We start from the raw sequence: 66,564 nt of genomic DNA, 5'->3' as shown, positions 1-66,564 counted from the left end.
AACATATTTCTAGACAAATGTTCAACACCCACCTCCAGTTTTGTTTGTGTGGACAGTATCTGTGTTCTGTCATGGCTGCCGTCAGAGGACTGTTATGGGGGAATCAGAGGAGTCGCATGAAAACATGGAGTAGTGGGTGTTTATACGGTGGTGGGGAATGCCGCTACTACCATAGTTAGAGTGAGAGAGGTGGGGGAGAGAGAGAGTAGCGGGGGAGAGAGAGAGAGTGGGGGAGGGAGAGAGAGAGAGAGAGCGGGAGAGTGAGAGAGAGTGGTGGCGGAGAGAGAGAGAGAGAGAGAGAGAGAGAGTAGCGGGGGAGAGAGAGAGTGGGGGAGAGAGAGAGAGAGTAGCGGGGGAGAGAGAGTGGTGGGGGAGAGAGAGAGTAGCAGGGGGAGAGAGAGAGTGGTGGGGGAGAGAGAGTGGCGGGGGGAGAGTAGCGGGGGAGAGAGAGAGAGAGAGTAGCGGGGGAGAGAGAGAGGTGGGGGAGAGAGAGAGTAGTGGGGGGAGAGAGAGAGTGGTGGGGGAGAGAGAGAGAGAGTAGCAGGGGGAGAGAGAGAGTGGTGGGGGAGAGAGTGGCGGGGGGAGTAGCGGGGAGAGAGAGAGAGGTGGGGGAGAGAGAGAGAGAGGTGGGGAAGAGAGAGAGAGAGTGGTGGGGGAGAGAGTGGCGGGGGAGAGAGTGGTAGCGGGGGGGAGAGAGAGAGGTGGGGGAGAGAGAGAGAGTGGTGGGGGGGAGAGAGAGAGAGGTGGGGGAGAGAGAGAGAGAGTGGGGAAGAGAGAGAGAGTAGCGGGGGAGAGAGAGAGAGTGGTGGGGGAGAGAGAGAGGTGGGGGAGAGAGAGAGAGAGTAGCGGGGGAGAGAGAGAGAGGTGGGGAAGAGAGAGAGAGTAGTGGGGGAGAGAGAGAGAGTAGCGGGGGAGATAGAGAGAGTGGTGGGGGAGAGAGAGAGAGTGGGGGAGAGAGAGAGAGAGTAGCGGGGGAGAGAGAGAGAGGTGGGGAAGAGAGAGAGAGAGTAGCGGGGGGAGAGAGAGAGAGTGTGGGGGAGAGAGAGAGAGGTGGGGAAGAGAGAGAGAGTAGCGGGAGAGAGAGAGAGTGGTGGGGGAGAGAGAGAGAGGTGGGGGAGAGAGAGAGAGAGAGAGGTGGGGGAGAGAGAGAGGTGGGGAAGAGAGAGAGAGTAGGGGGGAGAGAGAGAGAGTGGTGGGGGAGAGAGAGAGAGGTGGGGGAGAGAGAGAGAGAGAGTAGCGGGGGAGAGAGAGAGAGGGTGGGGGAGAGAGGTGGGGGAGAGAGAGAGAGAGTAGCGGGGGAGAGAGAGAGAGCAGCGGGGGAGAGAGAGAGAGGGGGAGAGAGAGAGAGGTGGGGAGAGAGAGAGAGAGAGAGAGAGAGGTGGGGGAGAGAGAGAGCAGCGGGGGAGAGAGAGAGGTGGGGGAGATTGGGATTGGGGGAAAGCGAGGAGGATAGGAGAAGAGGTGGGGGATAGGCACAGGGAGAAAGGTTTAGTAGGTTCACTTACAGATCTGTCATTTAATCAAACCATGATTATGAAAGGAAATACAGAGGGAGGGAGGGAGTTCATATCGGATAGTGAGAGGAAAATGCAGAGGGTTAACAAGGGATAGGTTGGATGTGTTGATGACAGAAGCATAGAGAGACAGATAGAGGGAGAGAAAGAGGCATATCCGTGTTCTGTAGCAAACCCCATCACAGGGTCTGCATCCAAAACAGCACCCTATTCCCTACATAGTGCACTACTTTTGACCAGAAAATAATTTTGGACACAGTATGGAAGTGTTAATGTCACGGAGAGAGAGAGAGAGAAAGAAAACATAAAAATATATAAAACAGTCTGGCCACTAGCTGAGAAAAAAAAGAAAAGTTGAAAGGGATTTATTTACTTTAAGAGACTGACTGTGTAGAGGAGAGTGGTTTAAACCCCTGATGCACCGCATTTAGAATTAAGCCTCAAAATTATTCAACTATTAAACATGGGCGGCTTAATGCAGCAGATACATAGACCATCTGATGCTGAACAGAGTTGAAATCACTCCGAGACTAGAAGAGAGAGCGAGGGATGGATGGAGAGATAAAGACTGGGGGAAGGGGAGTGCTTAAGCTAAAAAAAATTAAGGTGAATCAATCTTGCAGAGAAAGGGGGGAGTAGGTAAGAAAGAGGGGAGGGGAGGAAGGAGGGGAAGGGAGGGGGAGGGATGCGGTAGACGGAGAGAGGGATTATTCACCGTTTCAAATGAATAAATCCGTATTGTGTGAATCTGGCACAGACAGAGAGAGAGAGGGAGCGAGGGAGGAAAAGAGAGAGCATCACCTCGACAAGACCTCAAGATCAAAGAGATCCACAACAAGAATACAGGGAAAGAATTCTCAACTGCCAGAAAAGAGGAACAACAATAACTGAATACAAAAGTGTTTTCATGATCTAGAATCTCTCTGCATTGGACTTGGAATAAGCTTCTCTGCAGCTACAACCACCAGATACCAACCAACTGAAGAAGACTTCACTTTAAAATCAACTTTGGAACAGTGACAGGAGCTGAAGCCCTGAACATGCAATAACAGAACGTGAAAGAGAAGTGAACGAACGTGGCATTGGAATAAAGAGAAACTCAGCCTGGACACAGGTGCAGAAGAGAAGAGAAGAAGAGAAGAGAAGAGAAGAGAAGAGAGAGAAGAGAAGAGAAGAGAAGAGAGAGAGAGAGAGAGAGAGAAGAGAGAGAGAGAGAGAGAGAGAGAGAGAGAGAGAGAGAGAGAGAGAGAGAGAGAAGAGAGAGAGAGAGAGAGAGAGAGAGAGAGAGAGAGAGAGAGAGAGAGAGAGAGAGAGAGAGAGAGAGAGAGAGAGAGAGAGAGAGAGAGAGAGAGAGAGAGAGAGAGAGAGAGAGAGAGAGAGAGAGAGAGAGAGAGAGAGAGAGAGAGAGAGAGAGAGAGAGAGAGAGAGAGAGAGAAGAGGGAAGAGAGAAGAGAGAAGAGAGAAGAGAAGAGAGAGAGAGAGAGAGAGAGAAGAGGGAAGAGAGAAGAGAGAAGAGAGAAGAGAAAGAGAGAGAGAGAGAGAAGAGGGAAGAGAGAAGAGAGAAGAGAGAAGAGAAAGAGAGAGAGAGAGAGAGAAGAGGGAAGAGAGAGAGGAAGAGAGAAGAGAGAGAGAGAGAAGAGAAGAGAAGAGAGAAGAGAGAAGAGAGAAGAGAAAGAGAGAGAGAGAGAGAGAAAGAGAGAAGAGAGAAGAGAGAAGAGAGAAGAGAGAAGAGAAAGAGAGAGCGAGAACCAGAAGTGAGTGAAGAGAAAAAAAGAGAAGAGAAGGAAAGCATCAGAGGGTATATTATTTCTGGGTCATCACCCCCCCGATGGGAGGACAACACCTGCCTGGTGACTTCTGTTGTTAAGCACAGCCAGGTGGGGACAATAACTACATAACGGAATTATGTAAAATATCACATGTCACATTTCAGTTTTGATAGTCGTAATTATATGAGGCGCTGGCAGCACGTATGTGGTTCATGTAGTAGTAGGACACTGGCGTCAACCACTAGAGCCTACCGTTTCATGAAGATATTGATGATGTAGGACGGTTTTTTGGTGCTCAATGTAAGCCTCCTCCAGGATGCATTTTTTTTTTGCATGCGTGTGAACCTGAACCATCACAACGCCTCTCAACGCCTCAGAGCTGCAAGGGTGTTATGACACTTTTGGGGTTGTGTGGGTTTTTGGGATCCTTCAGGGGCGCAGTGATGGTTGAGCTCAGCTGCCCCAGTGCATTGTGGGGGAGAGAGGGTGTGAAGGTACTCGCGCTCTATTCGCTCCTAGCAGTCGGTGAGTGAGGTTATTTTTCTTCCAAAAATATATTGCATTGATATATGTTTCTTTATGAGTGTATACATACCAAAAATGTAGTTGTGTTTAAAATAACTGATATTTGTGATTTACAATTGATGTGAAATTGATGTGAAATATACCAGAGAGAGGAGATACAAACATATCAATATTTCCCTCTCCTTTTCTGTCAATCTCTTTCTCTCATCCACCAGTACACACATCCCATGCCCAGCCTCCCCTCCCTCTCTCCCTCCCGGCCAAAATCGTTGTCCCCCCTCCCTGGCACTCTCTGCCCCTGTTGCAGGCTGATCTGGGCTCACTGTTCTCCAACTCCAGCCCCTTCGCCTTCTCCCAGTCCCTGCTCATGCTGCCTCCGGCTGGGGAAGTCTCCAAAGCGGGGGTCCGGGCTTCATTCGGGCCTTACTCTGTCAGCCAGGTAAATCAATTGGGATTGTGCTCATTGACAGTCAGCAGAATGCTGTAGATCTCTGCTTATACATTTTGAGAATTAGTTCCAAAGATTTTGTAGTATTCCTGTGTCCTAAGAAGGAGCAGGATAATATGTAACGCAGAGATCTTCCTCTAACCCTCTCTCTAACCGTGTAACCTGCTCCCGCTCTCCTTCTCTCACTCCTCAGCTGGTCTCTGGGCCCATCCTCCCCCTCTCCCCTCCTCTGTCTGCAGCTCTCCTCTCTAAACACGTGGAGCGAGAGAGGGATGAAGGAGGAAAGGAGAGGTACAGGGTGCGGGTGTTGTTCCACGTACGAGGGGACACCAGCAGGGGGAGCTGTATCACCCTCCACGCCTTCAAAGAGACCGGGGAGCAGAAAGCTTCGTGTGTCACACAGGTGTGTGCGTGCGTCCGGGCACACAGTATATTCAGCCACCATCACCTGTGACCATTCAAAAGACTGAGACCGGACGAAACGTTTTCTTTGGAACTCTAGCGGGACTCTGAATGATGGATGTGTCGTGTCGTGTGTTTGTTACACTGGCCAACACACTGAAATGTTGTGTTCTATATAAAGTATGACACCAAACGCTCACCAATCCCTCTCTTCATCCATTTGTCCTCTCTCCTTCCCAGCCTCCATTGGGTCTGTGTGTGGTGACCCTGGCCCTACCTAAGGACTGGTTTGAGGCGGACCAGACCACCCAGCCCTACCTCGGCCCCAACCAGCGTGCCAGACACACACACCGTCACCGCAGCCGTAATCGGGGACGACGGCACGAGGGTGTTGTCGTCGGTGGAGCTGGTGGCATCCCCTTCCCAGGCGCCCTCAGATACAGCCCCACCCACACTGGAGACCGCATCCAGTTGTACTACTCATTGTTCGGCACAGCGTCCAACATCAAACTAGCACCCCCTAGGTGTGTGGAAGACAAATTACCACAGTCTCAGAGACAGTTGATTTATATAGGAGCTGTGACTCTGAGGGAGTACAATAAGGGGAAAGAGGCCAACAGGACCAAAGAGGAAATAGACTGTTGCAATGGACAGGAAGAGGAGGAGCTACGGTTGGATTCCAACGTGCTGATTCGCTATCGCAGGGGACCGGTCCGCACGGGACAGCCAATAGGGATTTCTGTGAACCTGAGGGCCAATTTCAGTGCAGAGTTTGTTGTTATCCGGTAAGTATTTTGTTACGTGATGCTCTGTGACGTAAGTGATAATCCAGCAATACAGTATGTAGTACATGTACATTGGGGCCGGCAGATCGCCTAGTGGTTAGAGAGGAGAGCCGGAGGGTTGCCACTTCGAATCCTGGGTCCGACGGGACAAATCTGTCAGGAAGTGAGCTGGCAACCGGAGGGTTGGTATGAAATCCTAGATGCCAGTCTGCCACTGTGCCCACGTAACACACCACAACAACAGCTCCCCGGGCGCCTAGTGTGTCACCCCCCTCCATTTTAGTAATTTCCCAGACGCCCTTATTCAGAGTGACAAACAGTAAGTCACTCTATATCTGTATGTATCTCTTCCAGACTGAAGGTGAAGACAGGCCTTTTGTCTCTGGTTGCCCAGCGCTCTCTGAACTCTGACCTCTGGGTTGTGAACCTGGAGAAAACGCAGGGCTCCAAACATGACGTCATCTCCATCATCTGCCACAAACTGGCGGGACACATGGACAGTGACAGGTATTACTTTATCATATATATTACTGTACAATATTACCCAGGTACAATATTACCTCAGAGAAGGAACATATTCAATTTCACCGGTTTGTGACTTGACACAATATCAAAATGGCATGCATGTGATACCACATACGTGAGAGAATATTACTCTATTGAATATTCCAACACGTGATTTATTTCCATCAAATGGCTTTTTTCTTATCCTCCCCACTCTTCTCCCTACTCTCGCTCTCTCTCTTCCCCACTCTTCTCCCTACTCTCGCTCTCTCTCTTCCCCACTCTTCTCCCTACTATCGCTCTCTCTCCTCCCCACTCTTCTCCCTACTATCGCTCTCTCTCCTCCCCACTCTTCTCCCTACTCTCGCTCTCTCTCCTCCCCACTCTTCTCCCTACTCTCGCTCTCTCTCTCCCCACTCTTCTCCCTACTCTCGCTCTCTCTCCTCCCCACTCTTCTCCCTACTATCGCTCTCTCTCCTCCCCACTCTTCTCCCTACTCTCGCTCTCTCTCCTCCCCACTCTTCTCCCTACTCTCGCTCTCTCTCCTCCCCACTCTTCTCCCTACTCTCGCTCTCTCTCCTCCCCACTCTTCTCCCTACTCTCGCTCTCTCTCCTCCCCACTCTTCTCCCTACTCTCGCTCTCTCTCCTCCCCACTCTTCTCCCTACTCTCGCTCTCTCTCCTCCCCACTCTTCTCCCTACTCTCGCTCTCTCTCCTCCCCACTCTTCTCCCTACTCTCGCTCTCTCTCCTCCCCACTCTTCTCCCTTCTCTCGCTCTCTCTCCTCCCCACTCTTCTCCCTACTCTCGCTCTCTCTCCTCCCCACTCTTCTCCCTACTCTCGCTCTCTCTCCTCCCCACTCTTCTCCCTACTCTCGCTCTCTCTCCTCCCCACCCTTCTCCCTACTCTCGCTCTCTCTCCTCCCCACTCTTCTCCCTACTCTCGCTCTCTCCTCCCCACTCTTCTCCCTTCTCTCGCTCTCTCTCCTCCCCACTCTTCTCCCTACTCTCGCTCTCTCTCCTCCCCACTCTTCTCCCTACTCTCGCTCTCTCTCCTCCCCACTCTTCTCCCTACTCTCGCTCTCTCTCCTCCCCACTCTTCTCCCTACTCTCGCTCTCTCTCCTCCCCACTCTTCTCCCTACTCTCGCTCTCTCTCCTCCCCACTCTTCTCCCTACTCTCGCTCTCTCTCCTCCCCACTCTTCTCCCTACTCTCGCTCTCTCTCCTCCCCACTCTTCTCCCTACTCTCGCTCTCTCTCTTCCCCACTCTTCTCCCTACTCTCGCTCTCTCTCCTCCCCACTCTTCTCCCTACTCTCGCTCTCTCTCCTCCCCACTCTTCTCCCTACTATCGCTCTCTCTCCTCCCCACTCCTCCCCCTACTATCGCTCTCTCTCCTCCCCACTCTTCTCCCTACTCTCGCTCTCTCTCCTCCCCACTCCTCCCCCTACTATCGCTCTCTCTCCTCCCCACTCCTCCCCCTACTCTCGCTCTCTCTCCTCCCCACTCTTCTCCCTACTATCGCTCTCTCTCCTCCCCACTCCTCCCCCTACTCTCGCTCTCTCTCCTCCCCCCCACTCTTCTCCCTACTATCGCTCTCTCTCCTCCCCACTCCTCCCCCTACTCTCGCTCTCTCTCCTCCCCACTCTTCTCCCTACTCTCGCTCCCTCTCCTCCCCACTCCTCCCCCTACTCTCGCTCTCTCTCCTCCCCCTCCTCCCCCTACTCTCGCTCTCTCTCCTCCCCACTCCTCCCCCCTTTCCCTCCGCTTTCTCCCGCCTCCTCTCCCTCAGTCCCGCTGCTCTGCAGCAGGCTGCCTGTCTGTCAGTGGACGGCTTGCGAAGGAGTTTCGGGGTTGCCATGACTGTGTCGGCCAGCTGGTGGGTGGAGTACTCAGGCCGTAATAACCCCCCGACACCACGCGGCGGAGTAGTGAGCAGCTTCTCCTTCACTGACAGAGAGATAGCGGGCATCTCTCCCATAACTGAGGTTGGTAAGAACATTATTAAATCAGGGCCAGTTTCCCCGGGGACACAGAATCGTCCATTGAACATGCCTCTTAGTCAGGAAAAATAACCGTGCATCTTAGTCCAGAACTCTTAGGAGGGGAAATTGGCCCACGGTGTATTTGCTTCTTCTTGTTCCATCATCTGTATGTACTATGCAGTAGAATAATGGATCATGCGATAGACACAATACATCTCCATACATCTACGGTCCCTTAGTGTTTCGGTGAAACTGTTTCTGCCTTTAAAAAGCTCTGTGTGTTTCTTTCCGAAATAAGGCCAATAAACTGAACTTGTTGTCATCAACACACAGAGTGGCATGATCATCAACACGGCCATCTTGACCAGCGAGCCCGTGTCACTTCCTGTCATTGTGCTGGCAGTGGGGCATGATGGGAAGGTGTCTGATATCACCGCGGCGGTGAAGTGTCAGTCGTCCAACGATGATATCATCAAGGTAACCAGACACGACTGTACATACTGTGTACGCACACACACACACACACACACAAAAGATGGCGCAGCAGTGGAAAGCAGCTGTTTTACGGGTTCCTGAACAATTCTGCTATTTTGTGAGTTTTTTTATGCTGATATTATCCGCCATTATTTCCTATGACAAAAAACAGCTTCTGGACAACAGAACAGCAATCACTAACCTCGATTTGAATGACAATTTCTACTTCCGCCAGTTGGCACCTCTGGTCGTCGGTACCTCTGGCCATAATCCCTGGGACTCAAAAGAGGAAGAGAGAGGCAAACAAGGGAGGCAAACGAGCCGGCATCCTGATGAGACTGCGTTGGCGAGCAGATAAACCCGCCTCTACCCTCTGTTCTATTGGCAAATGTAAAATCACTGGAGAACCAACTGGATTAGCTCCGTTTGAGACTATCCTATCAACAGGACCTGAACGACTGTAATAAGATGGGTGTGTTTTCTTGTTAACACGAGCTAGTGCGCAATCTCTAATGTTAAGGAAATCGCAAGTTTTTGCTCACCTGAGTTAGGATACCTCATGATAAGCTGCAGACCATACTTTTTACCAGTGGTGTAAAGTACTTAAGTAAAAATACTTGAAGGTACTACTTAAGTAGTTCTTTTTGACAACTTTTACTTTTACTTCATTACATTCCGGATAGCCAAAAGTACTCGTCACATTTTAAATGTTTAGCAGGACAGGAAAATATTCTAATTCACACACTTATCAAGAGAACATCCCTGGTCACCCCTACTGCCTCTGATCTGGCGGACTCACTAAACACATACTTCGTTTGTAAATGATGTCTGAGTGTTGGAGCGTCCCCCTGGCTATCCACTAATGTAAAAAATATATGCTTTTACTTTTGATACAGGAGTAAAAGTCTAAAAGTATTTGGTTTAAAAAAAAACTTAAGTATCAAAAGTAAATGTAACTGCTCAAATATACTTAAGTAGGATTTTACTGGATAACTTCCTCTTTTCATTTTCTATTAAGGTATCTTGACTTTTACTCAAGTATGACAAGTAGGTACTTTTTCCACCACTGCTATTTACCAAGAGAGTTCACATCTATATTTTTCCCTAGCTGTTTATCTACCACCACAAACCGATGCTGTCACTAAGTTCGTACTCAACGAGCTGTATAGGGCCATTAGCAAACAAGAAAATGCACATCCAGAGGTGGCGCATACGAGATGCTGGTGATTTTAATACACGGAAACTAAAATCTGTTTTAACTCATTTTTACAGGCATGTCACTGTGCAACTAGAGGCGACAAAACTCTTGTACACCTTTACTCCTCACGCAGAAACGCATACAAGGCTCTCCCTTGCCCCCCCCCCCCACCCCACACACTATGATCCTGATTCCTGTTTACAAGCCAAAACTCAAAGAGGAGGTACCAGTGACGCACTCATTACGGAAGTGGGACATTGACGCGGATGCTAAGCTACAGGACTATTTTGCTAGCAGAGACTGGAATATGTTTTGGGATTCATTTGATAACATTGAGGAGTTTATATCAGTCAGCGTCTTCATTAACAAGTGCATCGACGAGTCGACGACATCATCCCCACAGTATCCACATGTACATATCCCAACCAGAAGCCATAGATTACAGGCAATATCTGCTCTGAGATTTTTTTTTAAAACTAGAGCTGCCGCTTTCAAGGAGCGGGACATTAATCCGGGCATGTTTATCAAAAATCCTGCTATGATCTCCAACGAGCCATCAAACAGGCAAAGCGCCAATATAGGACTAAGATTGAATCCTACTACCCCGGCTCTGACGGTTGTTGTATGTGGCAGGGTTTGCAAACTATCACAGATTATAATTGGAAACCCTGCTGCGAGCTGCCCAGTGACACAAGCCTACCGTACAAGCTAAATGCCTTCTATGCTCGCTTCGAGACAAGCAACACTGAACCGCGCAACACTGAAAGGCTGTTCATGACTCACATCACCACCATCATCTCTAATACCCTGGACCCACTCCAACTCACATATCGCCCCAACAGATCCACAGATGACACAATCTCTTTTACACTCCACACTGCCCTTTCCCACCTGGATAAGAGGAACACCTATGTGAGAATGCTGCTCATCAACTGCAGCTCAGCGTTCAACAACAAAGTGCCCTCCAAGCTCATCACTAGGCTCAGGACCCTGGGACTGAAATGACTTCAACACCATCATTAAGTTTTCAGATGATGATGAGACAACTTATAGGGAGGTCAGCACAGTGCCAGGATAACAACCTTTCCCTCAACGTCAGCTAGACAAAGGAGCTGATCGTGGAATACAGGAAACGGAGGGCCAAACACCCATCCACATCGACGGGGCTGTAGTGGAACGGGTCAAGAGCTTCAAATTCCTCGGTGTCCACATCATTAAGGAATTAACATGTTCCACGCACATCAACAGTCATGAAGAAAGCACGACAACGCCTCTTCACCCTCAGGAGGCCGAAAAGATTTGGCATGGGGCCTCAGGTCCTCTAAAAGTTATATAGCCGCACCATTGAGATTATCTTGACCGGCTGCATCAGCGTTTTATAAGGCAACTGCTTGGTATCCGACCGCAAAGCTCTACAGAGAGTAATGCATACAGCCCAGTACATCACTGGGGCCGAGCTTCCTGCCACCCAGAACCTCTATACCAGGCGGTGTCAAAGGAAGGCCCCAGAAATTGTCAAAGACTCCAGCCACCCAAGTCATAGACTGTTCTCTCTGCTACTGCACGGCAGGCGGTACCGATGAACCAAGTAGGGACCCAACAGGACCCTTTACAGCTTCTATCTCAACCAAAAAGACGGCTAAATAGTTAACCAAATAGCAACCCGGACTATCTGCATTGACCCCACTTTTACACGAACTCTTTTGACTCATCACATATGTGGTTGCTAATGTTTATTATCTATCCTTTTGCCTAGTCACTTCACCCCTACCTACATGTACATATCTGCCTCAATTACGACTGGGTACTGGTACCCTGTGTATTGAGCCAAGTTATCGTTACTCATTAGCTGTGTTCCCCATACACATACTAACATACTGTATACTACATACATAATGAGTATATACTACATAGTGTAACGACCCTGAGTTTATATGCGCGTAAATCGACTCTGCCGCATCGAGCATGCTTTTGCGGCAGTCGATAGCTCGCTGGACTTCGGGCTGGAACAAGACCTGCTCCCTGCTTGTTTCATTACAATACTATTAGTTCGTGTTCGTATACTGTAAACGAACAGTATGCTTTCAGTTGAGCGTACTAGCTCTTCTCATGTCTTACCGGAAGTTGATGCTGTTGCTATGCAACCTCTTGCTAGCTTGTTAGCATAACAAATGACTAGTTAGACATTTTACGACTTTGGGTGTGATCTTAAATTCAATCCGGAATGTCAGAATGCACTCTTAAATTCAATCCGGAATGTCAGAATGCACTCTTAAATTCGGAGCGTGTCCCTCTCGGTGCGTTCAGAGCGCACACTGGACGTTCAGGATGAGGAGTCGGGTTGATTTGAGCGTTCTGACCTTACAGCGGCTGTCAAGCACCCAACCTAACGTTGGCTGGCTTGATAGCTGTTTCCAGACACAAATGAGACCACTCTGGCCATTTTACTCGCCCTAGCAGAGCTGGTTATCCAGAGCGCTGGTGGCTGTAACTGTGCTGCTGGCAACAATTTAATTACGCTTTTTTGCCGCCATTTACTGACACCGGCCATATTCAACTGGTGTTGAGCGTTGGTAAATTCAATATTCTGCGCTCTGGTACACTCGATATCTGTTATCGGAGTAATGTTAGATAGCCAGAACACATTTACGAAAGCACCCAAATGTCCATTAAGAAAACAACGACTATACCATTTAGCTAAACTAAGAATTACTGGAATAATCAAGTCAAAAAACATTGGGTAGTGAGGTAGATAGCCTATAGTTAATATACGGGCAATTTTGAAGTATACGTAGCCAACTAACGTTAGCGTATTATTACAGCAGTCTGTCCCTATGTGGTTCGTAAGGACAGCGTAGGTTAAAAACAAATGTCAGCCAATTTAACGTGTAAGGTAACTTATTTAAAATAAATTACTTTATTACATTTTCTTAACATTTGTCATAATTAATCAAAACAAGGAATTTGAATCCGCTCTCGTTATACTTTGACTGCATATTTTCTGCCATGTTCTTAAAATCTGGAAACCACATCCACTTCCTGAAGAATTGCATTATGAGGCCTAAAGTACGGAAATCTATCATTCATATTTTGGCAAATTTAGTACAACATTCAGGAACTTTTGGCATAATAACTATATCCAGACTATGAACAGTAAGCATACGATATACTCAATACACGTCACAAATAGAACGGTTGGTATGATTATTTCAAACAGTTGTGTATTGTATGCTTGTGTATTTCCTCTTGTTATTACTTTTATATTTTTCTCTGCGTTGTTGGGAAGGGCCCGTACGTAAGCGTTTCACTGTTAGTGTACACCTGTTGTTTTACTAAGCATGTGACAAATACAATATAATTTGTTTGGATTGATTTGACCCACAAGCACACACAATCCTCCACTCCCTTTATCACCCTCTGATTTGATTCAACAGGTGTCAAGCGATTGCTCAACCCTCTTCGTCGACGGAAGTGAATCAGGAGTGGGCAGCACCTGCGTCGGGGTGGAGTTTCTCCTGGGCACGCTCAGTGGTTCCCTATGTCTGTCGGTGTGGGCTCCTGTCGTCCCGCTGCGCGTCTCACTGTCCGATGACGAGCTGAGCGCCATCGATGGCTGGAACCACTACACGGAGAACGGGTGAGTCGCTGTGCGTGCGTGCGTGCGTGCGTCGAGAGAAATATGAAGACACACTGAGCAGGAATGACATGAAGCAGGATTAGACATGGCCATGTCATTAACATCAAGATTCCTAAAGCGGTTGATAGAATGATGGGGAATGGAACAGTTAGAACTTCCATTTTTATGTGTTTTTATTGAACCTTTATTTATCTAGGCAAGTCAATTAAAGAACAAAATATTTTTTTTACAATGATGGCCTGGCAATCTGTTCCCAGTTCACCTCCTGGTCTCCTTTCAGCATAATCTCCTTTCCTATTCCATCTTTATCTGTCTCAAGACAGAGCAGGAGGTTGAAACACCGAACCAGGAATGCCCAGTGGTGGAAAAAGTACTCAATTTTCATACTTGAGTAAAAGTAGAGATACCTTAATAGAAAATGACAAGTGTAAAAGTCTAAAAGTATTTGCTTTTAAATATACTTAAGTATCAAACTAAATGTAATTGCTAAAATATATCAAAAGTGAAAGCACAAATAATAAAGAATTCCTTATATTAAGTAAACCAGACAGCACAATTGTATTTTTTTATGTACACATAGCCAGGGTCACACCAACACTCAGACATCATTTAAAAACAATGCATTTGTGTTTAGTGAGTCCGCCAGGTCAGAGGCAGTAGGGATGACCAGGTATGTTCTCTTGATAAGTGTGCGAATTGGACCATTTTCTGTCCTGCTAAGCATTTAAAATGTAACAAGTACTTTTGCGTGTCAGGGAAAATGTATGGAGTAAAAAGTACAGCGTTTTCTTTAGGAATGTAATGAAATAAAAGTAGTCCAAAATATAAATAGTAAAGAAAAGTACAGATACCCCAAAAAACGACATAAGTAGTACTTTATAAAGTATTTTTACTTAAGTACTTTACATCACTGGGAATGTCTGGTAGAACATGTATAGGGCTGTGTCCCACTTGGCATGCTAGTCCCTATATACTGCACTACTTTTGACCAGAGCCATATGGACCCTTGTCAAAAGTAGTGCACTATATAGGGATTAAGGTGCCATTTGACACAAACGCAAGGTCTACTGCCAAAAAGCGTCATTCAAACATACAGGCAAACAGCTGGTAGAAGAGACTACTAATTCCCTAACCCAGTGCCTTAAAATAGGCTCTCTGCATTATCCAGCTCTTATTCCTAGATGGCACATATTCAAAAACTCAAACACAAACATTATGACTTGGCGTCAATTCCATTTAAATTCCAGTCAATTCAGAAAGTGCACCAAAATTCCAATTTCACTTATCTTTGATGATTTTCATGAGGACAAATGGGAATTTGAATTGGAGTTTGTTTTACTTTTGAATTGACTGGAATTGAAATGGAATTTACCCCAACCTTGAACATATTTAAGCTTATGTCTCCATTTCTGGTTTTGCCCAGCTTCTATGCCACATTCAGATGTGTATAAAATCTCTCTCTCCTCATCCATCCATCCTTCTCTCTCTACCCCTCACCCCTCTCTCATACCCCCATCTCATACCTCTTTTCCTCCCTCCCTTTCTTTCACTGCTCCCCAGCTGTTCTCCAGTGTATCAGAGGTCCACGGTTCAGGTTCTGACCCAGTTCAGTGCTCAGGGGGGCCAGGGGCAGCTGACCTACCTGCTGGGCTCCGCTGATTGGTTTGTGGATGCCACAGAGTTGGTCCGTAATTGGCTGAGGGTAGAGAATCCACGTGTGGCGGTCCTCGACAAGCAGAGCAATCTGATTGGCCTACACCCGGGGAAAACTTCAGTTCGTGTGAGTACCATAAACTCAGCAAAAAAAGAAATGTCCTCTCACTGTCGACTTTTTGTTTTGTTTTACCCCCTAACTTCGTGGTATCCAACTGTTAGTAGTTACTATCTTGTCTCATCGCTACAACTCCCGTACAGGCTCGGGAGAGACGAAGGTCGAAAGCCATGCGGCCCTAGCCCTCACCCTCCGATCCAACAGGTCCCAGAAGTGCTCAATGGGATTGAGATCCGGGCTCTTCGCTGGCCATGGCAGAACACTGACATTCCTGTCTAGCATTAAATCACTCACAGAACGAGCAGTATGGCTGTGGCATTGTCATGCTGGAGAATCATGTCAGGATGAGCCTGCAGGAAGGGTACCACATGAGGGAGGAGGATGTCTTCCCTGTAACGCACAGCGTTGAGATCACCTGCAATGACAACAAGCTCAGTCCGATGATGCTGTGACACACCACCCCAGACCATGACGGACCCTCCATCTCCAAATAGATCCCGCTCCAAAGTACAGGCTTCTGTGGAACGCTCATTCCTTCGAAGATAAACGCAAATCCGACCATCACCCCTGGTGAGACAAAACCGTGACTCGTCAGTAAAGAGCACTTTTTGCCAGTCCTGTCTGGTCCAGCGACGGTGGGTTTGTGCCCATAGGCGACGTTGTTGCTGGTGATGTCTGGTGAGGACCTGCCTTTACAACAAGCCTACAAGCCCTCAGTCCAACCTCTCTCAGCCAATTGCGGACAGCCTGAGCACTGATGGAGGGATTGTGCGTTCCTGGTGTAACTCGGGCAGTTGTTGTTGCCATCCTCTACCTGTCCGGCAGGTTTGATGTTTGGATGTACTGATCCTGTGCAGGTGTTGTTACACGTGGTCTGCCACTGCGAGGACGATCAGCTGTCTGTCCTGTCTCCTTGTAGCGCTGTCTTAGGCGTCTCACAGTACGGACATTGCAATTTATTGCCCTGGCCACATCTGCAGTCCTCATGCCTCATTGCAGCATGCCTAAGGCACGTTCACGCATATAAGCAGGGACTCTGGGCATCTTTCTTTTGGTGTTTTTCAGAGTCACTAGAAAGGCCTCTTTAGTGTCCTAAGTTTTCATAACTGTGACCTTAATTGCCTACCGTCTGTAAGCTGTTAGTGTCTTAACGACCGCTCCATAGGTGCATATTCATTATTTGTTTATGGTTCATTGAACAAGCATGGGAAACAATGTTTAAACCCTTTACAATGAAGATCTTTGAAGTTATTTGGATTTTTACAAATTATCTTTGAAAGACATGGTCCTGAAAAAGGGACGTTTCTTTCTTTGCTGATTTTATAATACGAACAAGTAATATGATGTTGTATTTTGAATAGCATGGTGAATTTTAGTTGAGGGATGGTCATTACCAAAGATGAGATCTGACCAAATGGGAGTAGATCACATGAGACTAGGAGTAAGATTTCCAATATATTTATGACCTATGGAAAGTAAACTTGAACAAGATACAAACAGCAAGTACTTTTATTGACACCCCTCTCTTGTCTCTCAGGTCATATCAAGCCAATGGGACGGTGTGCTGGGTAGCTGTGATGTCACTGTGACCTCTGAACCCGTGAACCCTGGTGACCTCTCAGTGCAGGTTGTGGGAGGACTCGGTATGTCAATCAAAGCAAGCCCTGCCCACCCTGCTGTTGTCACAGCAACAGTGACCGCATACAACATTCTCTACAACCATGGGCAGGTGAGTTCTGTGTTTTTCTTGACCCACTAACTTCACTAAAACGTTTTAGTTTTACATAACAGTAACTTCAGTGGGACGTTTTTATATTCAGTGGTAGGACATTTGTGCTTCAGTATAGCATGACACTGAACATTTCTCTTTCTCTCTCTCACCCTCTCGCTCTGCTTCTCTCTCCCTCCCGATCCTTCTCTCTCCCTTGCCCTTCTCTCTCCCCTCTTGCTGCTTCTCTCTCGCTCGTCCTTCTCTCTCTCTCCCTCCCCCTTCTCTCTCTCCATTGTCCTTCTATCTCCCCCTCTCTCTCTCCCTCCCCCTTCTCTCTCTCCATTGTCCTTCTATCTCCCCCTCTCTCTCTCCCTCCCCCTTCTCTCCTTCTATCTCCATTGTCCTTCTATCTCCCCCTCTCTCTCTCCCTCCCCCTCTCTCTCTCTCCATTGTCCTTCTATCTCCCCCTCTCTCTCTCCCTCCCCTTCTCTCTCTCCATTGTCCTTCTATCTCCCCCTCTCTCTCTCCCCTCCCTCCCATTGTCCTTCTCTCCCCATTGTCCTTCTATCTCCCCCTCTCTCTCTCCCTCCCCCTTCTCTCTCCCCATTGTCCTTCTATCTCCCCCTCTCTCTCTCCCTACCCCTTCTCTCTCTCCATTGTCCTTCTATCTCCCCTCTCTCTCTCCCTCCCTCCCCTCCATTCTTCTATCTCTCCATTGTCCTTCTATCTCCCCCTCTCTCTCTCCCTCCCCCTTCTCTCTCTCCATTGTCCTTCTATCTCCCCCCTCTCTCTCTCCACCAGGAAGCGTCCATCAGTGTCTGGCTCCAGTTCAGTGATGATAGCGCCACTTTGCTCTCCGCCTTCAGCCTTGGTACCTTCGCCCTGCGCCTCTCCTCATTGGCAGAGACCGTGGTCGCCGTGACGCCCGGCCCGTCTTTGCGCGTCGTAGCCCAGGGCGAAGGGGGCGGGCCTTTACTGAAAGCAGAACTCCTGGTCACCACCTGCAAGCCAATGGCGAACTCCGTCGACGGGGACCTGGCCAATCCGAAGGAAGGACGCGGGACCAGGAGGCTGGCTAAAGGATCTGGTTGGATCAGGGTGAACCTGGACTCTGACCTTCGTCCAATGGGGAGCGAGGAGGTGAACTTGGAGCTGCTCAACATTTCGGACATGTTGATGGAGTCATCTGACAGGGATGTTCAGTACAGCAACTTCCCGGACAATGACATCATCATAGGGAACGTCACTGCCGTCAGCGGCGATGACTACTATGACAAGGCCGGCGATGGGATGATCGCCAGGAACGACCTGGAGAGAGCGGTGTTGACCCCGAATCACGAAGAGAGCGCAGTGTACTTCTCTCCCGGGGTGGAGCGAGAGAGGGAGGAGAAACTGGAGGATAAAGAGATGGTGGGTTTCGGGGCAGTTCTCTCCCTCCTCTGCCTCGCCACACTCCTCTTCCTGGTGAATTGTCTGCCCTGCGCTTTGAGGGAGAGGAGGAAGAGGAAGGACATGAACGTGGAGGGGGTGGAGGGAGTGGTGGAGGAAGAGTGGGAGGAAGGAGAAGAGGAGGCGAAGGAGGAGGAGGAGGAGGAGGCAAAGGAGGTTGCAGAAAAGAACGAGAAAATACCATCATACCCCAGGGTAATATCACTTCATGAGACTACTACAGACGAGAACGAGAAAATACCATCATACCCCAGGGTAATATCACTTCATGAGACTACTACAGACGAGAACGAGAAAATACCATCATACCCCAGGGTAATATCACTTCATGAGACTACTACAGACGAGAACGAGGGGCAGTCAGATCAAAACATGGACCATTAAGGCTGCATCCGAATAGGCACCCTAATCCCTTTTAAGAGCCCTGGTCAAAAGTAGTGGACTATGTAGGGAATACGGTGCCCTTTTATTCAGGAGAGAAAGGTTGTTGATAAAAATCAACATTCTTAGGACAATTGACTATATATTCCTGTCACTGTGTCACCAACAATGTTTCTTCATGTCTTACAAGGTCGTCTTCGTATAGGCTAGTCTTTTTCTCAGTTGTTTCTTTCTGAATGTTTGTCTATCACACATATACACTAACTATCCATCAAATATGTGTGCAGAAACGATGCACGTACACGACTGTACATATCTGTCATATTTCTTCTATTTTGGTATTATTTCACATTCATCCATTTACAATTTGCCGTCATATCATCAAATCAAATGTATTTATATAGCCAGTCGTACATCAGCTGATATCTCAAAGTGCTGTACAGAAACCCAGCCTAAAACCCCAAACAGCAAGCAATGCAGGTGTAGAAGCACGGTGGCTAGGAAAAACTCCCTAGAAAGGGCAAAACCTAGGAAGAAACCTAGAGAGGAACCAGGCCATGTGGGGTGGCCAGTCCTCTTCTGGCTGTGCCGGGTGGAGATTATAACAGAACATGGCCAAGATGTTCAAATGTTCATAAATGACCAGCATGGTCGAATAACAATAAGGCAGAACAGATGAAACTGGAGCAGCAGCACGGTCAGGTGGACTGGGGACAGCAAGGAGTCATCATGTCAGGTAGTCCTGGGGCATATCTTTTCGATTTAGGACTCAATGCAATCCGCATCCACTGAAGTTTAAAGGCAATGTTCCCACGTTCGCAGAGACTGAATTCACTCACGGTAAACGCTGAACTTCGGTGATGTGGATTGAATCAAGCCCTTAGGCCTATTGATGGAATAGTATAGGGGTTGAAAAATTCTGGTAATTTTCCCATAATTCCCTGCCGGGATGACTCCAAGTTGGTCGATTCCCACATGGTTATTCCCTCTTGATTCCAGAGATTCTCCAACTGGGATTTTTGTAAGAACTGTGAATTTAGGGCAAGTTACAACCCTAGTCCTGCACATTCTAGTTTTTTGGTTGATCTCCTAATCAACCAAGCGGAAAACCCACTTGTAAATAGACATTATAGAATAACTCATGTGAAACATGTTACTCTCCTGCTTGGCAAAGGTTGTCAATGAATTTAAAATGATTTCCGAACAATTTAAATATTTCTTTTTGTATTTGATTTAGTGATAATTAGGAAAAAGTTTGATTACTTGATCAACTTTTTATTTTATTTTTTATCTGGTCTAATTTATCAGTCAATCTGTCCAGAGTTTGTGTTTGTATACTGATGTGATTGTGCCTAGAGATATTTTGTCTGATCTGACCAGACCTCCAGCTCTGTGTCTGTAGGAGAGCTGTCATGTATCCAGCTACCTCCAATTGATGCTGAATGACACAGAGCACTCGGTTTCCTGGCAGTCTTCTCCAGCTAGTTCGACCCCATGCCTGTTGTCTGCCTCAAGCTTCAGTCTCCAGGTGTTTCTTGGACTATGGTCCTGACCAGTAGAGGTCACAAACAGTGCGATTTCCCACTCCCATGTTGCCACCTAGTGTGAATTAAGGAGTGGCTCAAATGTAAGGCTTTCACCTCATATGCGTGGAGTTGTAGGTTGGATCCCAGGTAGAGCCTGGGGTTGTGTTGACACTCATGATTGATGGACTGTGACAACTAATGAGGGTTTCATATTTGAGGTTCCCCTTCCTATGAACAGCAGTGGTGATGGGGGGGGGGACTTCTGGAAAGAGTAGAAACTTAGACACTTTTTTATTTGTATTTTTTAAATACTACTTTTTCCTTGGGTTTCCCTTCATAACCGCCACTGGGGACTGTTCTGGAACCACAGGGGGAATCCCAGGATTTAACCGCCCCCGCTTATTGCCTGCTTTCAGCCGACGCACCAATTCCCAATCTCTGTTTTGTTTTAACACCCCCCTCCCCACTTTCCTCAGGCGGCCAGCGCCCCCACTCTGAACCCACTCCATGCCGGCATACTATCCGTGTTGGGAAAAGTACTCAATTGTTATACTTGAGTAAAAGTAAAGATACCTTAATAGAAAATGACTCAAGTAAAAGTCACCCAGTAAATTACTACTTGAGTAAAAGACTAAAAGTTTTTGGTTTTAAATATTCTTAAGTGCCAAAACTATCAATGAGATCAAATTCCTTATATATAAATGTTGTGGAAATTCAACACAGGGACACTCGAAGTCAATATTAAATAAACCACTCTTTAATTGTCAGCAAGCTGGAGAGGTCACAGTCAAACTTATATGCACTTTAAAATCTAATTAAGTAACTGATCCAAGCACAGGCAGGGACCAAGCATTATTTATGACAAAAATATGAACATTTTCAAGGCTGTCCCTCCAGACTATACATTTCCTTCACGTAAGCAAACCCGATGGCATACATTTGTATTTATGGCTAGACAGGGGCACACTCCAACACTCATACGCCATTTACAAATAAAGCATTTGTGTTTAGTGAGTCCGCCAGATCAGAGGCAGTAGGGATGACCAGGGATGTTCTCTAGACAAGTGTGTGAATTGGACCATTTTCCTGTCCTGCTAAGCGTTCAAAATGTAACGAGTACTTTTGGGTGTCAGGGAAAATGTAGAGTAAAAAAGTACATCATTTTCTTTAGGAATGTAAATAGTAAAAATACAGATACTCAAACAAAAAACACTAAAGTATTTTGACTTAAGTACTTTACACCGCTGCATACTACCTCATTAGTTGCTTGGTGGGAGGCACCAGAAGGACCCTTTAAGACTCTCCAGAGCTCTAATATCAAGTGTTTGACCCTCATCAGACTTGCCAGTCTTAACTTTGCATGAGTGAGGCTTTGAAACCCCATTGTCAGTTTGGAACATGTATCATATTTTTGTTGAGCGTGTTCATTTATCGAGGTGTATTGCACTAGTGTTTAAGATGGGAATGCAGTAGTTGAAACCTCACATTCCTGTAGCCACTGAAGAAATAGGACGGTCAATTTGCCTTGGGCTTGATGTGACTGACTGCTCGGGGATTGAGTTCGCCACACCAGTCTGGCAAAAGCTCATGTCATAACAGTACGTGATCAATATCATAGATCAGAGTTATATTTTTATTATAAAACTCACTGGAAATGTTGGGAGCTTGCAGATTGTGATTCTGGACAGGACATCTCTTTGAAACAATTCAGTACAAGTCTATAGCCTGTATCCACATGTTAGGTAGGCTGTATGCCTACAGTAGCCTTTAGGCCAGGATCCCCCAACTGGTGGCCTAAACTATTGCCCATGCATGGTTCTATTTGGCTCCCCAAGTTTTCTGTGCAAAAAGAGATTTTCATTTTGGAAATCTGTTCCCAAGTTATTCCCACCCACAATAGAGATGTGATCGTATACAAAATGTAAGTAATGTTTGAAATGATTGTTTTAGTTTTGAGCTTCTTGCGGTCAATTTGCAGTCTAGAAATGGTATGGAATTTGTTTTCTTCGCGGCTGAATGTAGTTGATGATCCTGCTTTAGACCCCCGACTCCCCTTAATAAAAAGTCAACCACGAAGCACTGCATTTATTGATATAGTGATATAGTACGACATGCTGAGTCACATCCAATAACTATTGTGAAGCAGCTTTCATTTGCAAAGAAGAAAGAAGGACGATACGTGTTACATTAACTCGATGGTTGGACAAAATAATACCATTCAAATTAAAATGGTGGCGTCATCTTGTACCTTGTCAATTACATTTACATTTAAGTCATTTAGCAGACGCTCTTATCCAGAGCGACTTACAAATTGGTGCATTCACCTTATGACATCCAGTGGAGCAGTCACTTTACAATAGTGCATCTAAAACTTAAGGGGGGGTGAGAGGGATTACTTATCCTATCCTAGGTATTCCTTAAAGAGGTGGGGTTTCAGGTGTCTCCGGAAGGTGATGATTGACTCCGCTGTCCTGGCGTCGTGAGGGAGTTTGTTCCACCATTGGGGGGCCAGGACAGCGAACAGTTTTGACTGGGCTGAGCGGGAGCTGTACTTCCTCAGTGGTAGGGAGGCGAGCAGGCCAGAGGTGGATGAACGCAGTGCCCTTGTTTGGGTGTAGGGCCTGATCAGAGCCTGGAGGTACTGAGGTGCCGTTCCCCTCACAGCTCCGTAGGCAAGCACCATGGTCTTGTAGCGGATGCGAGCTTCAACTGGAAGCCAGTGGAGAGAGCGGAGGAGCGGGGTAATTGCTCCCTTTTAGATTAGTGATGTCTGGACTATGGAGTCCTTCACTCATTAGATGAACTACGTGTACGTGGTTGTGACCGGAGGTTGCTTCAGAAATAATTGCCCACAAAATATTCAAGTATGAGCACGGAGTTGAGCAGGCGACCAAAATCTAACACATATCATAAAACGATCGCATTAATTACAGCGCGATTCTGCAACAGAAAGCAAAGACAGTCGACTACAATTTTCAATTAATTGTATGCAAATGAAATACATTTCTTGATTCTGGATTAATACAATAATTGTCCATCTTAACCAAGAGCACATTTGTTTTACAGATTGTTTACAGATCTAAAACAAGTCAAGTACAGATGCAAAAGTGATCACATTATGGAAAAATATATTTATTTTGCACATGCAGATCCTTCTACACATTACATTACAAAATGGAAGTTAACATGCTAGACAGTTGATAATATAACAGTTGATAATATAACATAACAGCCATGACCAGACTGAGCAGGACAACATTTCTCTGTAAAACAAAAAAAATGTGTTGATGTATTTATGCCCTCTTGTGGATTCTTTGTGTATGACACGTGCTGAGATGATTTCAGGTAGGCCTCCGTGCCGTCTTGAAGTATCGGTCATTTGAATCTCAGTTGACATGTCAGGTGTATCACCAGTGGTCCACAAAAAAAAATAACTCAAGGCTGTGAGCCTCCGGGATACGGTTTAAAGGACACTAGGCTACATCTTCTCATAGGTCAGTTCGTGTCCACAGGTGTTACAGACCTTCCTGTAGAGATCCTCCTCTTCATCCACTATCTCCTCAGGGCCGTACTCGTGCTGGTGAGCGCTGGTGTCCTTTGTCCACACGCTGCTCCTCACTGCACGGCGGAGCTCTGGTCACGACAGAGAAAAGAACAATACAATGACTGATCAATAACAGGCATGTAGGAATTATTCAATAAAGACTAAAGAAAAACCTGCAGACTGTTTGCCAGTATCACTTGTGTTTTTGTGTTCACAGCCTTCTGATACATAAGCGCAATAAACCCCGGCAAAAAAACAAATGGCAAGCACAATGGCCTTAATGTTTTAAGTCAACAATGAAGAAATAAAACAATAACCTGCTTTCTATAATCCACTGGAGGTGCTAGTGTTTTATCTACGTTATTGTATCTCCCAGAGTTTTGTATTGACAAAAGGTGACTATTGGGCAAAGTTCATATTCAGTTTGGAGGGATTCATACAATGTTTAGCATGTAAATATATTTCCCCTTTCTATTTCCAGTGTTCTGATTGTGATACTCACGGTGCAGGTTGATGGTCACTAGACTCGATACTGAACGTTATGGATTATTGTCATTTTTGTTGACGGTGGTTGATGCCAGACTGGATGTACAAGGACCGAGGTCACACTGATTATTCACTGTTGTATTGTATTGATGATGTTCTGTGAACTCTGAATCTGTAGCAGGTGACCGTCACTGCCTTTTCGTTTAGACTCACAAGCCTCTCGGGTTGGTGTTTCCAGAACATTTGGTGCTGTCTGATTAGGATATAAAGGACCTGTCTCCAAGAGGCTGGTGTTTCCAGAACATTTGGTGCTGTCTGATTAGGATATAAAGGACCTGTCTCCAAGAGGCCAATTAGACATTTTCTCTGCTGGATGACGTCTCCCTGTTGCAACTAGATTTTTAAACATGAACTTTACCAACAATTGCTAATCTGAGAATTCCTATTACAGTGACTTATTTATTGATATGGCATTATGTCTTGAGTGAGGATCAGAAAACAGTGTCACTGACCTTTAACCTTTTTGTTGAAGCGCTTCTGCTTCTGCACCTCCCTGTTCTCCTCTCTGGCCTCCTTGGCCTCCTCCAGGGCCTCCTCAGAGCCCCACACCTCTAAGGAGCGCTTCTCCACCTGGAAACACAGCACAAAATCATTTTTACTGATCTAACCTAAATACGGCTGGGTCACGCAACGTAAAACGTTTTGAAAAGTTCGAGAAACAGACGCCTCAAGTCCTCAACTGGCAGATTCATTAAATAGTACCCGCAGAACATCAGTCTCAACATCAACAGTGAAGAGGCGACTCTGGGATACTGGCCTTCTAGGCTGTTTCTCAAACTAGACACTAATGTACTTGTCCCCTTGCTCAGTTGTGCACCAGGGCCTCCCACTCCTCTTTCTTTTCTGGTTAGAGCCAGTTTGTGCTGTTATGTGAGGGGAGTAGTACACAGCATGGTATGATATCTTAAGTTTCTTGGCAATTTCTTGCATGGAATAGCCTTCATTTTTCAGAACAAGAATAGACTGACGAGTTTCAGAATAAAGTTCTTTGATTCTGGCCATTTTGAGCCTGTAATCGAACCCACAAATAAATGCTGATGCTCCAGATACTCAACTAGTCTAAAGAAGGCCAGTTTTATTGCTTCTTTAAATCAGAACAACAGTTTTCAGCAGTGCTAACATAATTGCAAAATGGTTTTCTAATGATCAATTAGCCTTTTAAAATGATACACTTGGATTAGCTAACACAACGTGCCATTGGAACACAGGAGTGATGTTTGCTGATAATGGGCCTCTGTAGATATCCCATAAAAAATATTTAAAAATCTGCCGTCTCCAGCTACAATAGTCATTTACAACATTAACAATGTCTACACTGTATTTCTGATCAATTTTATGTTATTTTAATAGACAACAAAAAAATGTACAAAATATTTTCTTTCAAAAACAAAGACATTTCTAAGTGACCCCAAACTTTTAAACGGTAGTGTATTTACCATTAAATTTGCATTCATCATTAAGAAATGCATGCAACATTTGGAAACTGAACACAGTTCTTATAGACAAGTCCAGGTAGAGGTAAACAAACAATTGTAGGGGAAAACTGGTACAGTGGCAGTCAGTTGAGGACAAGGTGAGGGAAAGCTAGCCTGGCATTCAAACTGATTGAAACAATACTGGTCAGAGCAGAGTGTTCAGTCTGGTTTTACCAGGCTGAGGGAAAGCAGCCGGTTAGAACCAGTGACGGTTGGTATCGGTAAGCTCGTCCTACCTGCAGCTTGAGGTAGAGTTTCATGTCTCCCCAATGAGGGTTGTGTGGGTTCTTCCTCAGGACAAACCTCAGCACTGGCTCCCTCTGGTCCAGGTCACAGTCCTTCAGTAGGTAGAGCTGCTTAGCCTCCGTACGGGATATCAGCTTGTGTTTCACCTCGTTGTCTCTGATGGGAAGGGGGGGGGGCATTAACAGAGGGAAGACAAGATAGAAAACCTCTTCAGATGCATTTTGGCATCCTCTTACCATTGAAGCACAATGCAATACAACGGAAGTTAAAGCACTGTATGTAATACTGCAGTGCAGGCAGTCTAGGTGCTTAGAACGTTGGGCCAGTAACCGAAAGGTTGTGGGATCAAATCCCCGAGCTGACGAGGAAGAAATCTGTCGTTCTGCCCCTGAACAAGGCAGTTAACCCACTGTTCCCCGGTAGGCCGTCATTGTCAATAAGAATTTGTTCTTAACGGACTTGCCTAGTTAAATAATAAAACATGTTTTATAGTGAATGTGTTTATAGTAAACCTGTTATACTGATCAACTTGTCCTGCACATACAATTCCAGAGGTTGCGACACACCTACTCATTCAAGTGTGTCTTCATTTTTTACAATTTTCTACATTGTACAACAATAGCGAAGACATCAAAACTATGAAATAACACACATGGAATCATGTAGTAACCAAAAAAAAGTGTTAAACAAATAACAAAAATATTTATATTTGAGATTCTTCAAAGTAGCCACCCTTTGCCTTGATGACAGCTTTTCACACTCTTGGAATTCGCTCAACCAGCTTCATGAGGTGGATGGATGGATTTCAATTAACAGGTGTGCCTCGTTAAAAGTACATTTGTGGAATTTCTTTCCTTCTTAATGCATTGGAGCCAATCAGTTGTGTTGTGACAAGGTAGGGGTGGTATACAAAAGATAACCCTATTTGGTAAAAGACCAAGTCCATATTATGGCAAGAACAGCCCAAATAAGCAGAGAGTCCATCATTACTTTAAGGCATGAAAGTCAGTCAATACGAAACATTTCAAGAATATTGAATGTTTCTTCAAGTGCAGTCGCAAAACCCATCAAGCACTATGATGAAACTGGCTCTCATGAGGACCGCCACAGGAAAGGAAGACCCAGAGTTGCCTCTGCTGCAGTGGATAAGTTCATTAGAGTTTGCTTCACAAAGTTCAAGTAACACACATCTCAACATCAACTGTTCAGAGAAGACTGCGTGAATCAGGCCTTCATGGTCGAATTGATGCAAAGAAACCACTACTAAAGGACACCAATAAGAAGAGAGACTTGTTTGGGCCAAAAAACACGAGCAATGGACATTAGACCGGTGGAAATCTGTCCTTTGGTCTGATGAGTCCAAATTAGAGATTTTTAGTTCCAACCGCCGTGTCTTTTTGAGACGCAGAGTAGGTGAACGGATGATCCCCGCATGTGTGGTTCCCACCGTGAAGCATGGAGGAGGAGGTGTGATGGTGCTTTGCTGGTGACACTGTCTGTGATGTATTTAGAATTCAAGGCACACTTAACCAGCATGGCTACCACAGCATTGTGCAGCATTGCCGCCATCCTATCTGGTTTGCGCTTAATGGGACTATCATTTGGTTTTCAACAGGACAATGACCCAACACACCTCCAGGCTGTGTAAGGGCTTTTTGACCAAGAAGAATAGGGATGTAGTGCTGCGTCAAATGACCTGACCTCCAGTCACCCGACCTCAAACCAATTGAGATGGTTTGGGATGAGTTGGACGCAAAGGTGAAGTAAAAGCAGCCAAACAAGTGCTCAGCATATGTGGGAACTTCTTCAAGACTGTTGGAAAACATTCCTCGTGAGAGAATGCTAAGTGTGCAAAGCTGCCATCAAGGCAAAGGGGGGCTACTTTGAAGAACCTCAAATATATTTTCATTTGTTTAACTTTTTTGGTTATTACATGATTCCATGTGTTATTGCATAGTTTATGTCTTCACTATTATTCTACAATGTAGAAAATAGTGCAAATAAATAAAACCGAACAACAGTTTTCAGCAGTGCTAACATAATTGCAAAAGGGTTTTCTAATGATCAATTAGCCTTTTAAAATGATACACTTGGATTAGCTAACACAACGTGCCATTGGAACACAGGAGTGATGTTTGCTGATAATGGGCCTCTGTAGATATCCCATAAAAAATATTTAAAAATCTGCCGTCTCCAGCTACAATAGTCATTTACAACATTAACAATGTCTACACTGTATTTCTGATCAATTTTATGTTATTTTAATAGACAAAAAAAATGTACAAAATATTTTCTTTCAAAAACAAAGACATTTCTAAGTGACCCCAAACTTTTAAACGGTAGTGTATTTACCATTAAATTTGCATTCATCATTAAGAAATGCATGCAACATTTGAAAACTGAACACAGTTCTTAAAGACAAGTCCAGGTAGAGGTTATTACATGATTCCATGTGTTATTGCATAGTTTATGTCTTCACTATTATTCTATATTGTAGAAAATAGTGAAAATAAAGAAAAACCCTTGAATGAGTAGGTGTGTCCAAACTTTTGACTGGTACTGTATGTGAACACTATTATGAGAAGCACACTGTACAATGATATATATATATATATATATTGTTATTTGTGTTTGTTGCCATTGACACAAGAAGACTTTTACCTGCAGTTGTCACAGACTGCCAGATCGAAGCCGTTGCTAAGGTAGGAATCCATAAACGGCTTGTCACAGTCATCACACAGCAGATAGTCTGCCTCCATCACCGGGGCTAGGAAGACAGTCGGAGAGAGCAGAAGAACTCAACACTAGCCTGAATGCCAGTTAGTTTTCAAGAGCGCAGACACTGCTTATGGAATTGTGATGCCAAGCAGACTGGCACCCAGGCTCAACAATGCACTACTACTACACTTAAATGATTACATTTGAGTCATTTTGGCGCACACACACGTATCCAGAATCACAATCAATGCAGAGAGAGTGCTATAGGAAGAGAGGTCAGCCAAGGTGTCTTGTCAGTAAAACAAGTATCTACTAGTCATTCAGATAGTGGTCTGTTGGTTGCCACTGTGCCATAAATAATGTATTGTGGACATCATTTACAATAGGGGGCGTCTGTAATACCTGATTGAAAGAAACTGACTCCACTCAGCAACTGGCATGTGGTATTACATGATTCCACAAAGGGGCGCACATGAACAAACCGTGCATCTCCCTTTGTTACACCAGACATACAGGAGGAGATGAGATTACGTCTGAAGTTTACATCATGCAACAAATATGAACAGTTCCCCCTGCCATATTTGATTGACTATAAATGCACATACCTGGTTGATGCACCACTTCCTTTGTCCTTTGCTCCTCCTGTCCCTCCTCTTCTTCATCAATGAAGAAACCTCCTCCAGAGTCGACTATCTTAGCGACTTTAGCCGAGGTTCCACCCCCTTCCCCTGCCGATGGTCTGCTGGCCAGTCGGGCTTGCCTCAGCATCAGAGCCCGCTGTCTGTTTCGTTCGATCTTGGCTCTCATTGCGGGGGTCAGATCGCAGTTCTTGGCTTTGGACTCCGAAGGAGAGGAAGCATTATCCTTCACCGGCGTTGGAGGCTCCAACAGATCCATCGCAAAAAAAAGCATGCGCTAACTAACTTAGCTGTAGGCTAAACTCTCCAGCGTCTTGGAAATTGCAATTAAGTAAAGTTGTTTACCAGCAAGACAGTTGGCAGAGCTCTAAGAGGGGTACAATTGTTTGTGTTTCTAGTTTTAACCCGTGGACACATCGGTGTGTTCGAGTTACCGGCGGCTGCCATTTGTCGGTCGCACAACCAACTTCCGGGTTGTTATAATGTCAAAATAAAAGTGCTGTTATGAAACTGATGCAGCTTCTCTATGTGACCGCGAGGTATCGCCGGAGAGCGGACATATACCATCCCCATCCAGCACTAATAGTATTCACAGCTTTATCCTGTTCCTTCTTGTCCATGTCCTTCATTGCTGGTCCATATCCTGAAAGACCCAGTGGCAATGTGCCATATCTGATGTAATTAGCTTGCTATAGCAATATCTCTGCTTGGTAAAGAGCTAAACATATGGCTCTGACTCTACCTGGAGTGGCTGTTGTCTAGTTCATTATAAATGTTCATTCTCTGTTTTAATTAACTTATTATACTCTACCATGACCCACCCTGTTCTCTTTCCTTCCAAAGAATCAGGTAGTCCACACATTTGTATTTATTTTACCGTTATTTAACCAGGTAAGTCAGTTAAGAACAAATCCTTATTTTTAATGATGGCCTAAGAACTGCCTTGTTCAGGGGCAGAATTTTACCTTGTCAGCTCGGGGATTCGATCTTGCATCTTTTCGGTAACTAGTCCAAAGCTCTAAACACTAGGCTACCTGCCGCCCCATAAATAGGCAAATCTGGTAATGGTTCCCACCTAGCAACATAGGGTCATTCTCACAGTAACCAAAATAGGGGTCATGACCCCACTGGGGGAACAGCAGTGGGGAGGCCCCAAAAAAACAATACATATATAGATTTTTTAAAGGAACAAAACATTAAAAGTACAGATTATTGGATGTGACAATATACAAACGTTTTTGAGAAATATCATTTCAAAAACGACATTTTATTGAATAAATGTATTTAATTTTGATAAGAGATGAAAATGTAATGAATTGAAGGTTATTTGTTGATGTAAAAATCTAAATGGACTGATTTTAGGCTGTGGGGTGGAATGGGGTCCCCAAAAATTCTTGCGGAAAAAATAGGGTCCCCGCTAAAAAAGTTTGAATAACCACTGCAGTATCCCATTAAGGGTGTCCATACACAATGCTTAGCATCTATTTAAAGCAGTGCAGCACAGGAGCTTTAGTCATTACCGATCTTAATCTCATTTTCACAGTTGCTTTAATCTATTGCTCTTTTCAGGGTATCACGGCGACCGCTGCCAGTACACTGGAATATAGACTATATCCCCCCGTATATTAGAAGGATAACACAGTCTTTTGTGGGATCACAAATAGAAGACAGTTCAAATCAGTGTTAAATGGAGACTTACTGTAGGCTATATCGGTAATTCCATGTGCTTGTGGTCCCAATGTCAATAATATCATTGCTTCATGCAGTAACTTTTGAACCCTTGGGATTGACAAATTGGCATTGACCTTATATGCCTCTAAAAACAAAATTATTTAAAAAAAGATATAAATATAATTTCACATTTAAAGGAAAATAAGAATCCTGTTTTTTATAACACCTCAGTTTGAGCATTATAAGAGCTCTACCTTAAATGACAATTTAGCCCGTTATGTAATATATTTAGCCTGCCTTGGTTCGACTTAATATAGCCGTGATCGCCGGTTTCATAGGCCTAACCAAGGTCAACTTCAAAGTAACCTAACCTGTAAAGTAGTTTAGCTGTATACTAGTACCACAGGTGACTGGTGGCATATTAATTGGGGAGGACGGACTCATAATACCGTCTGGAATGGAATGAATGGTATCAAGCACATGGTTTCCATGTGTTAGATACCATTCCATTCACTCCATTCAAGACGTTATTATGAGCCTCCCTCCCCTCACCAGCCTCCTGTAACCAGTGCACTTCTCTACTACACTTCTATCCTATATTTCTGCTATACAGTGCCTTCTTACTCTTATAAAAGTCATGAGCATATTATTTTATCTCGGCATGGTAATAGACAAGAGCATTTAATCAAGGATCCACCCCTTTTTTTTCACCTAAAATGACACACCCAAATCGAACTGCCTGTAGCTCAAGCCCTGAAGCAACGATATGCATAGTCTTGATACCATTTCAAAGGAAACACTTTGAAGTTTATGGAAATGTGAAAGGAATGTAGGAGAATATAACACATTAGATATGGTAAAAGATAATACAAAGAAAAAAACAACTGTTTAAAAAAGCAAAAATTGAGAAAGGCCATAATGTATTATTCCAGCCCAGATGCAATTTAGATTTTGTCCACTAGATGGCAGCAGTGTATGTGCAAAGTTTTAGACTGATCCAATGATCCGTTGCATTTCTGTTCAAAATGTTGTATCAAGACTGCCCAAATGTTTATTAATAACTTTTCAATTTCAAAACTCTGCACTCTCCTCAAACAATAGCATGGAATTCTTTCACTGTAATAGCTACTGTAAATTGGACAGTGCAGTTAGTTTAACAAGAATTTAAGCTTTCTGCCAATGTCAGATATGTCTATGTCCTGGGAAATTTTCTTGTTACTTACAACCTCATGCTAATCGCATTAGCCTACGTTAGCTCAACCGTCCCGTGGGGGGCCCACCGATCATTTGGAGCAGGTTTGAAAGCCATGTAATGTATTCATTCTGTAAAGATTTCTGTGTCAGAAGGCTCACGGTTCCTGTACTGAAATCCATATGCATGCGATTGTACAGCCAACAGGTTCACAGCCAAAGAACAGGCACACAGCAGAACAAACATGTATGTCCCGTCTTCTTTACCCCATTCTACCTCTCTATCAGGTGATGGCTAACTGCTGCCTCATGGCCTGCCTATGTAAAGGGCCGTGGGGGGAGGGGGACAAGAGAGAGACCTGAAGAGAGCCAGTACAGGTCAGATAAGTTGAGCTCACCTTCAGCAGAGAGGCAGCAGAGAGGCAGCAGAGCGTTACAGCACTAATGGCTCACGTGTTTAGCCTGACCTCACCACCACCAGCTTTAGTCTCCAGAAGAAGAAGAAGAAGAAGCTGTTGAAAGGATTCTAATACTACCCTCCCCCCTCCTGCCCTCTGTCCATCCCTGAGTGTGCTTACCTACAGCGCCATATGACAATGAGCCTCCATAAGGACAGGTCTTTGACAGACGCCCAGGTCTACACATGGTACTGTAGGTCTATAGCGAACACAGTGTGGCTTTTAAGTCTTGGTGACATTGTATTTCAAACCAGATATTATTTTATTTTCCTTTATAATTTTTTTTAAAGCATCTCAATGAGTCTAAAGTCCCCTGATGATACCACAGAAAACATAATAAACATTTCCTTTACCGAAAGCTATGTCTTTGAAAATGTGCAGCAATTGTAGTACATTTACATGTTGGTCGTTTCGCAGACGCTCTATCCAAAGCGACTTACAGTCAGTGCTTTCAACTAAAGGTAGATAAAGCAATCAGGAGATAGACTTCTGCCCTTTGGGCCCTTCTGGCTCAGACAGGGCTTACTTACTTAAAGGGATACTTTGGGATTTTGGCAATGAGGCCCTTTATCTACTTCCCCAGAGTCAGATGAACCCGAGGATACCATTTTTATGTATCCGCGTGCAGTTTGCAGGAAGTTACTAACTAGCGTTAGCTCAATGACTAAGAGATTAGACTTCCAGTCATTGCGCTAATGCTAGTTAGCATTTGCTCATGAAACTACCTCTAACGGCAGTCATACTGGACACGGAGACATACAAATGGTATCCATGAGTTCATCTGACTCTGGGTTTTCAGACCCTTTACTCAGTACTTTGTTGAAGCACCTTTGGCAGTGATTACAGACTCAATTCTTCTTGGGTATGATGCTAGAAGCTTGACACACCTTTATTTGGGGATTTTTCATCTCATTTTACACTGCAGATCCTCTCAAGCTCTGTCGGGTTGGATGGGGAGCGTCACTGCAAAGCTATTTTCTGGTCTCTCTAGAGATGTTCGATCGGGTTCAAGTCTAGGCACTGGCTGGGCCACCCAAGAACATTCAGACACTTGTCCCAAAGCCACTCCTGCGAGGTCTTGGCTGTGTGCTTTATGGTCGTTGTCCTATTGGAAGGTGAACGTTCGCCCCAATCTGCTTCCATTGATCATCCTTAAGATGTTTCTACAACTTGATTGGAATCCACCTGTGTTAAATTCAATTGATTGGACATGATTTGGAAAGGCACACACCTGTCTATATAGGGTGCACCTGAGCTCAATTTCAAGTCTCGTAGCAAAGGGTCTGAATACTTATGTAAATAAGGTATTTCTGTTTTTTATTGTAATATATTTGTCAAAAGTATTTAAAACCTGTTTTTGCTTTGCCATTTGGAATTGTGTGTAGATTGATGAGGATTTTTTTGTTTTTAATCCATTTTAGAATAAGGCTGTAACTTAACAAAATTTGGAAAAAGGGAAGGGGTCTGAAAACTTTCCGAATGCACTGTATATACAAAAGTATGTGGACACCCTTCAAATTAGTGGATTCGGCTATTTCAGCCACACCAGTTGCTGACATGTGTATACAATTGAGCACACAGCCTTGCAATCTTCATAGACAAGTCAATTCGTAAAATGTATGCCCTGCTAGAGCTGTGCTGGTCAACTGTAAATGTTATTATTGTGAAGTGGAAACGTCTAGGAGCAACAATGGCTCAGCTGCGAAATGGTAGGCCACAAAAGCTTACAGAACGGGACCGTCGAGTGCTGAAGCGCATGTTCACTACCGAGTTCCAAAATGCCCCTGGAAGCAACGACATGGGTTTCCATGGCTGAGCATCCGCACCCAAGCCTAAGATCACCATGCTCAATACCAAGCCTCGGCTGGAGTGGTGTAAAGCTCGCTACCATTGGACTCTGGAGCAGTGGAAACATGTTCTCTGGAGTGATGAATCACACTTCACCAATCTGGGTTTGGCGGATGCCAGGAGAACGCTACCTGGCCCAATGCATAGTGCCAACTGTAAAGTTTGGTGGAGGAGGAATAACGGTCTGGGGCTGTTTTTCATGGTTCTAGGCCCCTTAGTGAAGGGAAATCTTAACTCTACAGCATACAATGACATTCTGAACAGTTCTGTGCTTCCAACTTTGTGGCAACCGTTTGGGGAAGGCTCCTTCTTGTTTCAGCATGACAATGCCCACGTGCACAAAGTGAGGTCCCTACAGAAATGGTTTGTAGAAAACAGTGTGGAAGAACTTGACTGGCCTGCACAGAGCCCTGACCTCAACCCCATTGAAAACCTTTGGGAGGAACTGTAACGCAGATTGTGAGTCAGGCCTAATCGCACATCACCAGTGCTCACTAATGCTCTTGCGGCTGAATGGAAGCAAGTCCCCGTCGCAATTTTCCAACAGTGGAAACGCCTTCCCAGAAGAGTGGAGGCGGTTATAGTAGCAAAAGAGGGACCAACTCCATATTAACGACCATGATATTGGAATGAGATGTTCGACGAGCAGATGTTTGCATACTGGTCATTTCGTGTATGTGTATCAACCTACTAGTAGAGGTCTTTTGGTTATTACACTACACAAACTGTCTTATGTAACCATACCAAACATAACATATTATACTAAGTTGAGAGCCATAGATTTACATTGACTATGTCTAGTCTTTGAGGCCAGGCTACAATAAAATGGCCTGGTAGGATAAGGCCTATCAATAGGGTTGGGTTCTGGTCTTTCTAGCAACATGATCTCACGTTTTCACCTCAAGTCAAATAAAGACAGAAGAGGTTGATTCCTGTCACGTGGCCGGGTAGGCAGGTGCACAAGGTAAAGGGGGATGAGTCACCTCACCACAGGATTGACTGTTAGTGTCTGTAAGCTCCACCCCTTCGGTGCTAAGGAAATTTTAGAGCAGATTTACATTAGCTATTCACAGTCTACAGTTGGAGCCTACAGGAACTTGTCATTCAGGATTGGCTTTACTGGCAAATTCCTCATCACCTACCTTTTTTTCTTCTGTACAGCATCCAACAGGAGACTGCAAGTGTGGTAAATTATTACTTTTCTTTCAATTGTTACACATTGTTTTGTGAGGATTTATTTTTGTTCTGAAGATATTTTTGCATTTGGTATTGCATTGGTTTGGATGGTGGTTTGCAAGATGAACTAGGTGGATAGTTGATTGGCTTTGGTCTGTGTTATGCAATTATGCAACAGAATAGGGTTCATCGTTGATCTAAGGATATATTTGCTGTTTACAATGTGTTACATTCCTTTTGAAGTCTTATCGTTGGAGGAAATTGCCAGTAAAGAAATGTGAACTGTAAGCTTGGAGGTTTTAAATTAGCCTAATTGGTTTAGCAATTCTAAGCAGCTATCACCTATCACCTCACCTAACACACGACTTCTGCTTTTAGATATCCGCTCTGTCATAACCACACGAATAGATGCATCTTTTAAAGATATTGGAAAGATTTTCAAGATACTTTCCCACGGTTTTGATAACCATAATAGCCTAGGCTAAGCTTGGTTAAGCAAAGCTTGTTGGGTACTGATACAGGTACACGGAGAAATCAAACTGTAATCAAGTCAACCGGATGTATTTGAGGTAACTTGCCTCGTGCAAAGTATTCATATGTCAAAATCAATATCTCTTATGTTTCATAAAGCAATGATTTTGATTTATGTGAGAATGCCATTCAGCTGAGATTTGGTTTACGACAGCACAGGCTTTTTAAAATCAGTGAGTAACGCGGCTGTATTTCATTTATGGTTACTTACAAACACACCAACTAGAGTATATACATTAGATTGGACAGAAAATAGTGATCTATCGCAGTGTTCCTCAAGCCCTGGTCGGTAAGCGGCACCAGTCCCTGGGATAGCGCTGAATAATCCCTGAAAACAATTTAGCCCGTGGTAACTTGCCAATTTTGATTAAAGCGGAATTCAAAGAAAGAAGGACTAGGCCTATAGCTTACTGGTCCTTGGTAGGTGTACAGTAAATGTTGAGACACAGGGCTGGTACACTGAGTGTACAAAACATTAAGAACACCTTCCTAATATTCCATTTTATCCCCACTCCCCTTTGGCCCTCAGAACAGACTAAATTCGTCGGGGCATGGACTCTACAAGGTGTCAGAAAGAATTCTACAGGGATGCTGGCTCATGTTGACTCCAATGCTTCCCACAGTTGTGTCAAGTTGGCTGGATGTCCTTTGGGCGGTGGACCATTCTTGATACACAAGAAACTGTTGAGCATTTTAGTTCTTGACACCTACTACCATAATACCTCTCAATACCTCGCAATACTTGTAAAGGCTTTAAAAGTCCTTCTTTAACCTGTCTCCAACTCATCATCTACACGGATTGAAGTGGATTTAACAAGTGACATCAATAAGGGATCATAGATTTCACCTGGTCAGTCTGTCGCGGAAAGAGCAGGTGTTCTTAATGTTTTGTACACTCAGTGTATATAAATCTAGACCTAGGCCTATAACTTAGGTTCACATTGCACCTGTTGATATTTCTACAGATGTGAGTGATGATTTACCTTTTTGTAATAATCCTCTCTCTTCCGCTTTTGTGTTTTCCAGACACTAATATGAGGAAACCTTTATATGCCCCAGACCCTGGAGAACATCAGGGGCCCGTCGGTTGTTGTGTTTAGAGGACTATGCTCTCCGCGACACTGTAAGGCAAGCGCTCGTGCTAAACCAGCCAGAGCCAGAGCAGCCTCACAGCCAGCCTGAGCCTCAGCCTCCACCGATGCAACAGCGATGGAACTGATGCTCCCAGGTGCTGACATGGGGTCCCAGAAGGACTCCTTCCCCCTGAGCAGAAGGCATCACTACCTCCACGTCCGGAGAAAACTGAGGCCCATAAGGATTCTAGCTTTCGTCCTCAGCATCGTGACCCTCAGCACGGTCTTCTCATTGGGTGCCTTCCAGTGGACTACTTCTTCTACTGGGCGTGATGGAAATGGAGGGGATCTACTTTCCTCCTCCCCCGCTGCTATGTCCGGGGGAGACCTACTGCAGTCGGCCCCCCGCAGAACACTGCTCACCACCAAGGACCAGGGAGGCCACAACGTCTCTATGATGGAGGACATGCCCGTGGCCATGAAGTCTTCCATGGACGAGGTGAACGCGGGGGACTACCCCACGGATCTCTTCAACCTGGAGGAGAGAAGGCAGGGGGCCGTCTGTCTGCACATGTTCGGGATGTTGTACATGTTCATCGCCTTAGCCATTGTGTGCGACGAGTTCTTTGTCCCGGCCCTGACTGTGATCACGGAGAAACTACAGATCTCGGACGACGTTGCCGGGGCAACCTTCATGGCGGCCGGGGGTTCTGCCCCGGAACTCTTCACCTCCGTCATCGGGGTGTTCATCTCCCACAGCAACGTGGGCATAGGAACCATTGTGGGTTCGGCCGTGTTCAACATCCTGTTTGTCATCGGGATGTGCGCCCTGTTCTCCAGGGAGATTCTCCAGTTGACCTGGTGGCCCCTCTTTAGAGACGTCTCCTTCTACATCATTGGTCTGTTGATGCTCATCCTGTTCTTTTTGGATAACCAGATCTTTCTGTGGGAAAGTATCGCCTTGCTGATGTGCTACTTGAGTTATGTGACCTTTATGAAGTTCAATGCAGATGTAGAGACCTTCATAAAGAGTCAATTGGGCCAGAATCAAGTGGAAGAGGTGGAGGCCGCTCCTAAGGTGAGTTTTGCCGCCCACCTTTTCCTCCCCAGATGTATTCTTAACTCACGTCAGGAGGCTGCTCGCGTGCAGCGTAAGGGAAGGGTATTTAAAAGTCGTCCTGCGGGCCAGGTAGACGGACAGACGCCAAAAACCTCTGGCTGCCCAGGGATTAACACTGGGTTTAGCTGCATGTCACCTGTGCATGGCCACACAGAGATGGCCCTCCCTATTCGTGCTGACTAAGTCAAACCACCAAGCAGGTCGCTCCATGGAGTCTTCCATCCACTCCCATATTAAATACCAGGCCTCTGAGCCCTTTGCAAAGCTGGCTCACCATACATACAACACTTGTAGTAGTCAGTCAGCTAACGTTACGCAATCTACTTTTCCCTTAAATGTTTTAACCATATTACTGTACACAAGACACATTTACACAACCAATGTTTAGGAAATATTTATATGCCATTTAAGAAATAAATATGTAGACTTTTATACTGTAATTTATACTGTAACTTTTTATATTGTAATTACACACCATTTATTGACTTTGTCATTAACTTCGACATTCATCGACCTATAGGAAATCGGTTACACGCGAACTGGTTTACTGAATTCAGTGGTCTGTGGTTATCTGAGGGAGTCTTAAACATTCGAACCAACCAACTGTCAATATCTGTAACGGCCTGCAAATGGGGGAGGGTGGTCACTCTGACGAGGTCTCAATGTTTGGAGATTCCAATTCTTATCTTTTTTTTTACCCATTTTTTCTCCCCAATTTCATGGTATCCAATTGTTGTAGTAGCTACTATCTTGTCTCATCGCTACAACTCCCGTACGGGCTCGGGAGAGACGAAGGTTGAAAGTCATGCGTCCTCCGATACACAACCCAGCCAGCCGTACTGCTTCTTAACACAGCGCGCATCCAACCCGGAAGCCAGCCGCACCAATGTGTCGGAGGAAACACCGTGCACCTGGCAACCTTGGCTAGCGCGCACTGCGCCCGGCCCGCCACAGGAGTCGCTGGTGCGCGATGAGACAAGGACATCCCTACCGACCAAGCCCTCCCTAACCCGGACGACCCCACGGACCTCCCGGTCGCGGCCGGTTACGACAGAGCCTGGGCGCGAACCCAGGGACTCTGATGGCACAGCTGGCGCTGCAGCCCTCCAATTCTTATTATCAACATGGCTCCAGAGGGTAGTTTGGTGTGGCAACATTTCTTCAAAGGATAGACCCGTTTGAGTGGATAGGCCCAACAATGTGCACTGCACAGTGTGTCCCCTTGAACCGACGAGAAAACAGCTGTATTCATTCAACATCTCATGACGGCCAGAGTTGAGATAAAGACAGTAGGCTACAGTACGGCATGTACTGTTTTCGTAAAACTCACACATGTACTAAACGTCATGACTTTATTATCGAGATCGGCTGGCTAGTAATTCTCCAGCAATGCTGGCCCTTAATGTCAAAAGAACAACACCAACCCAACTTCAGATTTTAAGGAGGCTATACATACATTTCCATGGGATAAAACATTTAGGGCCAGCCCCACAAGACACAGCAAATAAATTGACGTGCACAGCTATAGATAGAATAAATACACACAAAAAAACTGCATCGTTATCATTCAAAACTCTACTGTTGTGACATATCTCCTACACGTGTCCAACCTGCTGTGTTCTTGTCTTTTGTCTTCAGTTGGAGTCTGATTCATTGCTCTCAGATGTTATATACTCAGAGTCACACTCTTACGGAGCACAGGTGAACCCTAGCTGGATGTTGGCTGTGATTGTTAGGGCTTACCTGTAGCTTTTGACTTGTAATTTCATCCCAATTCCAGATCTTCAGGGGTTCATACTTTAATACTCCTGTGCAATTTGGACTAGATTAATCGGCCTGTATTTGGCATTGAGAAGAAAATAACATCCATACGTACTAGTTATTATCATCGTCTCACCACATTGAGACACAAGATATTGTAAAGAAATATCTAGCAATGAGGTTTGATATAATCATTCCAGCAAGCAGTACTTTAAAAAATACTTATTTCAATTAATTTAATGATAACTAAATTACGAGCCACATTTTTGTTCGTTATATAAGAACCAATGTTGTAGCGACAGCAACAATTAGTGGGTAGCGGCAAACTTGTCCCTTACATCTTTACATGACATACAGTATTTGATCAGTAGTTATTTGATGTGTGGTACGTTCCGTTTACACCTCGGATCCTAACGTTGCGACGCGAGCGCCATTATTAAACCCGACTTGAAGAGGTGGTTACTATTTCTATCATCAAGGGGATATAAAAACTCTGTTTGTATTCTGTCCTTCTGAGAAAACGGCCCTGTTCCCAGGGAGTCTCTCATCCTTGTACTGGTCTGACTCCCTCGGGCTTTTTAACCAGCCAGCACATGATGTACGACTTGCTTGCCCTCATATGTCTGTAGTTCTTAAGTAATCCCTCTGCAAATCCTCCAATCCATTTACCACAGGTAATTTTAGCCAGGTGCTTCTGCTGGTGTGGAGAGCAAAACTCACCCAACACTTGGAAAAGTTAGAAAACATTTTTTTTAACCAATTGTGTTCATTGTTTTGTCATTCAGAGTAGTCTGTGCTCTTAACCCAAGCTATATATATATACACACATATATGCAGCAAGAGAGAGAGAGAGATGTATATATGTGTAAGATGGTGGAAGTCAGGAAGAACTCACCACACTTGATTATTCTAAGACTCCAATCCTTCTTAAACCCTTATCTCATTACCATTTGTGACGACAGCAAATATAATGCGACTGACTCCTGGGCTGGACCCAGTTTCCCAAAAGCATCTCAAGGCTAAATTCATTGTTAGGACCCTCGTAGGAGCATCGTTAAAGCTCCGAGCTGTTTCCCATAACCATCGTTAGTACAGTTGCACTTGAAAACACTCATTATTTACCAACTGCCCCCAGACCAGTCGTACACCAGCCAAGTGTGTCGTCAAATGCTTATTTGACCTTCTGCGTTACTTTATACACAGAAGATCCACACCAAACATAGCATCAAGATGTTAGGCCTATCTGTATCTTCTGTGACCAGCCGCGGATAACTTCAGTTACAAATTTGGCAATGCTTTTTGCAATTGTTACTAAATATTCTTAAATGAAAAACAAGATGCCCGAATTAAAATATAAGTACAGTAAAGACCTATATATTTAAACCATATTGACATCAATTCAATGTTCAATAAACTGAGTTTTTTGTTGTTGATAATGCTAGGCTACAACACCATGTGCGCAATACCTAATTTATGATCTAGTGCATTGGTATAGGGTTAGCGTTAGAATAATCTGCCTCAATATTTGCAGCCATAAATGATATCTATATAGGAGCTGAACTGTCGTCAGTGTTGTGGAATATTTACACTGTTAAAGTAGGACCTGAAAGGCGAAAGCTGATCCGACAGCAGTGCTGCCTTTCTTTTGATCCTATCAGTATCGAGATATGATCCAACAACACTGAACGTTTTGGGAAACGCATAAGATCTTCAGCTGTTATAGGAATTATGTTAAAACGCTCCTAAGCTTAATGCTGCATTTTAACCGATTGGGAAGGTGGTATTTACCACATATGACTGGAACTTTTCAATTAAATTCCCCTCCAAACTCCTAATTAGTAGTGGGAAGCTTGTCTATCATCCCTGAGCTCCAATTTATCCCACATACTGACCTCTGACGTCACATACTAAGGAAATTACCTCAATAGCTGCATTTTCGACAGTTAAATGTAACAACTACCATTATTTTTTTAAAGCAATATTTTAACATGGTTTTGGAACACGATCATTTGTTTACAAGAATGATAGCTGTACTTATAGTTTATGGTTGACGCAGCTTGTTGGCCATTAGCCAATCAGCCTTTCTTGACAAAGTTCAAAGCACGTGAATGCATGATGCATCAAACTGTATTCATGACTTCACACCTGGTAATTACGTCCTTCCCACTTGGTTAGGAACGCAGCATAAGTTCCATCGCTATCGGGAATCGAGCCCTGGGCATGATGTAACTAACCTGCTGCAGCTGACTGACGAAAGACACAGAAGCCTACATTGACTCAAAGAACTAGCAATCAGCAGAAGAGGATCTTTTTCACATTATGTTTCTCTACATCCACTATATATACACACTGAACAAAAAGGTAAAAGCAAGATGTAAAGTGTTGTTCTCATGTTTCATGAGCTGAAATAAAAGATCCCCGAAATGTTCAATATGCACAAAAAGCTTATTTCTCAAAGATGTGCACACATTTCTTTACATCCCTGCTTGTGAGCATTTCTCAATTTGCCAAGATAACCCATTCACCTGACAGGTGGGGCATATCAAGAAGCTGATTAGACAGCATGATCATTACACAGGTGCACTTTGTGCTTGGGACAATAAAAGGCCACTGTAAAAATGTGTAGCTTTTTCACACAGCACAATGCCACAGATGTCTCAAGTTTTGAGGGAGCGTGTCATTGGCATGCTGACTGCAGGAATGTCCAACAGAGCTGTTGCTAGAAAATGTAATGCACATTTCTCTATTTCTCTGCTGCATCCAATGTTGTTTTAGAGAATTTGGCAGTACGTCCATCTGGCCTCCACAACTGCAGACCACGTGTATAGCACTGTGTGGGCGAGCGGTTTGCTGATGTCAATGTTGTGAACAGAGTGGGGTTATGGTATGGGCAGGCATAAGCTACGGACAATGAACACAATTGCATTTTATTGACGGAGATACCGTGACGAGTGACCCTGAGGCCCATTATCGTGCCATTCTTCTTCCGCCGCCATCACCTCATGTTTGAGCATGATAATGCAAAGCCCCATGTCACAAGGATCTGTAAGCTGAAAATGTCTCAGTTCTTCCATGGCCTGCATACTCACCAGACATGTCACCCATCGAGCATGTTCGGGATGCTCTGGATTGATTGTGTATGGCAGCGTGATTCAAAGTTCACGCCAATATTCAGCAACTTCGCGCAGCCATTGAAGAGAAGTGGGACAACATTCCACAGGTCACAATCAACAGCCTGATCAATTCCATGTGAAGGAGATTTGTCACGCTGCATGAGGTAAATGATGGTCTGGTTTTCTGATCCACACCCCTACTTTTTAGATGCATATCTGTATCCCCAATCATGTGAAATCCATAGATTTAGGGCCTAACTAATTTATTCCAATTGACTGATTTCCTTATATGAATTGTAACTCAGTAAAATTGTTGCATGTTCTATTTATATATATTTTTCAGTATAATACACTAGCATACAGTACTTAGAATGAAGCAATCTATTGGGAATGCATACTAAATAGTATGCTAGTATGGACATTGGAACTCACATGTAAGAGCTTTTGACCAGCATGATCTGACTGCACTAGGAAGTGTTTGCTGGAGATTTTTTGCAAGAGACAAGACTGCATGCTTATCTTGCAGGGCAAAATCCTCACTGATGATTTAGATAGAAAGCAACTACCAGTGTTCTTGTATTTCCATCCGCATTTTCCTTTCAATCATGCCTCAATGACAAGATTGTGGACCATGCTTCCATAATCTTCAGTACAGGGCACCGTGACCCTGTTCCTGGAGAGCTACCGTCCTGTAGGTTCTCACTTGAACCCTAATCAAGCACACCTGATTCTAATAATTATCTGGTTGATGAGATGAATCGGGTTAATTACAACTGGGGTTGGAGTGAAAATCTACAGGAGGGTAGCTCTCCAGGAACAGGGTTGGAGAGCCCTGCTTTAGTATAATGTTTACCTTTATTGTGAGGGTTCACTTCCTGTGCTAAGCCCTAGGGCCACAACTAACCAATCAGTTACAGTGTGTTTCATTGGCTCAGAAATAGGGAAGACTATAAAAACAGCTGATGAATGTATTGTCTATATTGCTTATGCTCCAGTCTTTGTTATTAATTGTAACTAAACATGTACTTGTATTGTGATTGGGTTGGGGTCATTTCTTTCCCATGAAGAAAGGGTACTGATAACACACTTAACATGTTATTCTCTATCCAAGATCTTCTATATCCAATGGACACTGGGGCCCTTATGGGTTGTAACCCCACCCAAGTAGCAACCAATATTCAACCAAATACAAAATAAGTGTAAAAAAAGTGTGCGGGTCGAATCAAACGTCACGTTGTGACATGTGAAGGTTGTTAAGATGAAGTTCACATGAAGGGTTTGAAATGACTGTTCTAAATACGGTTATCTCTGTGGATTAATCCACTCTAAGTCTGGGAGCTTGGCAGGTCAGGTGGACACAATTGACTTCTGCCTCGCAAGGATACTTGCAGAAACTCCTGGCTTTGCAGAGTATGGAACTTACGGCTACAGTATACTGTGAATAATAGTTATTTTCGAAAACTTCACGTGTTCCTTATGAAGATCTTAAAGATAATTTTGATTGGCAGTTTGAATTAATGACACTTTAATTAATCGCATTAGATAACAAGGCAGTTAACCCACTGTTCCCCCGGGCACCGAAGACCTGGATGTTGATTAAGGCAGCCCCCCGGACCTCTCGGATTCAGAGGGGTTGGGTTAAATGCGGAAGACACATTTCAGTTGAATGCATTCAGTTGTACAACTGACTAGGTATCCCCCTTTCCCATTCCTTCCCTAACATGCACTTTCCAATGGGGCATTTACCCCCTGCAGTGCAACTTTGATTGAATTCCAGACTTAGCTATTTCCTGTTATTGAGGCACTGAAAGAAGTAAAAAATATGCATTTGATATATATATATATATGTATATGTTGATTTTCTCATCCAGATATTTGTTATAGTACAGCATGTGTATATATGTGTGTATGTATGTCCAGTTTGTGTGTTTGCATGTATGTTCATGTATGGAGAGTATGAAAACCCTGCAAATTCCCTCTCCAAGCCATTACCCAGCATTTTGGTAAATATTGTTGAAGCTATGAGGACATGTCTAGTGTTTGAATATGCTTTTACAGCCAAAACACTTTGTGGAAAATAGTACTTCAAGTAAAAAATATATAAGTATGTTTCCATTGTTATTGCAGAAGCATAAAGAGAGTTAGGGAGACCAAGCTACGTGATATAAAAACAATGGCAGTGAAAGTAAAGATCCCTATTAATCAGGGAACTTGAATTAACTTCAATTCCCCTGTTTGTGGAGCAAATGGATCACCCATTAGTGCATTGTTAACTCCATCCCAGATTCTGTACCTAGAGACATCTATGCCTCTGTTATAATGTTGGCAAGAGTTAATAACTATGAATTTGATGAGGCTCTATTATAATCATATGAATCACCGTTCATCCTGTGCTCCTTTCTTTTTGGTATTCGTTTTTATATGTCGACTCCATACATAATTCACCACAAAATGTTTGTCTAGATTGGCCTATAGAATTTTTCAAATCACTATTTGTTCTTTAATAAATCCCTTTCCTGCAGTCAAATGACCAAATTCCCCTCTAGTGGCCTCATGGGTGGACTGTTAAAATGTTTCATAATTTCATAATTAATCAACATTATAAAAAATTAAAATAAACTCTGTCAAATGGTTTTGTTATATTTAAGTCTTCTGTGATGTATATAAAGTGTAATATTGGGATGCAAACTCAAAATGTAATACATTTAATCCCTATATGTGACAGGTACAGGTGTCTTTTTAAAGCCCATAACCATGTGTGTGAGGTGTATACTTTTGTTTCAAAGTAGATTTGTTTAAGACTACCAAGAAACACTGTGTGAACCTGATTTAGCCCACTGCAGTACAGGGTTAATGATATAAGCTGTAGCCTAGTATAAGGCCATTTACTTTTCAGTTGAACAAATATGAATTTGCTAAATATTATTGCTATATTTGTATTGTGTCTACCCAATTTGTTGCTACCCTATTTGTGGCTACGCCGAAAACCTTGAGTTTCTGTAAACTAAGCAATGTATTCTCCAAACCCACTCCCCTCCTGACCTAGGTGGGAGTTCTGTTAAGAATCCATTTTTACATGGTCAGTGTTTATGTCCTGTCGCCATCAAATCAAAAATAAAAGGCATTCAATCACATACACAGTTTATAAAAGGTGCAGTGAAATGCTTGTGTGCTAGTTATGATAATGGCGCCCATTTCAGATCACATTACACGCAGCAGACCAACTGTTAAGAAAACTGGGCAGTGTGGCGATGTTTTGGCGGTGGTTTCAGACGGGATAAAAGGCACCACGTCTGTACATTTGACATTTTAGTCATTTAGCAGGCGCTCTTATCCAGAGCAACTTACAGGAGAAATTAGCTAATTGCCTTGCTTCAGGGCACATCGGCAGATTTTTCACCTAGTCGGATCGGTGATACGAACCATCGACCTTTCTGTTACTGGTCCAATGTTCTGCTAGACTACCTGCCTCCCACAGTAAACCAGGCCACAATGCAAACCTCCAACAGCTCTCCGTCTTGCCAATCCATCCATTCCTAACCGTAAGCTCTGGCAGCAGATGCTCTGCAGGTTATTAGGCTCAATGCCCAACAACCTGTATAACCCGTAGGGCCATGTGAGCATTAGGCAACAGCCAACCGCCGGGAATCAAACACAGCACAAGGCCTTAGCCTGCCTTACTGGAAAGGCCTTAGTTTGGGCTCTCACATGGCTAACGCTCATCCGCTAACACTTTGAGAGACGGCAATTAGTGCCTATGGATGGATCCTCCTAACCCCAGTGGAAGCACTTAACAAGACTACATGAATCGTCTACATTGATCTAAAATGGTTGTGTAATTGTTGTCCCATTTTGTGGTAGACAAATAACAGGGCTGTTCAGGGTTTTCAACAATGCTAATTGAAGAAAATAATAGAAATTTAATAATTTTAAAAAATGTGGGTAATCATAATGTATTTTAGAATTCAAACATACATTAGGCTAACAATACAGTATGGCTAACACTACAAACACTAAAGTATGGCTAACACTACAGTATGGCTAACACTACAAACACTACAGTATGGCTAACACTACAGTATGGCTAACACTACAAACACTACAGTATGGCTAACACTACAAACACTACAGTATGGCTAACACTACAAACACTACAGTATGGCTAACACTACAAACACTACAGTATGGCTAACACTACAGTTTGGCTAACACTACAAACACTACAGTATGGCTAACACTACAGTATGGCTAACACTACAGTATGGCTAACACTACAGTATGGCTAACACTACAGTATGGCTAACACGATGTATGCGCAGTCAAATTGCTCCTGCCCCTGTTTCCTCTCCCGTTTTAAAAGGTAATATTTATTAGTATGTCATGCTTGCCTGTTCTCTTGTTTTGTGGTGTGAAGATACACCGTTACGGTGGTATAACAACGTGTCTGACCATAGCAAGCTGCTAAGGTGTTTCACAGTTCTGTTGTCTTTGCACAGGGTTGTATTGAAGTTATTCATTCATTTCAAATCATTGATTTTACAGTGCCTTCAGAAAGTATTCAAACCCCTTGACTTTTTCCACATTTTGTTATGTCACAGCCTGAATTTAAAATGGATTAAATGTAGATGTTTTTGTCACTGGCCTACATGCGACACCATGTTGTCAATGTTTTTCCATCTTTCTATCAATTAAAAAGCAAAAGTACTCAACCCCTTTGTTATGGGAAGTCTAAATAAGTTCAGGGGCAAAAATGTGCAAAAAATGTGCTTCAACACCTGCATTGCTTGCTGTTTGGGGTTTTAGGCTGGGTTTCTGTACAGCACTTTGAGATATCAGCTGATGTACGAAGGGCTATATAAATCAATTTGATTTGATAAGTTGCATGGACTCAATAATAGTGTTTAACATGCTTTATGAATGTCTACATCTCTGTACCCCACACGTACAATTACCTGTAAGGTCCTTCGGTCGAGCAGTGAATTTCAAACACAGATTCAACCACGGTCCTTATTATATAAAAACCCAAAAGCAATCCTCTGTAGAGGTTAACAGAACGGGCATGTTACGTTGTTCAACAGTGGTGTGCATGTATGTACGCCATAAACATTTACATTTACATTACATTTAAGTCATTTAGCAGACGCTCTTATCCAGAGCGACTTACAAATTGGTGCATTCACCTTATGACATCCAGTGGAACAACCACTTTACAATAGTGCATCTAAATATTTTAAGGGGGGTGAGAAGGATTACTTTATCCTATCCTAGGTATTCCTTAAAGAGGTGGGGTTTCAGGTGTCTCCGGAAGGTGGTGATTGACTCCGCTGTCCTGGCGTCGTGAGGGAGTTTGTTCCACCATTGGGGAGCCAGAGCAGCGAACAGTTTTGACTGAGCTGAGCGGGAACTGTACTTCCTCAGTGGTAGGGAGGCGAGCAGGCCAGAGGTGGATGAACACAGTGCCCTTATTTGGGTGTAGGGCCTGATCAGAGCCTGGAGGTACTGAGGTGCCGTTCCCCTCACAGCTCCGTAGGCAAGCACCATGGTCTTGTAGCGGATGCGAGCTTCAACTGGAAGCCAGTGGAGAGAGCGGAGGAGCGGGGTGACGTGAGAGAACTTGGGAAGGTTGAACACTAGACGGGCTGCGGCGTTCTGGATGAGTTGTAGGGGTTTAATGGCACAGGCAGGGAGCCCAGCCAACAGCGAGTTGCAGTAATCCAGACGGGAGATGACAAGTGCCTGGATTAGGACCTGCGCCGCTTCCTGTGTGAGGCAGGGTCGTACTCTGCGGATGTTGTAGAGCATGAACCTACAGGAACGGGCCACCGCCTTGATGTTAGTTGAGAACGACAGTTTGTTGTCCAGGATCACGCCAAGGTTCTTAGCGCTCTGGGAGGAGGACACAATGGAGTTGTCAACCGTGATGGCGAAACCAAATAAACCAAATGTTCCAATGTTCTCATACAATCATATGATATTTTTTGCATTTTGTTCGTGCCTTCCCAACACGTCATGCCATCTTAGCCTGTTTTGCTATACATGTCCCATAGTCTTCACAAATGGCTTTCCTATTTTAGACAGGGAAACCTACTGCTTGCTATGGTATCATACTGTACCTTACATTTTAAACGGGAAACCAGTATGCTTTCTCAATTGAATTTCTCTCTCAAACAGTTGTGTAGATTTTGTCTTCCCAGCTGCCGAGCCGCCATGTCTTCCCAGCTGCCCTTACAACCTGTACATTCTCTATGGATCATTTTGAAACTGGCTGGCCCATTTGACAGTTTCATATCCTGATCATTTAACATGATGGCCGGCTTTTATTTCATTCATTAGGCTACATTGTCTTGTCAATAACTAGCATTACTTGGCAGATTATATTTTCTGTTTACGTGCGATCGTGTGTGACCTTCATACATGCATTTCTTTCTCTTGACTTCTTTCCTTTTGAAGGAAAGCACGGGGGACGTCGAAAACAAGTTGACGGTATGTTTATGTCCTGTCGTTGCATCTTAATATGTATTTGTACGTGTACTGTCATATTGACAGTACTGAATATCCAGTGCTCTTAAGCAAACACATAGAGCATGTTGCCATAGAACGCAATGCTGCATGAATACAATGAACACCAGTGCCATGTGTTTAAGAGTGTTGGGGCAATGGAGTTTCTGCATTAAGACACATTTACATGACACTTCAACATTCAACATGGCAGCCATGTTAGCTCCCCACTAACATTACTTGAGGAATATTAAACAAATATTATGAAACGGAATGTCTAGAAGGAGCATTATGATGCATTTACACGACACTTCAACATTCTATTGCAGCCATGTTGGCTCCCCATTAACATGGGCAATATTTAAACACTGCTATGTAACGGAATGTCTAGAATTAGATCAAAAGTTGACCTAACTCTCTAAATATATCAACTCTCTAAATATATGCAGCTGGTTTGCACTACAAGACCCTCATTATTGACACTCACGCACTTGACACGTCACACTGTGCATTCACTGTGCATACCGCTGTGTTCAACTGCGTCATTGTTACGGCACTAGGTACCAAAGACACAGATGCATTGTGAGTTCAGGGTTGGGGTCAAACCAGTAAAGTAAAATTGAAACTCAATTCATATATTGAATCTCAGTTCACGTGACTGAATTGAAAGCCAAATTGACACCATACCTGCAGCTGTAGATTAGAGTTATGCATTGGAACTATAGAATAAAGCTATGTATTAAATATATAGATGATCTAGTATTGAAGCTATAGATGATATAGTATTGACGCTATAGATTATCTAGTATTGATGCTATAGATTATCTAGTATTGAAGCTATAGATTATCTAGTATTGAAGCTATAGGTGATCTAGTATTGAAGCTATAGGTGATCTAGTATTGAAGCTATAGGTGATCTAGTATTGAAGCTATAGGTGATCTAGTATTGAAGCTATAGGTGATCTAGTATTGAAGCTATAGGTGATCTAGTATTGAAGCTATAGGTGATCTAGTATTGAAGCTATAGGTGATCTAGTATTGAAGCTATAGGTGATCTAGTATTGAAGCTATAGGTGATCTAGTATTGAAGCTATAGACCTAGCTTCAAAACTAGGTCTATAGCTTCAAAACTAGGTCTATAGCTTCAATACTAGGTCTATAGCTTCAATACTAGGTCTATAGCTTCAATACTAGGTCTATAGCTTCAATACTAGATCACCTATAGCTTCAATACTAGATCACCTATAGCTTCAATACTAGATCATCTATATCTAGTATTGAAGCTATAGGTGATCTAGTATTGAAGCTATAGGTGATCTAGTTTTGAAGCTATAGATGACCTAGTATTGAAGCTATAGGTGATCTAGTTTTGAAGCTATAGATGACCTAGTATTGAAGCTATAGATGACCTAGTATTGAAGCTATAGATGATCCTCTGGTATATAGATGTTAAAGCAGCCTATGCCCTTGGTCTCTACTGCAGGCCAAGCCCCGTCTCCAGAGAGGAGGATCATCAGCCTCCCTCCACAACACCCTGATGAGGAATAGCATCTTCCAGCTCATGATCCACACACTGGACCCTCTCAGTGAGGGTGAGGGACTGGGGGGTAAAAACAACGTTTTTTTTTTACACACCTTCAATATAGACACACTTCCAATCTCTATATTTGATGTATTTGAATCAATATGCTTCTGTATTAGGCATGTTTTCATGATTTCTCATTAATGGAAACAAAATAAAATATGTGTAATGTTTTATGTTTCCATTAGTGGGGAATCCGTAGCTAGGTTCATATCGTTGGGGTTCATCACTGACTCTCTGTAGCAATGATTGTGCTTCAGGGCGATTCAAAGAGAAGGCATCCATTCTTCACAAAATGGCCAAACAGAAATGTCAAGATGGCGGGGGCGGGGAAAAACCCAACGGTGTCGCAGGTGAGCTTTACATTTTAAATGTACGTAAATGTTAAATATGTTGAAATACTTTGTGTTATATACTATATTATAAACTGGGTGGTTCTGGCCGTGAATGCTGATTGGCTGAAAGCCATGGTATATGAGACCGTATACCACGGATATGACAAAACATCTATTTTTACTGTTCTAACTACATTTGTAACCAGTTTATAATATCAATAAGACACCTCTGGTGTTTGTGGTGTATTTGCTTAAGAACAGCCCTTAGCCGTGGTATATTGGCCATATACCACACCGCCTCAGGCCTTATTGCTTAAATATACTGTATATACATAATATATATTGCATTACTTCCTCCAGTGGCTCTCACTGTCTCTCCTTCAAGTCTAACTCCTGGCCTTTCTCTATATTTCTGTCTCTCTACGCAGACAAAAGCATCCCCAACAGTTCCAACGTGACAGTGGAAGTCACTTCGCCTGCGAACGGCGACATAGGACCGGTAGGCTTTGTCTACTAAATACCTCCAAAATCAGTGACATGATGTTTAAGAGAGTAACTGACACACACTGGATAAATGAGTTCTGTTTAAATCAAATACGTTTTATAGCCTTGGTATTCCTGTCCCTGTTTCTCTCTGACCCCCCCCACCCCCTCTATGTTTGGTAGGCTGAGGAGGAGGAAGATGAGGACGCTCCTCTGAGTTTGGCGTGGCCGGAGACGAACCGCAAACGAATAACGTATCTCCTTATCCTCCCCATCGTCTTCCCTCTGTGGCTCTCTCTGCCGGATGTCAGGAGAGAGGTAAGTGGAGCTGCGATACTCCTCAGACTACATTAACATGTGCGGTGTAGCTATGATTGATTGGTAGGTAGGTCGTTTGGTTGATTGATTTGTGAAAATCTATGCCGCTGACGCTTCAAAAGGACATTTTTTTTTCCAGACTTCCACAAAGTTCTTCCCCATAACCTTCATTGGTTCAATCTGTTGGATTGCTGCCTTCTCCTACCTCATGGTATGGTGGGCTCATCAGGTAAACCCCTCCCTGGCACCTGTCACACTCATTCTGAGCCAATCAAAACAGGGTTTGTTTTTAACGGTTTGCCTCCTGATACAGGACAGGGTTGCGTTCAGGAGGGCCCAAAGTAAAATGTTGTGGAACGTTGCAGGTAGAAATGCTATGAATAGAGCCGGCATGATTCTTTACTCTAGAATTGAGATGACTGTTATAAGGCCAAAAAATGTGTCAAACATCACCTCACCTATGGTCTTTTGATTATGGTGGAAGCATATCAGTCTGTGTGCGACCACGACACATAATCCTAACAGCTAAGCAACTACTTCCAGTAGTACCTACTAGCTCCCCCGTCAGATCAACGTTAACCTCGACTATAGAACAAGAGCCAACCAATCCAAACAAGACCCAGTTTCAGCCGTGTCGCCGAATCGGATTCTTCGTCTTTGTTTGAACAATGTAGTTAACCCATTTTCACTCTCAGGTTGGAGAGACCTTCTGGATTACAGAGGAGATCATGGGATTGACCATATTAGCAGCTGGTACCTCAATCCCTGATCTAATCACCAGTGTCATTGTAGCCCGGAAAGGCCTTGGTGACATGGCTGTGTCCAGCTCTGTGGGCTCCAACATATTTGACATCACCGTGGGGTAAGTCGGCCTAAAAGCACATTTAAAATGCTCCAACTCCTGTTTGCATGAATGAGTCATTCTTTGATGTTTTTCTCGGGCAAGCTCTGTCGCTCCACATTTGCAATGTTACAGTAGTTTTGCACAGATCTATGCTCTTCTGAATGACCAATGTCAACCTAGAAAGTCAAAGGATCAACTGCAACTATGTTTTCACTTTACCACGGTATAGTCTCCTCTAGACGGTAACGGTACATGTGATTTCTATGTTTCTCCGTCTACCCGTCCAGCCTGCCGTTCCCTTGGCTCATCTACGGCCTAATCAATGACTTCAAGGCGGTGCAGGTGAGCAGCAACGGCCTGTTCTGCGCCATCGTGCTCCTCTTCCTCATGTTGCTCTTCGTCATCATCTCCATCGCCTCCTGCAAGTGGAAGATGAGCAAGGTGCTGGGAGGCCTCATGTTTTTACTGTACATCTTCTTCCTGGTAACCAGCGTCTTGCTGGAAGACAAGATCATCGTGTGTCCCATCTCCATCTGAAAGGCCCCTCTTCAACCCCGAACCCCATGGAAACACAAACGCACACAAAAGGCACACACAATCATATAATCCTCCGGTTGTCAATGGGGGCTTCCGTTGTGAGGAGCAGTAGAAAAAAACGAGCCTGGCGTGATTGATTGATTTCAAATGTCTGAGCACAACCTGCAGTTGATCATTCGCAAACTTATTGAGCAGGGCAGACGGACCTGACGATGAGCGATTGATTTCACGATGCTACTTCCCAATGGGGTGGGTCTTTCTCCACGTCACATGACCACATCGAGAGCTTCGGTTGGTTTGAATCCGTCGTTGGCTGACAAACAGGCAATTGTAATCACGCCTATGATGGAGAGTAGGGGACCACGTCTGGTTACTCCAATCCAGAGGACTATGTGATATGATTAGAGAATATATTTGAATTAGTCAGGTATCAACTGTCCAACTGTCAGTCGGGCTCAAAAACCTTGATGACTGTATGAAGTGGAACTCTGGAAAAGGTCCAGCATTGTCCGAACCAGAAAGTGGAACCTGCCAGAGAAGTGTGGGAAGGTTGCACGGATCAAGCGGAAGTGTTTTTCTTGATTTTTGTAAATTAGTTTTCAGATGTATTTATATTACAAATGATTCATTGCAAAACCCAAAATGTTTTTGTTCTCAAACCAAAATCTAAAACTTGTACAGTTCTGATTTTGGTTTATAACTGGTACATGGTTGTATGAACTTGCAAAGTTTGGAAAGGTAAAAGTGTATATGAAGAGAAAATGATATTAATATGAAGACGGTTGTTTTGTTTGGGACAATTTTGTTAAGTAAATATAATATAGTATTTCTAATGTTAATTTATCTTCTGTTTCGTAACCCCAACCCATATTTTCCAAATTGTTTGACACTTAATATTAAGGTGAATCCAGCAAATCTACTGTACCTAATGCTACAACATTTTTATGTTTGAAAAAGTAACTATACAATTATTTCGGTTAAAGTACTTCCACTTATTCTACATGAAAATCAGTTGTGGAACATGACAAATGTGAATAGCTAAAATGGTCGCCAGGTGTGAGATTCAGAACACCGTATGATGTCGGCACACACTATATTAAATCCCTTTCGGTGTACAACAACCCCTTTCAATCAAATGTATTTATAAAGCCCTTTTTACATCAGCAGATGTCACAAAGTACTATACAGAAACCCAGACTTAAACCCCAAACAGTGCAGATGTAGAAGCAGATGTGAAGTGTAAAAACATCTAAAGTGGGGGTTGGGAACTCTGTACAAATGATCATTTTTCCATGTTTGATACCGTTTGTATGCTTCAGAATTATATAGGCAACATCTAAATATATACATTTTTATACGTTATTTGTTTGCCTGTTTTCTCGGTATAATACAGCAAACAGTAACGCGTATATCTGAATAACATCCAGGTTCTTTTTCTTCACTCGTGATCAACTGAACAGAATAGGGGTTGAAGATTTTATATCGACCAAAGCAAAATAGCATGTGAATGATATTATCCGGATAATCAATAGTTATTCTCTGTAACAAAATCTAGATGTTTCTTCTCCACTATAAGATCGATCATAAAAAAAATGTCAAACTATTTAGTTGCTGCAGAATTGTTACTTTACCATTGCAGTACGGTGCTTACACTGGCAATGGCAAAACATATCACTGGGATATACTATATGTGATGTTTCAACAATAATAATTGAACCATCCCACACTGAATAGGCTAAATAAATAGGCTGCTATATTCACAACTAAAATAGTGGATTATCTTTGTTAAAAGATTTTCTCTTTTACTGTATCCCCCTTCACTTTTTTTGGTTAATTTCTCAAAGCCAATTTCCTCATTGTCAATTTGTTTTCTCTCATGTATGCAATTTGTATGCATACAAACAGTTTGTGAGCTGTAATGTCAACTCACAATATGATCATTCCATCTTATAGTCCGACCAATATTGCTTCCACTACTTTAGGGATCAACGTGGATATCTACAGAACACTGTCAGATGGGCAGATAACATCTCAACTTTAGACAGCCACATTAAAGTGAAGCACTTTCATATCTAGACTGTGCAATTTGTTGATATTCTTTTTCAATGGATCTTATGCGTGTGTAACATTTTAATGTATGGATGAGCAGGAAAGAAACTGTCAACATGCAGAACTATATGGATGGCGTGGAAGTCTATCACAATACAGAACAAACAATGAATGGCCATGCTTTTATATTTCTGTTACAAACCATATATTTAAGTATGAATCATGTATATGAATCATAATCATGTGTACTTGAATCATGTATAATATTGTCAAAATCATATCAAGTCATTCGGTATAAAATGTCATATGATAATAAATGAAACTTTGTTTGAAATGTAGGCGTCAATTGCTTTATTTCAGAATCAAATCACCCAGAACTTACCAGTCAAAACTATCCAATAAATGTTGTCCTCTATAATATACAAAGTTTCATTATAGGGTGCAATGGTGCATAACATTATGGATTTGGTTACACACCTGCTCGTTCTATTACAAACTGACCAGGTGAAAGCTATGATCTCTTCTTGATGTCACTTGTTAAATCCACCTCAATCGGTGGAGATGAAAGGAAGGAGGCAGGTTAAAGGATTTTTAAGCCTTGAGACATGGATTGTGTGTGTGGGCCATTCAGAGGGTGACTGGACAAGTTAAAAGATTTAAGTGCCATTGAATGGGGTACGGTAGTCGGGACCAGGCACCCCGGTTTGAGTGTGTCAAGAACTGTAACGCTGCTGGGTTTCCCCGTGTGTATCAGGAATGGTCCACCACCTAAAGGGAATCCAGCCAACTTGACACAAGTGCAGGAAGCACTGATGTCAACATGGGCCATCATCCTGGTGGAACGCTTTTGGCACCTTGCAGAGTCCACGTCCAGAGGAACTCAGGCGGTTCTGAGGACAAAAGGGGGGAGCAACTCAAGATTAGGAAGGTGTTCCTAATGTTTAATCCACGCAGTGTAAGAACATAACCTAATAGCTCTTCCTAGTGGTTGAAAAGAACCACAGCAACCCGGGACAAATTCAGTTGGCAAACGTAGTCGAACGTTACAGGTAGAAATGTCATGAATAGAATGACACCTTATTACACACTGAACAAAAATATAAATGGAACATAGAACAAATTTAAAAAATGTACTGAGTTGGAGTTCATAGAAGGAAACTAGTCAAACGAAAGCAATTAATTCCTGAAAAAAAGTCATAGGGGAGTGGATCAGAAAACCAGTCCCTATCTGAAGTAAACACCATTTGCCTCATGCAGCGCGACACATCTCCTTCCCATATAGTTGATCAGGCTGTTCATTGCGGTGTGTGGAATGTTGTCCCGCTCCTCTTCAATGGCTGTGTGAAGTTGCTGGATATTGGTGGGAACTGGAACACGCTGTCGTACACATCAATCCAGAACATCCCAAACATGCTCAATGGGTGACATGTCTGGTGAGTATGCAGGCCATGGAAGAACTGGGACATTTTCAGCTTCCAGGAATTGTGTTCAGATCCTTGCGACATCCTTGCGACAAATCCAGAAAATCACATTGTAGGATTTTTAATAAATTTATTTGCAAATGGTGGTGGAAAATAAGTAATTTTTTGCCCCACTGTATATTTGGAGAGTCTCCCACATGCCTGTTGGCGAATACCAAAAGTATTTGCTTATTTTTTCTTGAAGCAATGTTTTTTTTCTGGCCACTCTTCCATAAAGCCCAGCTCTGTGGAATGTATGGCTTAAAGTGGTCCTATGGACAGATACTCCAATCTCCGCTGTGGAGCTTTGCAGCTCCTTCAGGGATATCTTTGGTCTCTTTGTAGCCTCTCTGATTAATGCCCTCCTTGCCTGGTTTTGGTGGGCTGCCCTCTCTTGGCAGGTTTGTTGCCGTACCATATTCTTTCATTTTTTAAATAATGGATTTAATGGTGCTCCGTGGAATGTTCAAAGTTTCCGAGATTTTTTTATAACCCAACCCTGATCTGGACTCCACAACTTTGTCCCTGACCTGTTTGAAGAGCTCCTTGGTTTTCATTGTGCTGCTTGCTTAGTGGTGTTGCACTCTGGGGCCTTTCCGAACTGGTGTATATATACTGAGCTCATGTGACACATTGCTCACAGGTGGACTTTATTTAACTAATTATGTGACTTCTGTGGGTAATTGGTTGCACCAGATCTTATTTAGGGGCTTCATAGCAAAGGGGGTGAATACATATGCACACACCACTTTTCCATTTAATTATTTAGTTTTTGAAACAAGTTCTTTTTTTCATTTCACTTCACCAATTTGGACTATTTTGTGTATGTCCATCACATGAAATCCAAATAAAAATCCATTTAAATTACAGATTGTAACTCAACAAATAGGAAAAACGCCAAGGGGGTGAATACTTCGGCAAGGTACTGTATGCTGAGTACTTGTTGGCTGCTTTTCCTCCACCCTGCGGTCCAACTCAATTGGGTTGAGGTCGGGTGAATGTGGAGGCCAGGTCATCTGATGCAGCACTCCATCACTCTCATTGGTCAAATAGCCCTTATACAGTCTGAAGGTGTGGTGGGTCACTGTCCTGTTGAAAAACAAATGATAGTCCCACTACGCGCAAACCAGATGGGATGGCGTATCGCTGCAGAATGCTGTGTTAACTATGCTGGTTAAGTGGATCTTGAATTCTAAATAAATCACTGAGTGTCAGCAGCAAAGCACCCCCACACTTCCATGCTTCACTGTGGGAACCACATGTAGAGATCTGTTCACCTACTCACAGGTCTTCCTTTCCTGTGGCAGTCCTCATGAGAGCCAGTTTCATCATAGTGCTTGATGGGTTTTGTGACTGTACCTGAAGTTAAAGTTCCTCTAATTTTCCACACTGACTGACTTTGTCTTAAAGTAATGATGGACTGTCATTTGTCTTTGCTTATTTGGGCTGTTCTTGCCATAATATGGACTTGGTCATTTACCAAATAGGGCTATCTTCTGGATACCACCCCTACCTTGTCACAACACAACTGATAGGCTCAAACGCATTAAGGAAAGAAATTCCACAAATGTACTTTTAACAAGGCACACCTGCTAATTTCATTCCAGATGTCTCACCTCATGAAGCTGGTTGAGAATGCCAAGAGTGTGCAGAGCTGTCATTAAGGCAAAGGGTGGCTACTTTGAAGAATCTCAAATATATTTTTGATTTAAGACTTTTGGTTACTACAAGATTCCATATGTTACTTCATAGTTGCTGTCATCACTATTATTCTACAATGTCGAAAACAGTAAAAATACAGAACAAACCTGGAATGAGTAGGTGTCTCCAACCTTTTGACTGTACATACGGTATCTTTTCCCCTTTGACACTCATTTGTACCAGAATTGTATCACAAAATAATTTCAATCAAGGAGTGTGATTTCGTATGAAAAAGATAAACAATCATTAATGTTTGACGTTTTGTATTTGACATTTTTATAGTGCAACTTAACATTACTGTCCATTTCATTTATAAGTGAACAGTTAAAACATTCAATTAGAATGCAATCATTTCAGTCACTACTGAACCTAGTTTGTATTTTCCTCTTCTCAACTTGGCACTTGTAGTCAAGTCTGATTCATTGAATGTTTGCTTCCATCTAGTAAAAAAAACATGAAACCAGAAATATAAAGCATGTCCCCTTCAGTGAAACTTCTGAGCCTCGAAATAATATCTAGATTATCGATGTTCACACAACCATCATTTCACTTTTCTCAGCCTGTAAAAGTGCATTGTGTTGTTTGGCATTGTGGTTACGGTATTACCATGGTTACAGTAGGCTATTATACAAGGGTGATTACTCCACTCGGCACTTGATCTTTTTGCCGTAGCCGTCGACCACATCCGGGGTGATGCTCTCGTCCTCCTCCACGTCCTCTGTGACGGACTTGCCCACCAGCGTGAAGATGTCCTCGGGGGGAATGCCCTTCGGCTCGCCCACCTTCACCCCCAGCATGTCCATACTCAGCACAGTGCCTTTGGGGATCGCCACCTTGGCCACCACTGATTTCCCCAGCTGGAAGAGAACACAATCAATGTATTAAAAGAAGTTTTGACATCCTTTCCTGTTTGAAGCAACAAACCAAAGATCATATAGCCCATAGGGTACAGAGTTTTTCCAGGTCAGATGACAAGGTTGGGGAAAAAAAACTCCTGTCTCTAACACACACCCACCCTTGACTTGGAATAAATGCTTAAATAATGTTTGTAAGAAAATGACCCAATTGTCTTACATCCGATAGCCTGACTGCCATTAACCATTGCAGATGGCCATGTGGTGGCGTAACAATAACGTCATCTGTAGGAATACAATGAAAAGTTCCCATCCACAAAGTACCTTATCATGGCATGGCTTCTCACAGGGCAGCATCTGCTTGATGCCCGTCCCCAGAGACCTCTCCACCAATCGAATAGCTTTCACCAGCTCTGTCAGCTCAGAGGGCTCCAGAGAAGCTTCGTGGTCACTTCCCTTCCAGCTCTTGTCCAGGGTCACATGACGCTCAATGACCTTTGCCCCCAGCGCCACTGCTGCCACGGAGATGTGGACCCCAGACTCGTGACCGGAATATCCAATGGGAATATCAGGGAATTCCTTCTGGTATTCCTATGAACGAGATCATGGATCATTTTCCTGCCTCGAAACATGTATTCTCTCTGGATTTAGCCTTAACCACAGACTAGCAATGTGACTGTTGCACTAGTGGTCCATTGGGGCAGGAGGTAGCCAAGAGCGTTGGGCCAGTAACCGAAAGGTTGCTAGATCGAATCTCAGAGCTGACAAGGTAAAAATCTGTCATTCTGCACCTGAACAAGGCAGTTTACCCACTGTTCCTAGGCCGTCATTATAAATAAGAATTTGCTCTTAACTGATTTGCCGAGTTTAATAAAAGTTAAATAAAAATGTAAATAACAGAAATAAGATGCACCATGTGTTTAGGGATGATCTTGCCTGAAACAATTCATTCAAACCAATGAAAAACTCTTACTGCGATGACACGCAGGTTGACATCTTCAGCCTCCAATGGGTAGGCACTGGTGCACTGCAGGATGCAGAAGTTCTGATTGTGTTTCTTGACCGTCTGGTAGACCCGTCTCATTGTCTCCATTGACTGCATGCCACTGGACACCACCATGGGGCGACCTAGCATTAAACCAAAGAGACTTGAGATTTCACACAACAAAATCTACGCTTCGCTTTATTCTTGATATTGCACATTTTTTTTACTACACTTTCATGAGTATAAAGTAGACCAAATAATCAAACTACTTCAGAAGCTAAAATGCTCATTTTTACATTAAGCAGCCTAAGACACCCCAATATCTATCATACTGTAAACTTTAAATCACTGACCTTTTTTTGCAGTCTTTTCCAGATAGGGAAAGTTATTGGTGTCCCCTGAACCGACTTTGAAGAAGGGCACATCAAGCTCATGTAGGAACTCCACAGCCATCTAACAAGAGATATACAACAAATAATTAATAACAGTTTTTATATGCATTTTACAGGCCTATTCAATGTAGTACCACAGTAGGAGTCATAATACCCCAAGAAACCTAATTGTTTCCCCCCCATTCATTTTTCCAATAGGGGATTTTAGAAACTCATAAAATAAAGGCTGTGTTTCATGTAGGACCAACCCTGGCGTGATGTTTTGATAACCGTGTAAATCTCTCGGACAAGGTGACTTATCAAATTTATTTGCCTGTATTTACCCCACAAAAAAAAAAGCTACTTAGCTGCTAATGTGGCTGTCATAAAGAACTACAAACGCCATAAAGAACTACAAACGCCATAAAGAACTACAAACGCCATGATGATCTCCATGACACTGCTGAATCGAGGCAAAGGTAAGAATCTCTGGATGAACTATATACAAATCACCCTGTCCGAGAGAGATTTAGATGGTTATCAAAACGTCACGCCAGGGTAAGGATTCAGTCAACACAGCCCTTATTTTAGGCATTTCTAAAATTCCCTACAGGAAAAATGAATTGTGAAACAATTGGAACCATTTCCCTATTTGACCGCTAGGTTTAATGGGTTTTATGACACCTCCACAGTGGGGCTCTATGGGCCTATTCCACATCACCATCACTCTTACCTCATCCATTCCTGAAGCTGTAAAGAAAATTCCAACCTCCTTTGCATAGTTCTGCAGCTCTAGGTATTGTACATGACTGAACTCAAGATGGCGCTTGTGCTCTCCGTATGTCTTTCCCCAGGATTGTTTGGAGGTGTACGGACGCTCCAGGGCACGCTTGTTGAACTTGTACTCAAGCTCACTCTTCTGAAACTTGGCGCAGTCTGCCCCGCAGTCCTGTGAATTGATTGTCAATATGAGTAGGGTCGCAGTTGTAAATTGTGTTGCCAAGGAGGATGAGGAGCAAACCTTGTTTCAAAGCTTCTATCATTTATTGAGACAGGTGGGTTCACACCCCAAAGTGCCACATGTCATGTTGACACTCACCTGTCTCCAACAACGAGAGAAGATTTGAAATAGACAAGATGGCGACAGACATTGTCGGATTACCTCAGAGCAAAAACATTAATAAAGATAGTGTCGCCAAGTTAAGGTTGGTCGAAATTTCACTGTGCCACACCAAACAGTACCTAACCTGTAACTCACAGTAAGGCCAGAAAGGCATTTCACTGTACTTGTGCATGTGACATTAAAAAGCTTAAACTTGACTTGAAAACCAAAACTATTTGGTTAAATCACATTATCATGTGCAACAATCTATAGCTAACACACCCACTGCCTTTCATAAAACACAGTCAAATGGTGTGATCATTTTGTATATGGGGGTGGGTATCGGTTGTGCCATATCTCTGGCAGGAATTCCATTTCCACCAATATCAGTCCTTAATAAATTGACCAATAGATGCCCATGGTCTCAATGGCACAAGTTCACAATTTGAAATACAGCCCCAGCAAGCAACAGAGCAGGCTATTATTATTTTACAGTCATATGGGCACTGGAATCGATCATTTCATCATTGTCACAGTAGTAGGGCAGCAGTCCAACAAGAAGCAGTGTCATCCAAGAGACTGGATTGTCAGTTTTTAAACTTTTTTAAACATGTTTTTATTTCACCTTTATTTAACCAGGTAGGCTAGTTGAGAACAAGTTCTCATTTGCAACTGCGACCTGGCCAAGATAAAGCATAGCAGTGTGAACAGACAACAGAGTTACACATGGAGTAAACAATTAACAAAAATAGTCAAATGTATTTATGCTAAAGAAGCCGCTAGTTAACTAGCAAGTAAGTCAGTACCATGGTCCCCAATACAGCAGCTGAGCTAATTAATTCATTTTGCTACTAACGTTACCTTGGCCATCTTGATCATTTTCTTGGCAATTTCAATATCTCCCTGGTGGTTCTGTCCAATTTCTGCAATAATAAAACAGGGGTTAGAACCCCCAATCATCCTGCCAGGACAAAGCTCGAATTTCAGAGGCATTTTAGAAATGTGATAATTGCGGTTTCCTAAAAAGTTTGCAGCGATAATATGGCTAGGTTCGCTTGCTCTGAACCAGTAGTACAGAAACAGTCAGGTGTGGGTTCTCGTGGAAGAAGTCGAGCTAATTTACACGTTGCACATCCGGAATCCACGTGGTTTCCTCTCCACTCATGTTTCAAAATAAAGGTTCTCCCTTCACTCACAGGTCATTTCAGGATTCTCAAGAGTCAAAATGTGAGACATTGTAATGAATACTTTCAAAAATCTATTATTATTATTATTATTATTATTATTATTATTATTATTATTATAGAAGATGTATAAAACGTCAATAATTATTTGTATACAGTGTATTTTACTTTTTTAACACAAAATTCTATTTCACATCCTCTGATATAGAAAAGTAAACATCCACCACATGTATATAAATAAATGTACCTTATATAGACTGTCAAGTCTACTATATTCTAATCTAATCTGTTTGTTTCTACCTATAAAAAAAAGTCTAAATAAAAAACTGGCTTCTGACTATACATCACCCAGTGCCATGTTCGGTATCCAAACTTTGCAGATAGAAATTCAATGAATAGAGCCGACGTGATTCCTAACATGCAAACCTCACCAATCACCAAGGTTATTATAGTTTTGTCATTTAATATAAAACACATATTTTTTATTAGATTTTTAGATTTTTATTTGAAATTAAGTTGAGTTTTAGGTCGTTTTCAGACTTGATATATTAGTTTTTATTCGGTTTCGTTTTTGTATTATTTCGTTTCAGCTTTAGTTTCAGGGACAGAAAGTAGCCTATGGGTGGAATGCTAGGAGCCATTTACGTTAACTAGGACTATAGTTTGTGTTTTTTCGGGATGCCACTTCGTTCCAATGGGGGCAGTAATACTAAGGTGATGGGCCAGGTCATATGTTCGACTAGCTCAATCTTGACGTGACTTGGATCTAAAAGAATAATAGCCTAGACTGGTACAATAATAATGGTGGAAGGAAACTCTCTTGCCCAAGTTTACACCAATCCAAAGCTTTAAAAAAAACTTTAGTAGTAGATGTAAGAAGAATCAAGTTGCCTACCTTTAACTTTATCTGAGTGAAAGACGGGGGGGGGGGGGAATGAAGTCATGGCACATTTGTTATGTTTATGTAATATTGTAGAATTTTGAAACTGAAAAACACATTTTTGGATGACAGCCAGGTGTATTTTGTTACACCAAAATGAACATCTGTTTTAGAGGAATGGGGATCAACAGTCTGCCACACAAACATTTTTCAATTGTCCACTATGAAGCTTGTGATGTAGTGTAAATATTATGTAACTAATAACATTTTCAGCTAGAGGTATTAAGGTTAAATATGTCATTCACTAACACCTTCAAATAGGGTTAATAAAAAAAACAGCTGCAACAGCAAAAAACGATTTTTGCATCTGAAAAATATATTATTGGGTGACAGCCAGGAGTATATTGATTGTTACACAGAAATGACCATCAGTTTTTTCGTGGGAATGATGCAACTAAAGTACACATTAACAAATACATTCATATGACTTCCAAAATAAAAACATTTAATTGAGGAGGATTACCAAGATGGCTGCACAGTGGCTTCAATACAGCGCCACCTGTCTGTCATCCAGGGTTTATGCGCATCATTTTCGAAAACTCCATTAGTTAAAAAGGGCTTAAACGATAGTTTCAGTATAGCTTTAGTTTTTAAAATGTTTTTCTTAATTATTTTATTTCAGTTTACTAAATAGTTTTTTATTTTTTAAATGTATTTTATTTTAAGTTTTTGTTTACCATATTTAACCTTGCCGGCCGCATTGCATTTGCGAGCGATGCAAAATTACTGTTGCCGTTGCCGTTGACTCGCATGAGCAGTTAAATAATGGGTACATTTATTTTGCAACGCTCTCGCACAAAACGTGGCGGCCTGGTGATACATATTGCAGTTGGGATTGATGGTCTGTTTACATAGCAGGTAATGATAATTAACGTGGCAGGTTAGGTGAATTAACGTGGCAGGTTAGGGGAACCAACACAGTAGGTTAGGTTATAACAGGTCAGGAGACTGAAGTTAAAGTGAGGAAAAGGATTAGGGTTAGGCGTTGCTACAACACTAAAGTTGTCAACAACTGTTGTCCCTGACGCGACCACTAGATGAAGATGCAGGTCTACTCCATCTAGCCACAATGGTAGAAATGTAAACAGACGATCAGTCCTGACATACCATCAATATCATAACAGCATGTTAACATGTTTGTTTTACAGCATCTTTCTATCTGAACGTTCCACAACGTTGTGTCCTGCTGAACGAACGCACACCTGGTTGACTTAGCCCTTGTTGTTGTAGCCATCCACCATACGTGGCGTGATGCAGGAGAGATGCCCCTCGGCTCGCCCACCTTCACCCCCAGCATATTCATACTCAGCACCGTTCCTTTGGGTATCACCACCTTAGACACCACTGACTTCCTGAGCTGGAAGAGAAAATAATATGGAGATTTCCTCCGACAGTAGGCTATACAGTACAAAGAGAATACTTGATTTAAGGGAGGTTTATGACAAACATAATGGGCCAACCTTATAAAAGAAAATGAATAAAACATCATTTTTTGAGAAAGTTATTATTATAAATGTCAATGGGAAAAATACTTATTTACATTAGTATTCCGGTGCCCCCACACATTGACTCTGTACCAGCACCCTCCTGTATATATTGTTATTTATTCTTTAATTAATTGTTACTTTTATCTCTTATTCTTATCCATATTTTTTAAACTGCACTGTCGGTTAGGAGCTAGTAAGTAAGCATTTTGTTGTATTCGGAGCATGTGACTAATGAAATTGTATTTTATTTCATTCAGACCCTTTGCTATGAGACTCGAAATTGAGCTCAGGTGCATTCTGTTTTCATTGATCATCCTTGAGATGCTTCTACAACTTAATTGGAGTCCACCTGTGGTAAACTAAATTGATTCAACATGATTTGGAAAGACACAGACCTGTCGATATAAGCTCCCACAGTTGACAGTGCATGTCAGAGCAAAAACCAAGACATGAGGTCGAAGGAATTGTCCGTAGCTCCAAGACAGGATTATGTCGAGGCACAGATCTGGGGAAGGGTACGAAAACATTTCTGCATCATTGACGGTCCCAAAGAATACAGTGGCCTCCGTCATTCTTAAATGGCAGAAGTTTGGAACCTCCAATACTTTTCCTAGAGCTGGCCAAACTGAGCAATCGGGGGAGAAGGTCCT

The 66,564-nt window shown here is 43.3% G+C and overlaps 4 protein-coding genes across 5 annotated transcripts; 2 read left to right on the top strand and 2 right to left on the bottom strand.

The window, feature by feature from the left end:
- The first annotated feature begins 3,228 nt into the window (after window positions 1-3,228).
- Window positions 3,229-19,026, top strand: LOC124013246 (transmembrane protein 132A-like). Of its 2 annotated transcripts, XM_046327506.1 has the most exons (12): window positions 3,229-3,391; window positions 3,717-3,808; window positions 4,024-4,247; window positions 4,450-4,659; window positions 4,899-5,443; window positions 5,798-5,950; window positions 7,736-7,931; window positions 8,262-8,405; window positions 13,035-13,237; window positions 14,798-15,017; window positions 16,546-16,737; window positions 17,521-19,026. In XM_046327506.1, the coding sequence occupies exons 2-12, from the start codon at window positions 3,727-3,729 to the stop codon at window positions 18,550-18,552; spliced, it is 3,201 nt and encodes a 1,066-aa protein (XP_046183462.1). In that variant the 5' UTR covers window positions 3,229-3,391; window positions 3,717-3,726; the 3' UTR covers window positions 18,553-19,026. The 2 variants fall into 2 exon arrangements, with proteins under 2 accessions (XP_046183462.1, XP_046183461.1); XM_046327505.1 differs by having other exon boundaries at window positions 3,229-3,808.
- Window positions 19,027-23,186: 4,160 nt separating this feature from the next.
- Window positions 23,187-30,059, bottom strand: LOC124012825 (DNA repair protein complementing XP-A cells homolog). The gene is made up of 5 exons (XM_046326814.1): window positions 29,210-30,059; window positions 28,548-28,653; window positions 25,877-26,042; window positions 24,618-24,735; window positions 23,187-23,708 (listed from the first exon to the last, which is right to left on the bottom strand). Exons 1-5 carry the CDS (start codon window positions 29,514-29,516, stop codon window positions 23,554-23,556), a joined length of 852 nt encoding a protein of 283 aa, XP_046182770.1. The 5' UTR covers window positions 29,517-30,059; the 3' UTR covers window positions 23,187-23,553.
- A 5,398-nt stretch (window positions 30,060-35,457) lies between these two features.
- Window positions 35,458-56,164, top strand: LOC124013361 (sodium/potassium/calcium exchanger 2-like). The gene is made up of 10 exons (XM_046327661.1): window positions 35,458-35,596; window positions 37,144-38,268; window positions 49,635-49,667; window positions 51,166-51,289; window positions 51,525-51,617; window positions 52,028-52,098; window positions 52,266-52,400; window positions 52,540-52,629; window positions 53,096-53,262; window positions 53,532-56,164. Exons 2-10 carry the CDS (start codon window positions 37,327-37,329, stop codon window positions 53,779-53,781), a joined length of 1,905 nt encoding a protein of 634 aa, XP_046183617.1. The 5' UTR covers window positions 35,458-35,596; window positions 37,144-37,326; the 3' UTR covers window positions 53,782-56,164.
- Window positions 56,165-59,237: 3,073 nt separating this feature from the next.
- On the bottom strand, window positions 59,238-63,407 carry LOC124012735 (sialic acid synthase-like). Its single transcript, XM_046326649.1, has 7 exons — window positions 63,165-63,407; window positions 61,935-62,150; window positions 61,184-61,283; window positions 60,819-60,973; window positions 60,170-60,436; window positions 59,598-59,848; window positions 59,238-59,431 (listed from the first exon to the last, which is right to left on the bottom strand). The coding sequence occupies exons 1-6, from the start codon at window positions 63,294-63,296 to the stop codon at window positions 59,630-59,632; spliced, it is 1,089 nt and encodes a 362-aa protein (XP_046182605.1). The 5' UTR covers window positions 63,297-63,407; the 3' UTR covers window positions 59,238-59,431; window positions 59,598-59,629.
- Window positions 63,408-66,564: the final 3,157 nt, after the last annotated feature.

The sequence above is a fragment of the Oncorhynchus gorbuscha genome, linkage group LG24 (genome assembly GCF_021184085.1).
Source record: "Oncorhynchus gorbuscha isolate QuinsamMale2020 ecotype Even-year linkage group LG24, OgorEven_v1.0, whole genome shotgun sequence".
NCBI classification, from domain to species: Eukaryota; Metazoa; Chordata; class Actinopteri; order Salmoniformes; family Salmonidae; genus Oncorhynchus; species Oncorhynchus gorbuscha.
The sequence above is the reverse complement of the archived record's forward strand: the minus strand, read 5'-3'. Positions and strand labels throughout refer to the sequence as shown.

Bases quoted from the DNA above. Each gene is read 5' to 3' on its own strand.
- LOC124013246 (XM_046327505.1), top strand. From the start codon at position 3,676: ATGACACTTTTGGGGTTGTGTGGGTTTTTGGGATCCTTCAGGGGCGCA. The intron at 8,406-13,034 runs GTAACCAGACAC...TTGATTCAACAG, and splicing joins CCAACGATGATATCATCAAG to GTGTCAAGCGATTGCTCAAC. The intron at 16,738-17,520 runs GTGAGTTCTGTG...TCTCTCCACCAG, and splicing joins TTCTCTACAACCATGGGCAG to GAAGCGTCCATCAGTGTCTG.
- LOC124012825 (XM_046326814.1), bottom strand. From the start codon at position 29,516: ATGCTTTTTTTTGCGATGGATCTGTTGGAGCCTCCAACGCCGGTGAAG. The intron at 28,654-29,209 runs GTATGTGCATTT...CTGTCTTCCTAG, and splicing joins GGAAGTGGTGCATCAACCAG to CCCCGGTGATGGAGGCAGAC. The intron at 23,709-24,617 runs GTCAGTGACACT...TGTCGTGACCAG, and splicing joins CTTCAACAAAAAGGTTAAAG to AGCTCCGCCGTGCAGTGAGG.
- LOC124013361 (XM_046327661.1), top strand. From the start codon at position 37,327: ATGGAACTGATGCTCCCAGGTGCTGACATGGGGTCCCAGAAGGACTCC. The intron at 38,269-49,634 runs GTGAGTTTTGCC...TTCCTTTTGAAG, and splicing joins AGGTGGAGGCCGCTCCTAAG to GAAAGCACGGGGGACGTCGA. The intron at 49,668-51,165 runs GTATGTTTATGT...TCTCTACTGCAG, and splicing joins ACGTCGAAAACAAGTTGACG to GCCAAGCCCCGTCTCCAGAG.
- LOC124012735 (XM_046326649.1), bottom strand. From the start codon at position 63,296: ATGCCTCTGAAATTCGAGCTTTGTCCTGGCAGGATGATTGGGGGTTCT. The intron at 60,437-60,818 runs GTAAGAGTTTTT...TCTCGTTCATAG, and splicing joins TCAACCTGCGTGTCATCGCA to GAATACCAGAAGGAATTCCC. The intron at 59,849-60,169 runs GTACTTTGTGGA...GTTCTCTTCCAG, and splicing joins AGAAGCCATGCCATGATAAG to CTGGGGAAATCAGTGGTGGC.